The 71,824-nt window shown below is 46.4% G+C and overlaps 3 protein-coding genes and 1 long non-coding RNA gene across 5 annotated transcripts; 2 read left to right on the top strand and 2 right to left on the bottom strand.

Moving 5' to 3' along the window:
• The first annotated feature begins 24,530 nt into the window (after positions 1 to 24,530).
• Positions 24,531 to 28,825, top strand: LOC543181 (cysteine synthase-like). 2 transcript variants are annotated; one of them, NM_001417198.1, is made up of 11 exons: positions 24,531 to 24,779; positions 24,884 to 24,943; positions 25,043 to 25,152; positions 25,266 to 25,323; positions 26,404 to 26,667; positions 26,769 to 26,906; positions 27,021 to 27,072; positions 27,457 to 27,536; positions 27,742 to 27,801; positions 28,028 to 28,108; positions 28,373 to 28,825. In NM_001417198.1, the coding sequence occupies exons 2-11, from the start codon at positions 24,899 to 24,901 to the stop codon at positions 28,460 to 28,462; spliced, it is 978 nt and encodes a 325-aa protein (NP_001404127.1). In that variant the 5' UTR covers positions 24,531 to 24,779; positions 24,884 to 24,898; the 3' UTR covers positions 28,463 to 28,825. The 2 variants fall into 2 exon arrangements, with proteins under 2 accessions (NP_001404127.1, NP_001404126.1); NM_001417197.1 differs by having other exon boundaries at positions 24,691 to 24,768.
• A 2,875-nt stretch (positions 28,826 to 31,700) lies between these two features.
• Positions 31,701 to 34,769, bottom strand: LOC123102039 (GATA zinc finger domain-containing protein 10). Its single transcript, XM_044523308.1, has 2 exons — positions 34,508 to 34,769; positions 31,701 to 32,918 (listed from the first exon to the last, which is right to left on the bottom strand). Exons 1-2 carry the CDS (start codon positions 34,586 to 34,588, stop codon positions 31,974 to 31,976), a joined length of 1,026 nt encoding a protein of 341 aa, XP_044379243.1. The 5' UTR covers positions 34,589 to 34,769; the 3' UTR covers positions 31,701 to 31,973.
• Positions 34,770 to 36,854: 2,085 nt separating this feature from the next.
• LOC123102038 (TATA-box-binding protein 2-like) lies at positions 36,855 to 40,485 on the bottom strand. The gene is made up of 8 exons (XM_044523307.1): positions 40,193 to 40,485; positions 39,238 to 39,325; positions 38,576 to 38,647; positions 38,026 to 38,076; positions 37,903 to 37,947; positions 37,722 to 37,814; positions 37,491 to 37,592; positions 36,855 to 37,417 (listed from the first exon to the last, which is right to left on the bottom strand). The coding sequence occupies exons 1-8, from the start codon at positions 40,267 to 40,269 to the stop codon at positions 37,343 to 37,345; spliced, it is 603 nt and encodes a 200-aa protein (XP_044379242.1). The 5' UTR covers positions 40,270 to 40,485; the 3' UTR covers positions 36,855 to 37,342.
• Positions 40,486 to 52,772: 12,287 nt separating this feature from the next.
• Positions 52,773 to 57,422, top strand: LOC123106380 (uncharacterized). The gene is made up of 4 exons (XR_006451311.1): positions 52,773 to 52,915; positions 53,003 to 53,425; positions 54,026 to 54,093; positions 57,091 to 57,422. It is a non-coding gene; the product is annotated as an uncharacterized lncRNA (long non-coding RNA).
• The last annotated feature ends 14,402 nt before the right edge of the window (positions 57,423 to 71,824 follow it).

The following is a 71,824-nucleotide window of genomic DNA, read 5'->3' as shown; positions in this document are numbered from 1 at the left end:
AATGGGTCAAATCAATCACATCATTCTCCTAATGATGTGATCCCGTTAATCAAATAACAACTCTTTGTCTATGGTTAGGAAACATAACCATCTTTGATTAACGAGCTAGTCAAGTAGAGGCATACTAGTGACACTCTGTTTGTCTATGTATTCACACATGTATTATGTTTTCGGTTAATATAATTCTAGCATGAATAATAAACATTTATCATGAAATAAGGAAATAAATAATAACTTTATTATTGCCTCTAGGGCATATTTCCTTCAGTCTCCCACTTGCACTAGAGTCAATAATCTAGTTCACATTGCCATGTGATTTAACACCAATAGTTCACATCATTATGTGACCAACACTCAAAGGGTTTACTAGAGTCAATAATCTAGTTCACATTGCTATGTGATTAACACCCAAAGAGTACTAAGGTGTGATCATGTTTTGCCTGTGAGAGAAGTTTAGTCAACGGGTCTGCCATATTCAGATCCGTATGTATTTTGCAAATTTCTATGTCAACAATGCTCTGCACGGAGCTACTATACCTAATTGCTCCCACTTTCAATATGTATCCAGATTGAGACTTAGGGTCATCTAGATCAGTGTCAAAATTTGCATCGACGTAACCCTTTACGATGAACCTTTTTGTCATGTCCATAATCGAGAAACATATCCTTATTCCACTAAGGATAATTTTGACCGCTGTCCAGTGATCTACTCCTAGATCACTATTGTACTCCCTTGCCAAAATCAGTGTAGGGTATACAATAGATCTGGTACACAGCATGGCATACTTTATAGAACCTATGGCTGAGGCATAGGGAATGACTTTCATTCTCTTTCTATCTTCTGCCGTGGTCGGGCTTTGAGTCTTACTCAATTTCACACCTTGTAACACAGGCAAGAACTCTTTCTTTGAATGTTCCATTTTGAACTTACTTCAAAATCTTGTCAAGGTATGTACTCATTGGAAAAAACTTATCAAGCGTCTTGATCTATCTCTATAGATCTTGATGCTCAATATGTAAGCAGCTTCACTGAGGTTTTTCTTTGAAAAAACTCCTTTCAAACACTCCTTTATGCTTTGCAGAATAATTCTACATTATTTCCGATCAACAATATGTCATTCACATATACTTATCAGAAATGTTGTAGTGCTCCCACTCACTTTCTTGTAAATACAGGCTTCACCGCAAGTCTGTATAAAACTATATGCTTTGATCAACTCATCAAAGTGTATATTCCAACTCTGAGATGCTTGCACCAGTCCATAGATGGATCGCTGGAGCTTGCACATTTTGTTAACACCTTTAGGATTGACAAAACCTTCTCGTTGCATCATATACAATTCTTCTTTAATAAATCCATTAAGGAATGCAGTTTTGTTTATCCATTTGCCAGATTTCATAAAATGCGGCAATTGCTAACATGATTCGGATAGACTTTAAGCATCGATATGAGTGAGAAAATCTCATCATAATCAACACCTTGAACTTTGTCAAAAACCTTTTTCGACAAGTCTAGCTTTCTAGATAGTAACACTACTATCAGCGTCCGTCTTCCTCTTGAAGATCCATTTAATCTCAATGGCTTGCCGAACATCGGGCAAGTCAACCAAAGTCCATACTTTGTTCTCATACATGGATCCTATCTCAGATTTCATGGCCTCAAGCCATTTTTGCGGAATCTGGGCTCATCATCGCTTCCTCATAGTTCGCAAGTTTGTCATGGTCTAGTAACATGACTTCCAGAACAGGATTACCGTACCACTCTGGTGCGGATCTCACTCTGGTTTACCTATGAGATTCGGTAGTAACTTGATCTGAAGTTACATGATCATCATCATTAGCTTCCACACTAATTGGTGTAGTAGTCACAGGAATAGATTTCTGTGATGAACTACTTTCCAATAAGGGAGAAGGTACAATTACCTTATCAAGTTCTACTTTCCTCCCACTCACTTCTTTCGAGAAAAACTCCTTCTCTAAAAAGTATCCATTCTCAGCAACGAATGTCTTGCCTTCGGATCTGTGATAGAAGGTGTACCCAACAGTCTCCTTTGGGTATCCTATGAAGACATATTTCTCCGATTCGGGTTTGAGCTTATCAGGATGAAACTTTTTCATATAAGCATCACAACCCCAAACTTTAAGAAACGACAACTTTGGTTTCTTGCCAAACCACAGTTCAGATTGTGTCGTCTCAACGGACTTAGATGGTGCCCTTTTTAACGTGAATGCAGTTGTCTTTAATGCATAACCCCAAAAATGATAGTGGTAAATCGGTAAGAAACATCATAGATTGCACTATATCCAATAAAGTACGGTTATGACATTCGAACACACCATTATGTTGTGGTGTTCCAGGTGGCATGAATTTGTGAAACTATTCCACATAGTTTTAATTGAAGACCAAACTCGTAACTCAAATATTTGTCTCCGCGATCAGATCATAGAAACCTTATTTTTCTTATTACGATGATTTTCCACTTCACTCTGAAATTCTTTGAACTTTTCAAATATTTCAGACTTATGTTTCATCAAGTAGATATACCCATATCTGCTCAAATCATATGTGAAGGTCAGAAAATAACGATACCCGCTGCGAGCTTCAACACTCATCAGATCGCATACATCAGTATGTATTATTTCCAATAAGTCAGTTGCTCGCTCCATTGTTCCGGAGAACGGAGTCTTTAGTCATCTTGCCCATAAGGCATGGTTCGCAAGCACCAAGTGATTCATAATCAAGTGATTCCAAAATCCCATCAGCATGGAGTTTCTTCATGCGCTTTACACCAATATGACCTAAACGGCAGTGCCACAAATAAGTTGCACTATCATTATTAACTTCGCATCTTTTGGTTTCAATATTATGAATATGTGTATCACTACGATCGAGATCCAATGAACTATTTTCATTGGGTGTTTAACCATATAAGGTTTTATTCATGTAAACAGAACAACAATTTATTCTCTTACTTAAATGAATAACCGTATTACAATAAACATGATCAAATCATATTCATGCTCAACGCAAACACCAAATAATACTTATTTAGGTTCAACACTAATCCCGAAAGTATAGGGAGTGTGCGATGATGATCATATCAATCTTGGAACCACTTCCAACATACATCGTCACTTCACCCTTAACTAGTCTCTGTTTATTCTCCAACTCCTGTTTCGAGTTACTAATCTTAGCAACTGAACTAGTATCAAATACTGAGGGGTTTCTATAAACTCTAGTAAAGTGCACATCAATAACATGTATATCAAATATACTTATGTTCACTTTGACATCCTTCTTATCCGCCAATCACTTGGGGTAGTTCCGCTTCCAGTGACCAGTCCCTTTGTAGTAGAAGCACTTAGTCTTAGGCTTCAGACCTGACTTGGGCTTCTTCACTTGAGCAGCAACTTGCTTGCTGTTCTTCTTGAAGTTCCCCTTTTTCCCGTTGCCCTTTTCTTGGAACTAGTGGTCTTGTCTACCATCAACACTTGATGTTTTTCTCGATTTCTACCTTTGTCGATTTCAGCATTACGAAGAGCTTGGGAATCGTTTCCGTTATCCCTTGCATATCATAGTTCATCACGAAGTTCTACTAACTTGGTGATGGTGACTAGAGAATTCTGTCAATCACTATTTTATCTGGAAGATTAACTCCCACTTGATTCAAGCGATTGTAGTACCCAGACAATCTGAGCACATGCTCACTAGTTGAGCGATTCTCCTCCATCTTTTAGCTATAGAACTTGTTGGAGACTTCATATCTCTCAACTCGGGTATTTGCTTGAAATATTAACTTCAACTCCTGGAACATCTCATATGGTCCATGACGTTCAAAACGTCTTTGAAGTCCCGATTCTAAGCCGTTAAGCATGGTGCACTAAACTATCAAGTAGTCATCATATTGAGCTAGCCAAACGTTCATAACGTCTGCATCTGCTCCTGCAATAGGTCTGTCACCTAGCGGTGCATCAAGGACATAATTCTTCTGTGCAGCAATGAGGATAAACCTCAGATCACGGATCCAATCCGCATCATTGCTACTAACATCTTTCAACACAATTTTCTCTAGGAACATATCAAAATAAACATAGGGAAGCAACAACGCGAGCTATTGATCTACAACATAATTTGCAAAATACTACCAGGACTAAGTTCATGATAAATTTAAGTTCAATTAATCATATTACTTAAGAACTCCCACTTAGATAGACATCCCTCTAATCATCTAAGTGATCACGTGATCCAAATCAACTAAACCATGTCCGATCATCACGTGAGATGGAGTAGTTTTCAATGGTGAACATCACTATGTTGATCATATCTACTATATGATTCACGCTCAACCTTTCGGTCTCCAGTGTTCCGAGGCCATATCTGTATATGCTAGGCTCATCAAGTTTAACATGAGTATTCCGCGTGTGCAACTGTTTTGCACCCGTTGTATTTGAACGTAGAGCCTATCACACCCGATCATCACGTGGTGTCTCAGCACGAAGAACTTTCGCAACGGTGCATACTCAGGGAGAACACTTATACCTTGAAATTTAGTGAGAGATCATCTTATAAAGCTACTGTCGAACTAAGCAAAATAAGATGTATAAAAGATAAACATCATATGCAATCAAAATATGTGACATGATATGGCCATGATCATCTTGCACCTTTGATCTCCATCTCCAAAGTACTGTCATGATCTCTACCGTCACCGGCATGACACCATGGTCTCCATCATCTTGATATATATCAATGTGTCGTTACATGGTCATCTCGCCAACAATTGCTCTTGCATAGTGATAAAGTAAAGCAATTATTTGGCGCTTGCATCTTATGCAATAGAGAGACAACCATAAGGATTTTGCCAGTTGCCGATAACTTCAACAAAACATGATCATCTCATACAACAACTTATATCTCATCACGTCTAGACCATATCACATCACAACATGCCCTACAAAAACAAGTTAGACGTCCTCTACTTTGTTATTGCAAGTTTTACGTGGCTGCTACGGGCTTAGCAAGAACCAATCTTACCACGCATCAAAACCACAACGATAGTTTGTCAAGTTGGTGCTGTTTTAACTTTGCAAAGACCGCGCATAGCCACACTCGGTTCAACTAAAGTTGGAGAAACTGACACCCGCCAGCCACCTGTGTGCAAAGCACGTCGGTAGAACCAGTCTCGCGTAAGCGTACGCGTAATGTCGGTCCGTGCTGCTTCATCCAACAATACCGCCGAACCAAAGTATGACATGCTGGTAAGCAGTATGACTTATATCGCCCACAACTCACTTGTGTTCTACTCGTGCATATAACATCAACACGTAAAACCTAGGCTCGGATGCCACTGTTGGGGAACGTAGTAATTTCAAAAAAAAATCCTACGCACACGCAAGATCATGGTGATGCATAGCAATGAGAGGGGAGAGTGTTGTCTACGTACCCTCATAGACCAACAGCGGAAGCGTTATGACAACGCGGTTGATGTAGTCGTACGTCTTCACGGCCCGACCGATCAAGCACCGAAACTACGGCACCTCCGAGTTTTAGCACACATTCAGCTCGATGAAGATCCCCGGACTCCGATCCAGCAAAGTGTCGGGGAAGAGTTCCGTCAGCACGACAGCGTGGTGATGATCTTGATGTTCTACCATCGCAGGGCTTCACCTAAGCACCGCTACAATATTATCGAGGATTATGGTGGAGGGGGGCACCGCACACGGCTAAGAGAACGATCACGAAGATCAACTTGTGTGTCTATGGGGTGCCCCCTGCCCTCGTATATAAAGGAGTGGAGGAGGGGAGGGCCGGCCCTCTCTATGGCGCGTCCTAGGGGAGTCCTACTCCCACCGGGAGTAGGATTCCCCATTTCCTAGTCCAACTAGGAGTCCTTCCAAGTAGTAGGAGTAGGAGACAAGGAAGGGGAAGAGGGAAGAGAAGGAAGGAGGGGCGCAGCCCCTCCCCCTAGTCCAATTCGGACTAGTCAATGGGGGGCGCGCGGCCTGCCTCTCCCTCTCCCCTAAAACCCAATAAGGCCCATATACTTCTTCCCCCGTATTCCCGTAACTCCTCGGTACTCCAAAAAATACCCGAACCACTCGGAACCTTTCCGATGTCCGAATATAGTCTTCCATTATATCGATCTTTACGTCTCGACCATTTTGAGACTCCTCGTCATGTCCCCGATCTCATCCGGGACTCCGAACTCCTTCTGTACATCAAAACTCATAAACTCATAATATAACTGTCATCGAAACCTTAAGCGTGCGGACCCTACGGGTTCGAGAACAATGTAGACATGACCGAGACACGCCTCCGGTCAATAACCAATAGCAGAACCTGGATGCTCATATTGGCTCCTACATATTCTACGAAGATCTTTATCGGTCAGACCACATAACAACATACGTTGTTCCCTTGGTCATCGGTATGTTACTTGCCCGAGATTCGATCGTCGGTATCTCAATACCTAGTTCAATCTGTTGGGGAATGCAGTAATTTCAAAAAATTTCCTACGCACACGCAAGATCATGGTGATGCACAGCAACGAGAGGGGAGAGTGTTGTCTACGTACCCTCGTAGACCGCAACGGAAGCGTTGACGCAACATAGAGGAAGTAGTCGTACGTCTTCCCGATCCGATCGATCCAAGCACCGTTACTCCGGCACCTCTGAGTTCTTAGCACACGTACAGCTCGATGACGCTCCCCGGGCTCCGATCCAGCAAAGCTTCAGGGATGAGTTCTGTCAGCACAACGGCATGGTGACAATGATGATGTTCTACCGACGCAGGGCTTCGCCTAAGCACTACAACGATATGATCGAGGTGGAATATGGTGGCAGGGGGCACCGCACACGACTAAGGAATGATCACGTGGATCAACTTGTGTGTCCTAGGGTGCCCCACTGCCTCCGTATATAAAGGATCCAAGTGGGGGGGTGCGGCCGGCCTAGAGGAGGGCGCAGGAGGAGTCCTACTCCTACCGGGAGTAGGACTCCCCTCCCGTTTCCTTGTCCAAGTAGGAGAGAGGGGGGAGAAAAGGAAAGGGGGGGCGCCGCCCCTCCCTCCTTGTCCAATTCGTACTAGGGGGAGAGGGGGCGTGCGGCCTGCCCTGGCAGCCCCTTCCTCTTCTCCACTTTAGGCCCATAAGGCCCATTAACCCCCCGGGGGGTTCCGGTAACCCCCCGGTGCTCCGGTTTTATCCGAAATTCATCCGGAACACTTCCGGTGTCCGAATATAGTCGTCCAATATATCAATATTTATGTCTCGACCATTTCGAGACTCCTCGTCATGTCCGTGATCACATCCGGGACTCCGAACTAACTTCGGTACATCAAAATGCATAAACTCATAATAACTGTCATCGTAACTTTAAGTGTGCGGACCCTACGGTTCGAGAACAATGTAGACATGACCGAGACATGTCTTCGGTCAATAACCAATAGCGGGACCTGGATGCCCATATTGGCTCCTACATATTCTACGAAGATCTTTATCGGTCAGACCGCATAACAACATACGTTGTTCCCTTTGTCATCGGTATGTTACTTGCCCGAGATTCGATCGTCGGTATCCAATACCTAGTTCAATCTCGTTACTGGCAAGTCTCTTTACTCGTTCTGTAATACATCATCTCACAACTAACATATTACTTGTAATGCTTGCAAGGCTTATTTGATGTGCATTACCGAGAGGGCCCAGAGATACCTCTCCGACAATCGGAGTGACAAATCCTAATCTCGAAATACGCCAACCCAACATCTACCTTTGGAGACACCTGTAGAGCTCCTTTGTAATCACCCATTTACGTTGTGACGTTTGGTAGCACACAAAGTGTTCCTCCGGCAAACGAGAGTTGCATAATCTCATAGTCATAGGAACATGTATAAGTCATGAAGAAAGCAATAGCAACATACTAAATGATCGGGTGCTAAGCTAATGGAATGGGTCATGTCAATCAGATCATTCAACTAATGATGTGACCTCGTTAATCAAATAACAACTCTTTGTTCATGGTTAGGAAACATAACCATCTTTGATTAACGAGCTAGTCAAGTAGAGGCATACTAGTGACACTCTGTTTGTCTATGTATTCACACATGTATTATGTTTCCGGTTAATACAATTCTAGCATGAATAATAAACATTTATCATGATATAAGGAAATAAATAATAACTTTATTATTGCCTCTAGGGCATATTTCCTTCAGTCTCCCACTTGCACTAGAGTCAATAATCTAGATTACATAGTAATGATTCTAACACCCATGGAGTCTTGGTCCTGATCATGTTTTGCTCGTCGAAGAGGCTTAGTCAATGGGTCTGCAACATTCAGATCCATATGTATCTTGCAAATCTCTATGTCTCCCACCTGGACTAGATCCCGGATGGAATTGAAGCATCTTTTGATGTGCTTGGTTCTCTTGTGAAATCTGGATTCCTTTGCCAAGGCAATTGCACCAGTATTGTCACAAAAGATTTTCATTGGACCCGATGCACTAGGTATGACACCTAGATCGGATATGAACTCCTTCATCCAGACTCCTTCATTTGCTGCTTCCGAAGCAGCTATGTACTCTGCTTCACATGTAGATCCCGCTACGATGCTTTGTTTAGAACTGCACCAACTGACAGCTCCACCGTTTAATGTAAACATGTATCCGGTTTGTGATTTAGAATCGTCCGGATCAGTGTCAAAGCTTGCATCAATGTATCCTTTTACGATGAGCTCCTTGTCACCTCCATATACGAGAAACATATCCTTAGTCCTTTTCAGGTATTTCAGGATGTTCTTGACCGCTGTCCAGTGATCCACTCATGGATTACTTTGGTACCTCCCTGCTAAGCTTATAGCAAGGCACACATAAGGTCTGGTACACAGCATTGCATACATGATAGAGCCTATGGCTGAAGCATAGGGAACATCTTTCATTTTCTCTCTATCTTCTGCAGTGGTCGGGCATTGAGTCTGACTCAACTTCACACCGTGCAACACAGGCAAGAACCCTTTCTTTGCCTGATCCATTTTGAACTTTTTCAAAATTTTGTCAAGGTATGTGCTTTGTGAAAGTCCAATTAGGCGTCTTGATCTATCTCTATAGATCTTTATGCCTAATATGTAAGCAGCTTCACCGAGGTCTTTCATTGAAAAACTCTTATTCAAGTATCCCTTTATGCTATCTAGAAATTCTACATTATTTCCAATCAGTAATATGTCATCCACATATAATATCAGAAATGCTATAGAGCTCCCACTCACTTCCTTGTAAATACAGGCTTCTCCGAAAGTCTGTATAAAACCAAATGCTTTGATCACACTATCAAAACGTTTATTCCAACTCCGAGAGGCTTGCACCAGTCCATAAATGGATCGTTGGAGCTTGCACACTTTGTTAGCTCCCTTTGGATCGACAAAACCTTCCGGTTGCACCATATACAACTCTTCTTCCAGAAATCCATTCAGGAATGCAGTTTTGACATCCATCTGCAGAATTTCATAATCATAAAATGCGGCAATTGCTAACATGATTCGGACAGACTTAAGCATCGCTACGGGTGAGAAGGTCTCATCGTAGTCAACCCCTTGAACTTGTCGAAAACCTTTTGCGACAAGTCGAGCTTTGTAGACAGTAATATTACCGTCAGCGTCAGTCTTCTTCTTGAAGATCCATTTATTCTTAATTGCTTGCCGATCATCGGGCAAGTCAACCAAAGTCCATACTTTGTTCTCATACATGGATCCCATCTCAGATTTCATGGCTTCAAGCCATTTTGCGGAATCTGGGCTCACCATCGCTTCTTCATAGTTCGTAGGTTCATCATGATCTAGTAGCATGACTTCCAGAACAGGATTACCGTACCACTCTGGCGCGGATCTTACTCTGGTTGATCTACGAGGTTCAGTAGTATCTTGATCTGAAGTTTCATGATCATCATCATTAACTTCCTCACTTATTGGTGTAGGTGTCGCAGAAACGGTTTTCTGTGATGTGCTACTTTCCAATAAGGGAGTAGGTACAGTTACCTCGTCAAGTTCTACTTTCCTCCCACTCACTTCTTTCGAGAGAAACTCCTTCTCCAGAAAGTTTCCAAATTTAGCAACAAAAGTCTTGCCTTCGGATCTGTGATAGAAGGTGTATCCAATAGTTTCCTTTGGATATCCTATGAAGACACATTTCTCCGATTTGGGTTCGAGCTTATCAGGTTGAAGCTTTTTCACATAAGCATCGCAGCCCCAAACTTTCAGAAACGACAACTTTGGTTTCTTGCCAAACCACAGTTCATAAGGCGTCGTCTCAACGGATTTTGATGGTGCCCTATTTAACGTGAATGCGGCCGTCTCTAGAGCGTATCCCCAAAACGATAGCGGTAAATCAGTAAGAGACATCATAGATCGCACCATATCTAGTAAAGTACGATTACGACGTTCGGACACACCATTACGCTGTGGTGTTCCGGGTGGCGTGAGTTGCGAAACTATTCCACAATTTTTCAAATGTACACCAAACTCGTAACTCAAATATTCTCCTCCACGATCAGATCGTAGAAACTTTATTTTCTTATTACGATGATTTTCAACTTCACTCTGAAATTCTTTGAACTTTTCAAATGTTCCAGACTTATGTTTCATTAAGTAGATATACCCATATCTGCTTAAGTCATCTGTGAAGGTGAGAAAATAACGATATCCGCCACGAGCCTCAATATTCATCGGACCACATACATCTGTATGTATGATTTCCAACAAATCTGTTGCTCTCTCCATAGTACCGAAGAACGGTGTTTTAGCCATCTTGCCCATGAGGCACGGTTCGCAAGTACCAAGTGATTCATAATCAAGTGGTTCCAAAAGTCCATCAGTATGGAGTTTCTTCATGCGCTTTACACCGATATGACCTAAACGGCAGTGCCACAAATAAGTTGCACCATCATTATCAACTCTGCATCTTTTGGCTTCAACATTATGAATATGTGTATCACTACTATCGAGATTCAATAAGAATAGACCACTCTTCACGGGTGCATGACCATAAAACATATTACTCATATAAATAGAACAACCATTATTCTCTGATTTAAATGAATAACCGTCTCGCATTAAACAAGATCCAGATATAATGTTCATGCTCAACGCTGGCACCAAATAACAATCATTTAGGTCTAATACTAATCCCGAAGGTAGATGTAGAGGTAGCGTGCCGACCGCGATCACATCGACTTTGGAACCGTTTCCCACGCGCATCGTCACCTCGTCCTTAGCTAATCTTTGCTTAATCCGTAGTCCCTGTTTCGAGTTGCAAATATTAGCAACAGAACCAGTATCAAATACCTAGGTGCTACTGCGAGCATTAGTAAGGTACACATCAATAACATGTATATCACATATACCTTTGTTCACCTTGCCATCCTTCTTATCCGCCAAATACTTGGGGCAGTTCCGCTTCCAGTGACCAGTCTGCTTGCAGTAGAAGCACTCAGTTTCAGGCTTAGGTCCAGACTTGGGTTTCTTCTCTTGAGCAGCAACTTGCTTGCCGTTCTTCTTGAAGTTCCCCTTCTTCTTTCCTTTGCCCTTTCTCTTGAAACTAGTGGTCTTGTTAACCATCAACACTTGATGCTCCTTCTTGATTTCTACCTCCGCAGCTTTCAGCATTGCGAAGAGCTCGGGAATAGTCTTATTCATCCCTTGCATATTATAGTTCATCACGAAGCTCTTGTAGCTTGGTGGCAGTGATTGGAGAATTCTGTCAATGACGCAATCGTCTGGAAGATTAACTCCCAATTGAATCAAGTGATTATTATACCCAGACATTTTGAGTATATGCTCACTGACAGAACTGTTCTCCTCCATCTTGCAGCTATAGAACTTATTGGAGACTTCATATCTCTCAATCCGGGCATTTGCTTGAAATATTAACTTCAACTCCTGGAACATCTCATATGCTCCATGACGTTCAAAACGTCGTTGAAGTCCCGATTCTAAGCCGTAAAGCATGGCACACTGAACTATCGAGTAGTCATCAGCTTTGCTCTACCAGACATTCATAACATCTGGTGTTGCTCCAGCAGCAGGCCTGGCACCCAGCGGTGCTTCCATGACGTAATTCTTCTGTGCAGCAATGAGGATAATCCTCAAGTTACGGACCCAGTCCGTGTAATTGCTACCATCATCTTTCAACTTTGCTTTCTCAAGGAACGCATTAAAATTCAACGGAACAACAGCATGAGCCATCTATCTACAATCAACATAAACAAGCAAGATACTATCAGGTACTAAGTTTCATGATAAATTTAAGTTCAATTAATCAAATTACTTAAGAACTCCCACTTAGATAGACATCCCTCTAATCCTCTAAGTGATCACGTGATCCAAATCAACTAAACCATGTCCGATCATCACGTGAGATAGAGTAGTTTCATTGGTGAACATCATTATGTTGATCATATCTACTATATGATTCATGCTCGACCTTTCGGTCTCCGTGTTCCGAGGCCATATCTGTATATGCTTGGCTCGTCAAGTATAACCTGAGTATTCCGCGTGTGCAACTGTTTTGCACCCGTTGTATTTGAACGTAGAGCCTATCACACCCGATCATCACGTGGTGTCTCAGCACGAAGAACTTTCGCAACGGTGCATACTCAGGGAGAACACTTCTTGATAATTAGTGAGAGATCATCTTATAATGCTACCGTCAATCAAAGCAAGATAAGATGCATGAAAGATAAACATCACATGCAATCAATATAAGTGATATGATATGGCCATCATCATCTTGTGCCTGTGATCTCCATCTCCGAAGCACCGCATGATCACCATCGTCACCGGCGCAACACCTTGATCTCCATCGTAGCATCATTGCCGTCTCGTCAATCTTATGCTTCCACGACTATCGCTACCGCTTAGTGATAAAGTAAAGCATTACATCGCGATTGCATTGCATACAATAAAGCGACAACCATATGGCTCCTGCCAGTTGCCGATAAGTCGGTTACAAAACATGATCATCTCATACAATAAAATTTAGCATCATGTCTTGACCATATCACATCACAACATGCCCTGCAAAAACACGTTAGACGTCCTCTACTTTGTTGTTGCAAGTTCTACGTGGCTGCTACGGGCTTAAGCAAGAACCGATCTCACCTACGCATCAAAACCACAACGATAGTTTGTCAAGTTGATGCCGTTTTAACCTTCGCAAGGACCGGGCGTAGCCACACTCGGTTCAACTAAAGTTGGAGAAACAGTCACCCGCAAGCCACCTTTGTGCAAAGCACGTCGGGAGAACCGGTCTCGCGTAAGCGTACGCGTAATGTCGGTCCGGGCCGCTTCATCCAACAATACCGCCGAACCAAAGTATGACATGCTGGTAGGCAGTATGACTTATATCGCCCACAACTCACTTGTGTTCTACTCGTGCATATAACATCAAACCATAAAACCTAGGCTCGGATGCCACTGTTGGGGAACGCAGTAATTTCAAAAAAAATCCTACGCACACGCAAGATCATAGTGATGCACAGCAACAAGAGGGGAGAGTGTTCTCTACGTACCCTCGTAGACCGCAACGGAAGCGTTGACGCAACGTAGAGGAAGTAGTCGTACGTCTTCCCGATCCGATCCGACCGATCCGGTAACCCCCCGGTGCTCCGGTTTTATCCGAAATTCATCCGGAACACTTCCGGTGTCCGAATATAGTCGTCCAATATATCAATCTTTATGTCTCGACTATTTCGAGACTCCTCGTCATGTCCGTGATCACATTCGGGACTCCGAACTAACTTCGGTACATCAAAATGCATAAACTCATAATACCTGTCATCGTAACTTTAAGCGTGCGGACCCTACGGTTCGAGAACAATGTAGACATGACCGAGACACGTCTCCGGTCAATAACAAATAGCGGGACCTGGATGCCCATATTGGCTCCTACATATTCTACGAAGATCTTTATCGGTCAGACCGCATAACAACATACGTTGTTCCCTTTGTCATCGGTATGTTACTTGCCCGAGATTCGATCGTCGGTATCCAATACCTAGTTCAATCTCGTTACCGGCAAGTCTCTTTACTCGTTCCATAATACATCATCTCACAACTAACATATTAGTTGTAATGCTTGCAAGGCTTATTTGATGTGCATTACCGAGAGGGCCCAGAGATACCTCTCCGACAATCGGAGTGACAAATCCTAATCTCGAAATACGCCAACCCAACATCTACCTTTGGAGACACCTGTAGAGCCCCTTTGTAATCACCCATTTACGTTGTGATGTTTGGTAGCACACAAAGTGTTCCTCCGGCAAATGGGAGTTGCATAATCTCATAGTCATAGGAACATGTATAAGTCATGAAGAAAGCAATAGCAACATACTAAACGATCGGGTGCTAAGCTAATGGAATGGGTCATGTAAATCAGATCATTCAACTAATGATGTGACCTCATTAATCAAATAACAACTCTTTGTTCATGGTTAGGAAACATAACTATCTTTGATTAACGAGCTAGTCAAGTAGAGGCATACTAGTGACACTCTGTTTGTCTATGTATTCACACATGTATTATGTTTCCGGTTAATACAATTCTAGCATGAATAATAAACATTTATCATGATATAAGGAAATAAATAATAACTTTATTATTGCCTCTAGGGCATATTTCCTTCACAATCTTGTAACCGGCAAGTCTCTTTACTCGTTCCGTAATACATCATCTCGCAACTAACTCATTAGTTGCAATGCTTGCAAGGGTTATGTGATGTGCATTACCGAGAGGGCCCAGAGATACCTCTCCGACAATTGGAGTGACAAATCCTAATCTCGAAATACGCCAACCCAACATGTACCTTTGGAGACACCTGTAGAGCTCCTTTATAATCACCCAGTTACGTTGTGACGTTTGGTAGCACACAAAGTGTTCCTCCGGTAAACGGGAGTTGCATAATCTCATAGTCATAGGAGCATGTATAAGTCATGAAGAAAGCAATAGCAACATACTAAACGATCGAGTGCTAAGCTAACGGAATGGGTCAAGTCAATCACATCATTCTCCTAACGATGTGATCCCGTTAATCAAATAACAACTCTTTGTCTATGGTTAGGAAACATAACCATCTTTGATTAACGAGCTAGTCAAGTAGAGGCATACTAGTGACACTCTGTTTGTCTATGTATTCACACATGTATTATGTTTCCGGTTAATACAATTCTAGCATGAATAATAAACATTTATCATGAAATAAGGAAATAAATAATAACTTTATTATTGCCTCTAGGGCATATTTCCTTCATAATAGGCGGAGCATACTAGAGTTAAATTCGAGTGATGCTGAACCACTATCTAATTCTTCGGCTCTAGGGTTTTTCTCTTGATGGATTTTAAACTCAAATCGCTCAGAGAGTGGGTTGCTCAACAATCTTCTCAGAATCAAACGGAGCAGCCACCGGACAAAGCCGGCGCGGGGTGGCTATTTATAGCTGCAGCCTTCCCAGATGGGAAAGGACCATTTTGGACATGTGGTCCAGCCAATGGCCAACCTACACATTCACAACGGTCGGATCTCGGAGCAACGGTAACATTACTTGAGGAACAAGTAATGCTAACTCATCGGTCTGAGACAAATCTCTCGCAGCGAAGAAGATCTTAGTCTCTTGCTGGCAAGTATTTGCTCAAAACACAAATAGATTTCTCTCACAACTTTCATAGGATTTGGCTTTAGCATCAAAGAATCAAAGTTTCAAACACTACACCCCTCTTAATAGTACGGTGGTCCTATGACTCAATAAAAAGAAGAAGAAGAACAAAACAAATGCTACGTCTTTACTTCGTCTTCATTCTCCTCGGACGCAATCATTTTCTTTGGATAGACACCAAACTTACTTCTCTTCAGCAATTTTTAGGGGTCACTCTTGATAATCATCATCTTCGGTGATAACCTTCGCTGCGACGTACGGAGATTATATTCATCGTTTGCATCAAACTCCTCGATATCTCAGGGACCTGTTACTCTGTGTGCACTAGCCAAACACATAAGTCCCATACTGTTTATCTCAACAAACTACAAAACATAAGGGGCCTCTCATTGCGCCAACACATTGACATCAATTGATGGGCATCTCCATAGCCCGTTGATTAGCCTCGTCGATGTGAGACTTTATTATTTTTTATCTTCTCCATATCATCTCTACCACTATATTCTATTCCACCCATAGTGCTATATCCATGGTTTGCGCTCATGTATTTCCTGGGGGTTGAAAAAGCTGAAGCACGTTAAAAAGTATGAACCAATTGCTTAGCTGACACCGGGGTAGTGCATGGTTTATACTTTGTGTTAAGAAGATGGAGCATGACAAGGCTATATGATTTTTTAGTGATAGCATTCTTTAGCATTGATATTTTGAAAGGCATGATTGTTTATTGGTATGCCTGAGTATTGATATCTTTATGTCAAACTATAGACTATTGCTTTGAATCATTTGGATCTAAATATTTATATCACAAAATATATTACATGATGAATATGATAGGTAGCATTCCACATCAAAAATTCTGTTTTTATCATTTACCTACTCGAGGCTGAGTAGGAATTAAGCTTGGGATGTTGATACGTCTCCAATGTATCTATAATTTTTGAGTGTTCCATGCTATTATAATATCAATCTTGGGTGTTTATTATGCAATTAACTTCAATTATGTATCATTTTTTGGGACTAACCTATTAAGATAGTGCTCAGTGCCAGTTGTTGTTTTTTGCTTATTTTTGGCTTTTCAGAAAATCTGTACCAAACGGGGTCCAAACGCTACGAAACTTTTTGACGGTTTTTTCTGGACCAGAAGGGATCCTAGAAGTTTCGGGAGAAGACCTGCGGAGCCACGAGGGAGCAACAAGCCCACAGGGCACGCCCCAGGGAGGCGCGACCCCTAGGATTGTGGGCCCTTCGTGGCACCTCTTGACCTAATTCCACTTCTATAACTTCTCAAATATTCCCAATACATCAGAGAGCCACCTAAAATACTTTTTCTGCTGCCGCAAATTTATGTTCTTTGGAGATCCCATCTGGAGGCCTTTTTCGGTACTCTGCCAGAGAAGGGATCGATCGCGGAGGGCCTCTACATCAACCTTCCTACCCTTTCGATGATGTGTGAGTAGTTTACCACAGACCTACGGGTCCATAGCTAGTAGGTAGATGACTTCTTCTCTTTCTTTGATCTTCAATACAATGTTCTCCTCGATGTTCTTGGAGATCTATTCGATGTAATCCTTTTTTGCGATGTGTTTGTTGGGATCCGATAAATTGTGGGTTTATGATCAGATTATTCATGAATATTATTTGAGTCTTTTCTGAATTCTTATATGCATGATCAAGCTTTGTATTTCTCTTCGATTTATCGGTTTGGTTTGGCCAACTAGATTGATTTATCTTGCAATGGGAGAGGTGCTTTGTGATGGGTTCGATCTTGCGATGCTCAATCCCAGTGACGGAAAGAGACATGACACATATTTGTATCATTGCCATTAAGAATAAAAAGATGAGGTTTATTCATATTGATTGGGTTTACTTTGTCTACATCATGTCATCTTACTTAAGGTGTTGCTTCATTATTTATGAACTTAATACTCTAGATGCATGCTAGATAGCAGCCGATGTGTGGAGTAATAGTAGTAGATGCAGGCAGTAGTCAGTCTACTTGTCTCGGATGTGATGCATATATACATGATCATTGCCTTGAATATCATCATAACTATGAGCTTTTCTATCAATTTCTCAATAGTAATTTGTTTACCCATCGTATGCTATGTTCAAGAGAGAAGTCTCAAGTGAAAACTATGGCCCTGGGTCTATTTTTATCATATATTAAAATCAAAAAATACCTTAGTGCAACTTATTTACCATTATTTTATTTTGTATTTTTATTTGTCTATCTACCATTATCAGACTAGATCCTTGCAATTAACTGCCGAGGGGATTGACAACCCCCTTGATTGCGTTGGGTGCAAGTATTTTTTTTCTTTTGTGTGTAGGTGTTGTTCACGAGATCTTGCATGGTTCTCCTACTGGATTGATAACCTTAGTTGTTAACTGAAGGAGATACTTATCTCTAATGTACTACATCATCCTCCCCTCTTCAAGGAAATCCCAATGCAACTCACAAGTAGCACATGACACTTCACCATGTTGGTCCTAGGGAAAGGTATTGGGGAGTAATAAGTAGATGATGGATTGCGAGAGTGATAAGAAGTTTAAACCCTAGTTTATGAGTTATTCTGTAAGGGGCTGTTTGGATCCATAAGTTTCATGCTATAGTTAGATTTATCTAAATTCTTATTTCGTAGTTACGGATACTTACGAGAGAGTTTAATCATAAGTGGGTTGCTTGTTCAAGTAAGAACAGCATCCTAGCACTGGTCCACCCACATATCAAATTATAAAAGAAGTGAACGCGAATCAACTGAACATGATGAACGTGACTAGACGAGAATTCCTATGTGCCGTCGAGAACGCTTTGCTCATTATAAGTACTTTCAGCTTGTCATTTGCTATAAAAAGGATTGGGCCAGCTTGCTGCACTCTTGTTACCATTGTTATTTGTTACGAATTACCTCGTTACAAAACTATCGTTATCACTACTTACAGGACTTGCAGAGAATACTTTACTGAAAACCGTTTTTCATTTCCTTCTGCTCCTTTTTGGGTTTGACACTCTTACTTATCGAAAAGACAAAGATTGATCCCCTACACTTGTGGGTCATCAAAGGAGCCCACCAATATTGATGTGAAGACTAGTTCACTCTTCCTGCCTATGCAGAGCCCGCCATCGACGTGACTGATACATCCATAATTTCCATTTTGTCCAATTTGCATGCCTCGCTGGCTCACGCATTGAATGCCGATGACCGTCGCATTTCTCATGACATGTCGATCGACCTACTAGCCGCCTATATAACTAGTGGCTGCCCAGCATGTGCCACAGGCACCTTCCCCACACCCACTTTCGCACCCTTATCATTGCATGCTGATAACCCACATGCATAGGAGATCTATTATAGGCTTTTCGGTAAGTAAAAGTGTCGAACTCGGCGAAGAGTAGTAGGAATTGGTTGATGAAAACTGGTAAAAATCACTAGAAGCTGTAAATATTTTTTTTATTGTAGTTTGTTTGATCACAAAATAATTGCTAGGGCGTAAATTGTAATAACAAAAGTGAAACAGGTAAGCGAGTGACCCAATTCTGACCCACAAGCATAAGGTATCTATCGTACCCTTTTCTATGAGTATATAAGAGTGTCAAAAGCAATGAGAAATCAGAAGGAATTGAGACCTGGAACGGTTCATTCGTCTCACGGGTTCCTCTCGTACGTACGTACGTACGTACGCACTGCTTCTCCTGAATAGACTTTTGCGTGAGACTGGAATTCCTGACAATTATACGTACGTTGGAACATCTTCAGCCGTCGCCTTCCATCACATCCGCCATTGTTTAGTCGGGTCCAATCTTGGATTTCGTCGAGATTTCCTTGATATATACTTTTATGGTTCGTACAAGGAAAACCATTGGCCGTCTGGTGTTTTATCTGCCGTGGAATTCCAAGCGGAGACTAGCTAGCTGCGTTCTTCAGGCACCGGTAAGTCAGTCGTGTTTCCGTGTCACCGGTAGTTTCCACGGGCGCAAGACTAATCGACGTCGTTGATGGTTCTTGAGGTAAGCATATATATACTCCAGTATATGGGTTGACGATGACTTTGTGATCGACCAGCTGATCTGATCACCGGTGGAACCAACGTTAGCTAGGAGTAGTTAGCTACACGGTTTTGCCATTGAGTATGTGAACTCAGGGACCGGTGGAATCAACGTTAGCTGAGTAGTTAGGGCATCTCTAGCCACGCCCCAACGGGCTTCCCAGGTGACTTTTTCGGCGTTGGCGCTGAAAAAGCGCCCCAGTCGCACCTTCAGGACGTCGAAATCCGCCGGTTTGACCCATTTTTGGGCCCGACAATCGCAGGCCGAACCCGGCGCACTGGGGGGCGCTCGGGGGCTCCGGCGCAAGGAAAAAGCACGTCTGGCCCATACCGTCAGGCGAAAAGTTAAGTCTTTCTTTCAGATTCGCCTCCCACCCCCCCGCGCGCTCGGCCGCCAACCGGCTGTACCCCGGCGCCGCCACCGCTAGATAGACATTCTCACCGGAAAAAGAGCAGAGGTTTCGCCAAGGTAGCCTCTCCACCATCGACTGGGCGATTTTTCCGGCGTTTCCGGCCACGGAGGGCGGTGTAGCGGCGGGTGCGCGCCCACCGCGCCCGCAAGGTGTTCGTCGATTTGCCTGCCTCAGCAATGGACTCGGACGATGAGAAAGCGCTCGCCGCGCTGCTGGAGGAGGAAGCCGAGGCCGACGTCCAGGAAGACGAACATCTCATGGTCCTCGCCGCCCTGTTGGCGAGCAATGAAAAGCCGCGGCGAGGTGGCTCGGCGCCGGGGCGGATGAAAGTAAAGAACCAGCATCGTCTCGAAGGCTACTGCATGCTCTACTCCGACAACTTCGCCGATGCTCCACTGCATGGCGACAAAACATTTCGGCGCCGTTATCAGATGAGCCAAAAGCTCTTTCTCAGGATTGTGAATTCCATCCGGGAGTTCGACAGCTACTTCAAGTGCAAGATGGGTTGCACTGGCAAACTTGGATTCACCTCGATCTAGAAGTGCACGACAGCGATGAGGATGCTTGCATAAGGAGCTCCCGGTGATTCACTCGACGACTATGGGCGCATGGCCGAGTCCACCACCATTGAGTGTTTCTACAAGTTTTGTCGGGCAGTGGTGGCAGTGTTTGGACCGCAATACTTGCGAACACCCAATGCGAAAGGCACTGCTCGGATCCTAGCATAGAATGCAGCAAGGGGATTTCCTGGAATGCTTGGAAGCACCGACTGCATGCATTCGAAATGGAAGAACTGCCCATTTGCTTGGTAGGCGATGTACAAAGGCGCCAAAGGCGGTTGCAGTGTGGTACTTTGGGCGGTGGCCACACAGGACCTCTGGATTTGGCACTCTTTCTTTGGTATGCCAGGAACTCACAATGACATTAACGTGCTGCAGTGCTCCCCTGTCTTTGCCAAGCTTGTTGAAGGTCATTCTCCTCCGGTGAACTTCGAGGTCAACGGGCGGCACTACAACAAGGGGTACTACCTAGCTGATGGCATCTATCCGAGATGGTCTACATTTGTGAAGACTATCTCAAACGCTGTGCCAGGAGGCAAGAAGTCCCACTTTGCCAAGGTGTAGGAGGCTTGCAGGAAGGATGTCGAGCGGGCATTTGGTGTGCTCCAATCTCGATTTGTTGTTGTCCGGTACCCTGCTCAGACCTGGTCGAAAGATCAAATGTGGGAGATCATGACTTGCTGTGTCATCTTGCATAACATGATCATCGAGAGCGAGCAGGAAGAGCCAGTGTTTGACACTAACCATACTACAGGCAGGGTCCTCTAGCCGAAGTTGATCACCAGCTACCGGCAACCTGGACTGTCTACCTCAATATGCGTCAGGAGATCCGAGACCCACAGGTGCATCATCAACTGCAGCAGGATCTGGTGGAGCACCTATGGAGGATCAAGGGTGACGCCTAGCTCGACGTGTGATGAAATATGGGTTTTTATTTGTTGAACTATATAATTTGTATTGAACTAATTGTTGTTGCACTATTTTGTTAAACTATTTGATTTTCTGTGATAAACTATGTGATAAAAGTATTTATGTTCAGAATTCAACGCCGAACCACGACAAACCACGCTGAATATGGGCCGATTCTCGCCCATATGAAGCTTTTATTCGTCAAAAGTGGGCTGAAAACTGGGGCCAATATCGGTGTGAGGGCGACGGCTGAATGTCCAACCGCCCCAGTGCCGATTGTACCGCCGGCTCGTCCAAGCGGCGATTTTTATATCTTCTGGGGGGCCAACGACTGCAGATGCTCTTAGCTACACGGTTTTGCCATTGAGCATGTGAACTGAGGGGAGTCCGGAGAGCTTAATTAGGAGATTTGCCGACGGTGGAAGATTTAATTTGCCCACCGGCCGGCACGCGGCGGCAGTGCTCGACGGCGACGTCAACAATAGGCCGCACAGACGGGAGCTAGCTGGAAGCCAAAAAAAGACAACGTTGCCGTCGTCGCCCTCTCCACGTATGCATCCATGCATACACAAACCAAAACAAAGGCAAACAAGCCAAATAAGCAATGATGTGATTGTGCGGGCATGCATGTATGTATGTATGTATTGGCCCCTCGAAAATCATAAGGGCATTACTAAAAGAAAATTACTCAAAAAAATCGTAGGGGCAATTTATAAGCTAAATTAGTTTCAGAAAATATTCGCTGTCCAAGATAAGGATATGCTGGATGATCTTCGATGATACACTGTGTGTACATCTATTCTTTTTTTTTAAATGGCACACGGCATCTTTGGAAATGAATGACAGATGGCTTCGAGCGGAGCAAAAGATGCCCACTTAATTAAGAAAGCATGCAAGATATCGAATTATCTGGTGGCTGGTGGAGGAAGGTACGTCCCTATCAACTACTCCCTTCGTCTTATAATATAATAGCATTTTAGACACGATTAAGTACGCACCGACGTCGAGTATGTGTCAACAATATGTCTTATTCAGGGCGCAGAAACTATGATGACGCTCATAACACCACAGTATGTTCTCGTCGTGAAGGATCTCATATGTGATGCGACATATTTAGATGGTTTCAGTGAAATTATCCATATAATCACCTGAAATGCGTGGTAATCGCAGCGTGAGATGACTGGAACCTAACGGTCAACTCTAACAGCCACTTGTAGTTTGTTACATGCGAGAATGGTTCGAATCGTCAATCAACAACACGGCAATGCTCAAATCCTTGAAAAATACAAACAATTATGGATCAGAATAATTTTCCATTTTTCACAGGATGCCGATCGTCCAACCCAGAAGATAACTGAATTTCAAGCACATATCTGTACATTCATATTTATGCATAGCCTTTTTTTTTTTTTGCGGGGGATATTTATGCATAGCCAGTCGACTATCTACTTGCTTGTGTCTGCCTCTAACCAAGATCACCATCCTATCCATCCACGAAAGTCTAGCCAAATCTTTGGCCTCGAACCCGACATAAACACGTTTGTGGACCGGAATTTATCTCTATTTCCACATGCATAATACATATCTGTTCTAAACCATGTCTGAATTTGCAAATATACACCTCAATTAAACATACCTGTTAGCCAGCCGTCTTGTACTAACTCACACTCAAGATATCCACGCCATCCATCCATCATCCAGTAGCCATCTGATGGCGCCAAATACGTACCGTCCATACACGTCTCCATACAACGACTAACTCCAAATAAGAAATGATGTGGTGTGTGTGATATGATTGTACGGGCATGTATGTGTTGGCCCCTGAAAATTTGTAGGGACGACTTGTAAGCTAAAATAGTTTCAGAGAAGATACATTATCCAGGATACACTATCACGTGGAGTAGACTAACAGAAAGATTGTCAGGTATATATGGCAAATGATATCTTCAAGAACGAATGACAGATGGCTTGGAGCATGGGGAAGATGGCCATGGAAGAAACCAACATATTGAATTACTCGATGGAGGAAGCTAGTACCAACTGGCATATATTTTTTGTGGTTCTTTCTAGGATGATTGTCCGGTACCATCAAGTGGTTACGTATATTTGCACAAGACAATCGCAACCAACCCTAGCTACAAACTATCAATAGTACTACGTACGTACCATATTAGTGCATCTGCTTCATGGCATTTTAGACGTTTCGGTAACATTGACCTATTCCAGATGGTTTCGGTGAAATCATTCACCAAAATAGGTGACACTATGTTTATATGATAAAGCACAAGGCGCGATAATCATATATTGAGATGACCGGAAACCATCGGTCAAGTCTCGCGGAAACGACGACGGTTGGAGTTGTCAATCCACATCATGATAACATTCAGAACCTGAAATGTGAATATCTCTGATCCAGAATAATTCTCTATTTATTTTGGCATATGACACCGGGCAGTGGCGGAGCTTCAGCAAGGCTACATGGGCCATGGCCCGCCCAGCTTTGCACCACCTCCTCCTATTATAGCCGGCCCATGGGCCGGGGAAAAACCAATTTCATGCAATTTAGCCTATCCAGCCCGCCCAGGAATTTGCTGCAAGCTCCGCCACTGACACCGGGGCCGTTCGGTCTAGAACACGACTGAATTTCCAAACACGCATCCACGTATTACCACATTTTCTCTTAGCCGCTTCTAATCGAGATCGCCGTCCTATCCGTTAACAAAAATCCAGTCAAATAAGATATCCGATCTCGAACCTGACATAAAAACGCAGAATAATTCTCCATTTCAACACGACGTTGATGTTCTTTCTGAACTCATGAAAACTGAATTTTCAACACATCTGCATTTATGTATGCAGCCGTCTTGTGCTCCTTCACTCAAGGTCGCCATGATCCATCCACACATATCCGGTCCACGAGCGCCAGCCGCCTCCGGCCGGGCCCGCCCGCAGCGTCACGGTGCACCGTGGACCGCGCCTTCGTGCGGAGCCGGGGCCCTCCCCCCAATCTCCTCCACCAACCTCTCTCCTGTATAAAGCCTCGCGGCCCCCGCCTGCCTCCTCCCACCAGTTCCAGGACAACCAGCAGCGGCCGCCACTTCGTCCAGCTCCAGCTCCGGGAGGATCACTTCGCTGTCGAATCGGTAATACCACGGTGAAATTCGCCTCTTTTCCGTCGCCCTTCCGTTAGATTCGTTGGTGGTTTCGATTGATGTGTCCGTGCGCCGGAGGATAAAACAGAGTTCTTGATTTGTGTAGCTCGTCGACGGCGGGATGGGGGAGGCGTCATCTCCGGCGATCGCCAAGGATGTCACCGAGGTGAGCTGATTTGTCTGCCTCGATGCGTCGGTGTTTGGGGATGGCCGGCCGGCCGGATTTGGTTTGGCGTGCTGATTTATTCTTGGTGTTGCCATGTAGCTGATCGGGAACACGCCGTTGGTGTACCTCAACAAGGTGACCGACGGGTGCGTGGGGCGCGTCGCCGCCAAGCTCGAGTCCATGGAGCCCTGCTCCAGCGTCAAGGACAGGTCAGCTACCTGCCCCCTCTGTTTTTCCTAGATCCCCATCCATGCTCTGAGGACAGAGGCCCTGGTTTGCTCTCTAGATTTGAGCTGAGGATTCGTTACTTGTTCTTGTGCAGGATTGGATACAGCATGATCACCGACGCGGAGGAGAAGGGGTTCATCGTCCCGGGCAAGGTGGGTAACATCGACCCCTCCCCCTACCACTCTTTTGGTGTGTTTCCCCTGTTTTGTTGTACTCATGCAATTTTACAACAGTTTGGCGTTACCAACGATGATTTGGGCTCCCTGGAATAGAAGTACTTATTACCTGTGATTTTGGTAGTACTGTATGTATTAGCTGTGACCTGACTGGCTACGGTTCAGGAGAAAACAGAGGTCAAGGGAATTTAGCATCTAGTCTCTTCTAATTGGGTTAACTAGTCAGGTCAAGACGTATACATAAGAAATGAAGGAATCGACTCACTCGGCGCTAAGAATTTTTCGTTCTTCTTCTCAGTGTTGCCATACATCTCTATTGGAACTAGAGTTACATATCTGGCACTATGAATTCTATGGTTCAGGGATATGGCATTGATTTGCAGTACTATTCTATTCATTTCCTCCTGCACCAGCTCCTAGTTGTTTGACTTGCACAGCTGCTTTGCGTTGGCATTTAGGTCAACCCTTCACCAACATATAGGTTCAGCTTTCACCTGAACCAAGCAGTAGTAATTTGGAGCCTCTCTGTTTAATGCTTCACGATCCCTTTCATGGATGATGATATGATATGCTGCCCCCTATTTGGTGCTAGGGATTTTTCGTGTTCCGTTTCAGGGTTGCCAGTTGACCATTTCTACTAGAGTTGTATATATTCCACGGTGTCTGGAATCTATGGTTCATTTATGTAGCCTTGATTTGCACAGTATTATTCGTTTTCTCCTGCACCTGCACCTAGTTGTTTGACTTGTCCAGCTGCTCCGCGTAAGCATTTACGTCAACCCTTCACCAACAACACCTTACACCTGAACTAAGTATATTAATCTAGAGCCTCTCTATTTAAATACTTACCACGCCTTCCATGAATCATGATATGCTGCCCCTTATTTGCAATCTTAAAAATAATACTTGTGCACCTGGCCGTTTGATTCATGCTGACAAGTTGTTTTAAGCAAGCACTTTCTGCAAACTTTTTGTAAAGCTACGTTTACTAAAAAATTCAGATTGCTAGGATCTTGGTTTGCTGATATTTTGCTTTCCATGTGAATGGTTTTCCAGAGTGTGCTGATTGAGCCAACCAGTGGCAACACAGGCATTGGGCTGGCCTTCATGGCTGCTGCGAAGGGTTACAGACTTGTACTCACAATGCCCGCCTCCATGAGTATGGAGAGGAGAATCATCTTGAAGGCTTTTGGTGCTGAGCTGATCCTCACCGACCCACTCTTGGGAATGAAAGGAGCTGTCCAAAAGGCAGAAGAGCTGGCAGCAAAGACACCCAACTCATACATCCTTCAGCAGTTTGAGAATGCTGCCAACCCAAAGGTGTGGCATAATTTATCATTTTTGTTTGGACAACATCTTTATTCCCATGTTTGATGTTTGCTTCCGAGCTCCTAGTTCTTAGGTTTAAATATTTTGTGCAGATTCATTATGAGACAACTGGGCCTGAAATCTGGAAAGGCACAGGAGGAAAGATCGATGGCCTTGTTTCTGGCATCGGGACAGGTGGTACCATTACTGGAACTGGAAAATACCTCCAAGAGCAAAATCCTAACATCAAGGTAAGCACTACAAATCGTTATGCACACTACAATGTTAGCTGCCAACGTTGACCAACTAACATTTCTTCCTGTATGAGAAATAGTATCTGATTTTATTGTGTTTTCTCATGTAAGCTCTACGGTGTGGAGCCTACCGAGAGTGCTATCTTAAATGGTGGAAAGCCTGGTAATGTTTCCTTCTGTATCACATTCCATTCATTCTAAATACATTCACTCATTAAATTCATCTCGTAATATCCATTAACAGAAATGGTCAAGTTCCCCCAACCACAACCACTAGCATCTAAAAAAATTGAGTTTCTCTTTGCATTGCCTTTGACTTGTCATCTGAAATACCTTGTCAATATTATTGTAATATAAATAAGAATACTCAGATGGTTAACTATTTCCAATATGGCCTCATGAGGCGCCTTTTTCTGGAGGTCCGTAATGTGAGAAAGATGTCCGTTAGGAAGAAACAACTTTGTACAGCATTTTGCACCAAAAATGTTCTGCTTTGATTCTTGACACTGCTTGTTCTGTACCAACAAGATTCAGTTATTGTGAACAGGACCACACAAGATCCAAGGAATTGGAGCTGGTTTTATCCCTGGTGTCTTGGATGTTGACATCATTGATGAAACCATACAGGTGATTTTTCTTCTTGCACTAAGTAGAGTTGTAGAGAAGGCACTATATAAGAAAATTTCCGCCACATATCTTTTTGCTTAGTTGTTCCTAATTTTTCAATCCTCCCGCGAGAATAGAAGTTTGCTGGATATTTCCTGTTTATCTTTCCATATGTCTGCATCTTTTACCCTGGTGTAACCTTTGGTCCGTTCAAATTGTATGCCAGGTTTCAAGTGATGAGTCCATTGAGATGGCAAAGTCTCTGGCATTGAAAGAAGGATTGCTGGTGGGGTTTCTTTCGAACATTTATCTATTACTCCCTCTGTCCCAAAATAAGTGCCTCAACTTCGTACTAACTTTAGTACAAAGTTGTACTGAGCTTGAGACACTTATTTTGGGACGAAGGGAGTATTAAGCAGTATCGTGCACACATTTTTTTTATCCAATCTGTCTGTATGGGTCAATCAGAACCAAGTGTTTGCATCAGCCATTGACTATCTAAATAATTGTAGGTTGGAATCTCTTCTGGTGCTGCTGCAGCAGCTGCAATCAAGGTTGCTCAGAGGCCTGAAAATGCAGGGAAACTCTTTGTTGTAAGTGGCACATTCCCTCCTGGTAGTTTCTAGCATGCCTCTTTCCCCTGAAAATTCATCTGATCTACCTAATAAGCAAAACACAAATGAATTGATCTAATGAACTACAGATTTATTTACTCTTGAATACCCTATAGAGAGATATCTGTACTTGTCAACTCTCATACGGCAAACTAACCTATTCCACCAAGTGAAGAGAGGCTGCCTTTTAGCAGCAATCTAGTACATGTTGCATCCATATGCTGACATTTCACACCTGTGTAGGTTGTATTCCCAAGCTTCGGAGAGCGCTACCTTTCGTCGGTGCTCTTCCACTCCATCAAGAAGGAGGCCGAGAGCATGGTGGTCGAGTGACTCTCGGGACTCCTCAAGCGCGCGAAGCTGTTCTCCAAAGCCAAATCCCTACATTCGTAGGAGCCCTCCTACAGAAATAAAAGCTTTGGCGTCCCTGCTAGTGTTGGTCTGACATCAAGTCCTGTCAAGTTTTAATCCCACTTTGTTTAGCAATGGGGAATACTTTTGTGTTGGCCTTGTGGTGTTTAGCGATTTGAATTACCTCTTGCATGCCCTGTATATTGAACTCCTCTGTGGTCCATATGTCAGCCAGTGTGAAATGAAACATCATGGTGCCATACATGTCTGAATCTTTGTTTTCCTTTTCTATAACGGGGCTGACAATTACATAGTCGCTTGGAAAAAGAAACTGGTTTGGTCGAATCAATCTGGACCGTCGGATTGAAAGCGTCGGACCGTCAAAATGAATCTTGGGCTATGTACAATCTGAGCCGCAGTAAGTCTAACAGGCTTCCACCCACATGACTCAACCTGCTTCGACTATGCGGGCCCTAAATCGGGCTCTCCAGCGACACTGCGGTGTGCCCCGTCTTATTTATCCTCGGGGAACCCTAAAAAAAATATCCTCGGGGCTTTGCGTGGGACTCGACTAAATCGGCAAAAAAAAGGCGCTTAAAACTGTGTTTTTTAAACAGCGCTTAAAAAAGTTACTCCCTCCCTCTGTTCATTTTCGTAAGACGTTTTAGACACCTGAAATTGAACTGTTTTAGGTGTTATCTTAAATGTCTAAAACGTTCACTTTTGTAAGACGTTTTAGACAGTAGAAATTGAACTGTTTTAGGTGTTATGTTACATTGAACTGTTTTAGGTGTTATGTTACATTGCAACAAACATGACATAGCAATGCAAATAGGAGAGGTCATACCAAGTCACCCATGCCTAGGCCACTCACATGACGGGCTTCAACGCTCTCAAGCGCGGCACAATACTTGTTGCATTCTTGTTGAATGAACCCACATCTCCTTTGGATTGAGTTGATGCCACGGGTGCTCGCAAACTTTTAGGGCGGCAACTTCCTCCGTTAATGAAAGGTCGTATGAACTCTCCAAAAAACGGATCCTTTTTGCTCGGCACCGGTCTTGGGATCTTGGCCTATCTCCATCCAACTCTCGCAAATCAACATGTCCTCTACTTTGGTGTATGATCCCGTGCGAATGCTTTGCTTCCTCCTTTGTGCCTCGGCTCTTTGGGTGAGCTCGTCGATAAATAATGGCTCCTCCGCAATGTAGACCTCTTCTTCCTCATCTTCGCAATACATGTCCTCATCTTCATGCCATGAGTTGCCATGGTTGTCGGCCGCTTCTTCTTCATGGACACCGTAGTGGTCGGAACCATCTTGGTCACGACCGTCTTGGCTTTGGGTCTCATCTGGATCGAAGCATTGGCCTTGGCCGTCGGGGTGGAAGACCTAGCCACGGCCTTCGTAGATGACTTTCTCCATGAACGCGTTGTAGTCAGGGTCGTCGGCCGCCAGCGTCAGAATTGGCATTTCGTTGAATAGGTTGCGGGGGTCAGGAAGGTTGGTCGTAGGAATCGACCGACTCTGCTTCCTTTGCATCCCATCGGTCGACTGGCCTGCGCCGTTGTACCCAGGCGTGACGTTGAGGCCGATGACGGTCGGGTTGGCAGGGGTGGCCGACGCGATCACGCTGTCGTCCAGCGACATGGAGAACCGGGTCTGAGCATGCTGATGTGACGCATGAAAACCGGGCATCTCCAGTGTTATAGAGGAGCCCAGCAGCGAAGGGCGAACGACCGACGAGTTTGTGCTCGCCGCGGCCATGGCGGCAGAGGAGAGAATGGTCGGCCCAGATCAGCACAACCCTAGCATGAAGAGGGCATGCGTCGTCGTTGCCTGCGTGGCCTTGGCGAGGATGGCCTCGTTCTGGTCGACGACGGCCTTGTGCTGCATGGCGTGCGGCATAGTCGGCAACAGCTTTCTTCTTCGCCGCAACGGTCTGCTGGGCCCTCTTGGCTGATTCGATGTCAAGCCGCGCGGCCTCAGCCGGCGTGAGCTCCGACCGCTCTTTCTTCCTCTTCTTCGTCGCGGGGCGAGAGGTAGTGGTGGTCTAGTCGGCAGGTTTCTTCGTGGCGCCGGCCATGGAGGAGGGAGGGGAGGGGGTGCGTGGAGGATTTTGGGAAAAGGAGGGAAAGTGGGCGTGTTGTGTCCCCGATGGGTGGGCCAGGGGAGGACAAGGGCGCACGTCCGGCCCGTCTGTGCGCTGTCCGTTTCGACGTAAACACGGCCCAAATTTGGACCGGAAATGCGTCGGCGGCGAATGAAAAACGGACATTTGTTCGTTTGCTCCCGCGGCCGCGATTTTTGTCAGTTTACCCTCAAACGGACGCGGCCGGACCAAATATTTGTGGTCGTGTGTTGAAGTTGGCCTTTGGTAGTAGTGCTGAATCATTGATGCTCCTAGCTTGCAGCTGGCTGCTAGGTTTTACAGGACAGAAAGGGTGCACATGTAATGCAGCTCGGCTAGCCTCTTTCTGGTCACTGTACTGGAGCACACACGATGCATTGATTTTTAGGTACCAGTAGTACACTAGTGCCCCTCCACATGTACCACGAGAGGCTTGACCAGCTTCTCTATGCTGGGAGACAGCTATGAAAAATATTGATGGTCATCTGAATCTGTGATGTGCATATGCATGGTGCAGTAAAGAGATGGCCCTGAGAGATTGCAGGGAACATCTACTAATCTGCAAACAGATGTTGGAACTTATGTGGGACTTGAAGATTGCAGAAACAAGAAGAAAATATCTATCTCATTTGCACACCAGCAAAAGCACACCCCCAGCCCTCACAGGAAAATTTGATAAATCCAATGTAAACAACTCTGAGCATCAGCATACACAACACATGGACTCCAGTAACCTGTGTGATCACTCATGCTGGGTAGAGACTACTTCTCTAGCAAATCCAACAACTAAACTAAACTAAACTCTGTTGCAGCCTAGAAAAAAGTCAGCAATGCAAAACAGCAATGCAGCAGGGCTGCTCAACTCCAGCCCTGCAAACATAACCTGATCCAGTGTTTTTAGATGCATGTCAATGCTGTGTGTGATCATGCATGCTGGGTAGAGAGCACTTCTCTTGCAAATCCAACAACTAAACTAAACTAAACTCTGTTCCAGCCTAGGAAAAGGTCAGCAGTGCCAAGATCACATGATGCAAAACAACAATGCAACAGGGCTGTGTTCAACTTCAGCCCTGCAAACAAAACTCGGAACGGGGACAGGAAAACATAGCATAACATCGCGATATAATGGCGGGCATAATATTGTATCAACCAACCACAAGTGACGACGAATCCAGGACAAGAGAAATGGTTCTCTCAAGCGAAAGACTGACTGCTAGAGCTAACAAGGAGTTTCAACTGAGACCTAATCGGATTTTCGCGTTCGATTCTTTCCTCCTGACTGATGATCTACATGACTACGGCCCAATGGCCTCTAAGACCCGATGCGACAGACTCAGGAGATGCTCCTGACCACCGGCAGAAGCTCACATATCCGAGTGTGAGTACTCATGCTCGTGCTCGTTCTCGACACTCTTCCTCATCTGCATCACCTTCTTGTGGGAATTGGAGTGCATGAAGCTCACGAAGGTTGGGCTGTTGGCGGGCCTGTACTCCGGCAGCAGCCTGCCGGACTTGTACCTCACGCCGCACGCGTTGCATAGAGTCTTGGGCCCTAGAGGGCCGCTCCTCCACTGTGGCGTCGTGTGGGACAGGCAATGGGTGCACCGCTTCACTGGCTCCTCCAGTGGGACCTCCTCGTTCACATATGTCTTCTTGGTCCTCCTCTTGCCCTGCTCATCTACAAATGAAGTCTTCTTGATCCTCCTCTTCTCCTGCGGAGGCTCCTCATCATCTCCATAATATGTGGTCTTCTTGATCTTCCTCTTATCCTGCCCCCTTCCATGATCTTGTTCTTCGTCAACTTGTTGGCCGCAGCGCTCCAGTTTGATGAACCCGTTCCCTGCCTTGAGCCTCAGGCTGCACGTGTTGCACAATAATGCCCCTGATGGACCACCCTGCCACTGCTGTGGTGTTTGGTTGGAGTTGGACAAACAAATGCTACACCTCATCACCGCCTGCTCTTGCTTGAACTGCACAGTGTAGGGCTTATATTCTTCCTCGTGTTCCTGCTCCAGTTTTTGGACAAGTTCTTGGTCCTTGTCTTTCTTGGGGAGGATGAGCTCACTCTCTGCTAGCCAATGCTTCTGATCAAGTAGTAGTGGTGGCTCAACAATCAGGAAATATTCTTCATCACTATCTCTTATAACAGAGGCCAGGCTTCTCTTCTTTCTTCTGGGATTGGAAGATGAAGGATGTGGCAGGTTTGGGTTTACAGATGCTTGTTCTTCGGAGACAGGGTAGGATGCAGGGTTAGTCAAGCAGTCCTCTAAATAGATGGAGAGCCACTCTGTGCTGCTGTCTTCACTTTCCTGCAAATCAAAAAGAGTAGCATGGCACGTTTAGACAAAATGGCCAAATTGATTGTCTAAGAATATATCACTAAATGGAATTACACAACTGCAAGGAAATCTACTTTTCATGGAGGTCCTGTTCTATGTTTTTACCAAGAAGCAAGCATGTGAGGATGAATAAAATGAATGGAATGCATAGGGAAGCCTTAATCGACTAGGGACTGTCATTGGCAATATGGTTCCCAAACAAAGAGTATTAGAAGTATGGAGTAACAAAATTTCCAAACAGATTACTGAATAAAACTACTATCGAAGAACAAACAGTCCTACAGTCAGCACCCTTTACTTTTTGAACTAATTCAAGTCAACACCATCAATCAATAGAAAATTTGCTTTGGGGGCATTCGAATTGGCAAGTGATACTGGAGTTAAGATTCCAACGGAAAATTAAGTTACTGGAACGAAACTAAAAGTCATGCTTTTACAATGCAATTAAACACCGTGGAGCAGAAACCACCATGGCAGTTTCTCACAACAGGATGCAATTAAACAGTTCAGTAGTCCACGAACTTCAGTCAAAGCTAAATATGAGGAACATAACTGATGCATTTCCTAATAAGTGATACAATGGGTGGGATGTTTCCTTGAATCCTTCAAGGAGTTACAGACCAAACCTGAAGAACCCTTGAGGCAAAATTGAGATGCTGACTGCCGTTGTCACCGTTTCTAGTCCTAAAGTTTTCCACCCAAATTGATAGTGCAAAAAAACTACAATATCTCTGTCACAATCTTGCATCCGCATCCTCTCACAGCGGCCAAACGGATATTAACAGTGGATGCGCCTATGCAATGACAATGACAGGAGGGAACGAACATATGCACATCGACATTGATTCAAGGCCGTAAGGGCACACGCATTGCTTTTCCTCTTCCGTGACATCACATCGAAAGGGAAACATAATACTTTTCCCCAATGGATAATTGAAAGAACGTGATGAACCTGACATGAACCCTAGTAGGGGGATAAAACAATTATTGCACGGTCGCTGAAAAAAAATCCCCCCTCGGCGGGCGGCAGTTACCATTGAATTGCTCGGGAAATTGAAAACTCCTTCCCTCCAACCAGAGCAATATTCTCTCCTAATAATAGACACAAACGTGAACAGAAGGATTCCTCCACGGGAGAAGACCAAAACAGTAAAAGCAACGCAGGAACAGAGTCGACATTTCTTTTTTCCTTTGTGTTCCAAACATTCAAGAGAAATTTCATCCTAAAGGGAGCAAGAAACCAGCGAAACCACCTAGGGTTCAAGGAATTACAGACGAACCAACCTAAACCCCATAATTCTTGAACAGGCGGCGGCGGCGGCGGCGGCGCCTAAACCCCGCAAAATATTCCTCTGCGAAAGCGCAACCCGGAGGACATCCAAGAAAGCATTCAAAAACCAAGAACCCCTGGTCCGCCGACGCCTTCCCTCGCAGCGAAGCAACCAAAACCCCTGGTTCTTGGCCGGGGGGAACCTAGGGGAACAAGTCCTATTCGCAGGGGAACAAACAATCAACCGGAACAAGCGGGCAAGAGGGGGGTGGTGGGAAAAGAAACCGACCATGGCGGGCTCCTGGGGGAACATGTCGCCGAGGGCGGCGGCCGCCGCCGCCGCCGCATTCGGCGGGTGGTGCACGTCCATGCCCCGCCGCCCCCAAACCGGAGGAGTGGAGAGAGGAGATAGAGAAGGGAGGGGAGGGAGGCCGGGTAGGGATTCCGCAAGAGCTTTCTTTTGTTTCCCAGCGGAGGTTTTTATGGGGAAGAGGAAGGAAAAGAGAGCGCGTTGGGGTTACGATTGAGCGGCGAGAGGGGGGGAAAAGGGCCGGTTTTTACCGTGCTTGGAGGACAAAAGTTGCCTCTTTTTGCTTAGCCATGAGGCTTAGGGTTTACATACAATGGACTAGTCCCGTCGGCTGCACGCAACAAGGTTCAAAAAAGGGGAAGTTTTATTTGTTTGGGTGTGTGTATGTATGTGAGTTTCACATGACAATTGTGTTTGGGTTGTTGTGGGGTTTATCCATCCACATGAGAAGATAAGATGATGATAGTGTGAGGTTTATCTTGAGGGAGAAAAAGATTTCATGGGAGGTTAAGCAAAGAGAATTTGTTGATTATGCAAATGCATCTAATGGTTATGTTTGGGTAAATTTGACATGGTTAAATACTCCAATTGGTTGTCGTGCGTTTTGTATCTCATATGACAGATAACAACGTTGCAAGGTTTAACTCGGGGAAAATCCATGGGAGGTTAGGGCACCTCCAACGTTGTGCACCGAAGCGCCGCTAAACGCCCGTACACTTTGTGTCATCCAACGTCATGCATGAAAATGCTTCGCCGACCAGTCCGCGTGTTTCAAAATTCTACTAACCAGAAGCAAATCTGGGGAAGGTCTGTAAACGTCCGGACTGCCGCCACGTAGGCGTCCCGACACCCGCAACCCCCACAAAAAACCCATCCGGAGCGCCTTTTTTCTCACTCCGTCCCTCCGCCCTTGCTTTCTATCCGCGTAGCCCGAGGCTGGTGTCGTCGCTATACCACCCACTCCGCCGCCCAGGCCTCGCTGGACCTCCACCGCTCCATACCGGGTGTCAGTCCCGACTTGCTGATGCCTCCCTTCCACCCCTAGTTAGCCGCCGCCCAGGTACCCTCTGCCCCCTGCAGAATGCGGTCCATGGTGGACACCACGCCCGAACAAGTGTTCAGTCAAATGTCGTATCCACTTTTATTGACGTTTTTGTTGCTCACTGTCAAGCAAACAAGATGAGCACGACGACGCTTGAAGGATGTGTCAAAATGCATCAACTGATTCGACATCCACCAGTGGGTGCTCCGGGAGGGGGGGGGGGGGCAACTAAAAATCAAATTTGAACTATTTTATTGGGAAACTTCATGTCTGGGTTGTAATATCAATATTTGAATTATTGTTGCATTGTAATATTTGCACATGATGATCCTGGACGAAGGATGATATTACCTTTAATGTCCGTGGACATTTGGGGTGTCTGATTTGACGGACTGCATTAGAGATGCCCTTAAGCAAAAGGATTTTGCTAGATATGGTGATGCATCCAATGATCTCTGAATAAATGTGCATGATAAGTTCATTTTTAATTAGCAGCAAATTTGTTTAGTAGTACTATCAAAAATCCTTTTTTTTATATATTTCAGATAAATGAGCACGATGTAACAATTTTTTCGATTATTACTTCACCGAAAAGTTTCTTCTATAATGAGTAGACCATTACTTTTATTATTATTAATGAATACCGGATTGGGATTCGAATTAAAATCCTGCAAGAATATATATATACAGTGGTATCTTGTCATGAATGAATTGAGGTTAATGGAGAAATCTGCAGCGCATCTTTGGTTCGATCTGTTGCTCCTTTGCCCTGTTTTGCATTACATTTATTCTTGTGTCGGCCGTATGAGCTAGGACAGAAACAGAGGCAGTGAGCCCTTTCAATTTTTCGTACTGTTTTCCCTCCTTCCCTTCCCTTTCATCACACGCAACGCAACGCAACGCAAGCAGAGAGAAATGAAGGGGCCGCACTCGTGTGTGAATTGCTCTTCATGCTGTCATGAATTTTTGTGAGTATGTGCAGCTTTTCTTGCTCTTGTGATTTTTCTAACTTTATCATTGTTTTCAATGCTGATGGATGGATTCTGGTTGAAAAGGAGAAAAAGGCAAGCATTACAGAATTTTTCAGCAAATGTTAAATGGCCGATTTAAGTCATTATGTCCTTACCCAAATGCAACTGACTGAGACAACGCAAACTTCCTCTTGCTATCTGGCTCGACATGAAGCCCTCTTTTTAACAGGGCGCAAACGCGTCTACAAGTACATATACATCAGCTGGCCTTTTCATCATCAAGTCATCAAGGAGAAAAAGGCTCTAGTATCCAGGAGCAAAATTTGCTTGGGTTTTACTCAACTTCCACAAGAGGGTTTTGAGTGAGGAACGATGACAGAATAGGCCCTGCGATGATCAACCATGATCCATCACAAAAAGAAGACCCTAGTCGATTACGACAACAGGTACTTTAAATCTGATGGACAGTAATATATATATAGGTTCCACCGGAAGACAGGCTATGCCTAGACTTTGTGAGGTTGGAGCTGGCAGCAAGCAACAATATCTCCAATTCTGCGTACTTAAAAAGTCACCTGCACACAGAAGAGACGGCGTCCGCACTACTAGTTTCTGAAAGTAGCCACTCATCGCAGTCCAGGAAACACCGCAAACAAAAATAGAACAAGCACCAGAGGCACTGAGCAGCAAAAGGGACAAATCCACCTTTAGTGGCCCAACTTGTCAATGGAACATGGCATTTCCTATCCTATTCCCAACATAGCAATGTCCATTAAACATGCACTCTCAGGAATTATACCATCATTGCTGCACTTTTCTGAACTCCGTCAGGACAGGATATATGTTCTCGAAGGCAGTGTATGTCTCTTCTCTCACCTACAAAGAGAATAGCTTAGACATAGCACCATTACTGAGTAATAGGAAAAACCCAAGGGAAATGACTACCGACCTTTGCTCCAGTCAGAACAATCTTGCCAGAAACAAAAATTAGGAGGACAATCTTTGGCTGCCTCATCCGGTAAATCAGACCAGGAAATAGCTCTGGCTCATACTGTCAAGCAACCGTATAAAATATCAGTTCCAAAACAAGGAAATAGAGAAGTTCCAAGAAAGAAAGAAAAATACTGCCCATGATAAAATAGTGCTAACGGAAACCACAGAATTCAACTTGGTAACTTACACTTGAGAAAGCGCCATGGGAATATGCGAGGCCCTCAAGCCTGATAGGGAATTTGACATCACAAGAGGCAACAATATTCTGGATCTTGAAGTCCTGACATTACAGGATTAACAAACGTTCAGCAAACAAGCAATTATCAAGGTATGAACATGCACACTTTACACAAGTATGGGATGGGTACCTTGAATTTTGCAGGAAAGCCAAGCTTCTGGATTATACGAGCATACTGAAAACAGGAAAACATTTACAATTTGAGAACCTTTTGCCTCTGATATGTATGAAAGGAAAGAAAGCTAGACAATACCTTTCTAGCTGCAAGTTTAGATTGCTGTTCACTTTTTGCTCCAGTGCAAACCTGATAACACAGCAATGGTATACTTTGCATCAGCGTGTAATTAGGAGGATAAGACTACACTAAGACCATAACTCTCTGGTATAACTATCAAATCCACTTCCCAGAAAACGTTAACAAAGTCAACTGAATCAAAACATTTTTGCAGGTTTCCATTATAGTGAATGGGACCAGCTGATACCCAAGGAATTTGAATTGAACTCAAGTATCAACCCAATCTCAACAAATCTTTACTTTACTTTCCAGTGGCTGAAGATGATATTTAGAGGGTCTTTACTGATCAAAAACATTTATTTCAGACATATAGCTAATGAGAAAAATATGTATCGAGCCCTAACCGCTAGTGTCCATGAGGATCTTGCATTGAATTTCAGCAGTCCGCTGACTGCAGCATGAATAGCTACTCATATGCGCGTACAATACCAGCTCCAACGTCATTAAGTAAATAATCAAACTACAAGAGAACATATTCTGCATCAGATGTACATGAACTTGGCCTTACCATTTTTCCTGAAGCAAATATCAATGCGGTAGTTTTTGGTTCTCTTATCCGCATGATAACTGCAGCAAAACGCTGTTCAAAATAGAATGTCAGCAAAGAGAAGCATAACATATATGCTGCTGTAATGCAAAAGACAAGAGCAAATGTTCATGGTTAAATGATTTGTTTTTACCAAATAAATTTTACATAATAGAAGAGATCATACTAACCTAGAAATACTACCGATTATCACATAGAAGTGCATGTTTTAAACAGCACTAACTTTATTCAGTAGATCTCTCTAAAAAAAACTTTATTTAGTAAAACGCAGAATAGAGCAGACAGCAGAGCAGCCATGTCCCATGTATCATACATTCATAACCTTAACCTCATGCAAAGCCTAAAGGTAGTTAAGTAGACAGTCTCAACCCACCATTGTACCAAATCTTATTTAGTAAGCGGTTCTCTAGTTTCTCAGCAAACGAGCACAAATTCAGAAAGTCTCAAATCTTTTACCAGGCTATCCACCGTCTACACAGCCAAATAAAAGATTCAAAAAGACATGCACGCCACAATAGACTTGTGGATGCTAGCAAAGTAATAAAACTTGGACGTTTTCAGAAATATAGCACATAAGAGAACACAAAAACATCATGAAGAATGTATTAGGATAATGATTTCACCTTGGGGTTATACTCTGCATTTCGTGCCTGGAGAGCTATTGCTTTCAGGTCCAATTTACAGTCCAGGTTGACCGTCGACACAATATTCCTGTCATCAAATCAAACACCAGAAGGCAGAGTACACCCAGGAGCGTTAATCTTCGTACTTGGGTAGGAAAAAAGACCACACCACAAAACACTATCGCCCCCAAAAAGCAACATTGCAGCATGGTAAAATGTCCAGCAAATTAGAACACGCTGCACCGACCGGACCAAGTTGGCACAAAGTGGATGACTTGGCATGCTAGATAGACTAACTGCAGAGCAAGTAGACGCAAATATAGATCAGAATGACTCATTTTAAGAGCTGGCAATGAACACAGTGCAAAACTGCACATCATTCACATTCAACTATCCATATGTAGCACCAAACTGCTATTCGTGCATCTCAAGTTCCATGCATATGCATTCCAGAGCATTTAAGCCACGCCGTCGCACAAATTTCAAACCCGGTGACCCCCGACACAAGTTATGAACCCGCTGTCGTTCGGCATTCAAAGTTCCATGCATATGCGTTCCAGAGCATCTAAGCTACACCGTGGCATGAATTCCAAATCCGGTGACAAATTATGACACAGATAACATCTACACAGATATCATCTGAACCAAACCTCTACATTGGTTTATTAATGTATAATTTTCAGTGAACCAATATCGTCAGATTTACGATTTCATTTGGTCGTTCTCTAGAAACCCCTGTCCCCTTCCCTCTTTGGAAAGAAAAGAAAATCAGATCGAACCGAGCCGTGCTCGTCCACCAAATCGACCGCGCCCAATTCAGCAACAGCTCGCTCTATCAAAGTCAACCCTGTCAAAGGGAGGGAGGGAGGGGCCAAGGGGCGCGCGCCGCCGACGGAACCCACCCCCGGCCGACGGCTGTGAAAGCTGAGAGACGGGGACGGGGGGCGGGACTTACTGGAGCGTGGGGATGATGCCGGAGGGGTGCTTGGTCAGATCCACCGGCTCGCTCCCCTCCAGAGCCGCCTCCGCCATCCACCGCCCCCCGCCGCCGCCCCTGGTACCAGCCCCGGCCCCGCGGGAGGAGCCCGGTCCGGGCGCGCCGAGGGAGGAGGCGCCGGTGTGATTCCCGCGGGGAAGACAGAATTCGAAATCCGCGGTGTTTTATAGAGATCGGGGAGAGGGGATCGGAGGAGGCTGCCGCTCGCCTAGGGTTTCCGCGAGGTTGGTGCGGGTGGGGGGTACGGGAGACAGTCGGTTGTTGCGGGGGGTGGGTATTTATAGGCCCAGCGAGGTGACCGGCTGAGGCCCGTCCCGAGGGCGGCGAGGTTGTGTGTGCAGCTCTCACCCGGAGATTACACAATTTGCAAGCACTAATATCTTTGCAATTTTGTACTAATAGCCCATTGACAGGCAAAACATACAGTAAAAAGGAGATTGGGTATGTAGTTATCATCTAATTGATGCCTGAGCAAGTAAACGCTCGCTTGCCTTTTCACGCGCACAGCCACCTCCATTTTCTGGCGGGTTTATTTTTATCTGCATTAATGTGTTGTTTACACACATATACACTCCCTCTGTTCAGTGAAAAGTGTGATATAAAAATTTTAGGACAAATTATAAAATGGAGTAAAAATTTTAGTGCCATCTCTCTTCTTTTTAATTACACCCCCCCCCCCCCTCCATGAGTTAAGTGCATGTAGAAATTAAGGAGTTCATGTGTAGAATGTTATTGGTCTTGATTACCGTGTGATAAGAGAGAAATATTTTTTTCTACTTTAAAGTGCATTGGAAAGGTAGAAGTAAATTCTTTTGTGGACAACTTTAAAGCTAAATGTACACTCTTCACTGGACGGAAGGGGTATGTTACATATATAACAAAATGATATCGCCGTGCATGATCTACATATTTTTCTCGACTGGATCGATGTCGAGTAGGACTGTGGCATAGTATTGCTTTCAATTATTTGGATCTACATATTTATGACTCGGATTGTGTCTTCTTAAACAGGCACATATAAAACCGAATAGAAGTGTCACAAAAAAAATGTATGCCTTGTATGGGCTTCTAGCAACATGGCTTGGTGTCCTTGAAATTTTTGATCTTACAACTTTGAATTTCTCTTACAAGGATGAAATGATGATGGATGTAAAAGGACCAAAACTAAGAAGATCTTCGGTGGTTCTTCAGATCTCCTCTTTATCTGTTCTAGTAGTGGTGGCGGCCTCTAGGGTTCTCCAATGCGTGTCCACCCTTCATGAAAGTGTCTTGTATTGATATGGTGGAGCTCCAGGCACCTCATACGCCCATCCATGCGAGCGGGTGTGCTCGCATGGAAGGTCATCTTTCATTCTGTTTCTCCTTCCCGCTCGCATGAAGGCCGTTTTTCATTATGTTTTGCCTGGTGGCTTGGCCTTCAACATGGAAGTTGCTCCATTTGGCTTGATTTACAATAATTTTCCTTGGTTCCTTCCATATAAGATATTTTCTGCCAAACAATGGAAAAACGGATTTTCTTTGACCCGTCCTTTGATCTTCCCACCATGGTTGGAAGACCCAAATATCTCTCACTCATCGCTTCAGATTCAGTTCATATAGTTTGTTTCAGAGTGTCGTTGTCCTCATCATTACAACCTTTCCCAAAGATGATTGATGATTTTTGGAGATTCACTTTTCTGTCTTGACACCACTTGATATGATTGTAAAATTTCCTTCAGAGCCTCGAGGTTACCCTGTGATCCTTCCAAGAAGATCACATCATCCTCAAATAAGAGGTGAGTAACATGGGGCCAGTGCTCCCAAAGCTCACTCCATTAATTAGGTTATCTCTTTGGGCCTGTTGAAGCAAAGCTGAGAAACCGAGTTAATTGCATGTTGGTACCACATTTGGGGCAACGGTTATGAATCAGTACCACTATTCATTTTTTTTCATATGTCGGTACCAAGTATGGGGCAAGCCGCAACAAAATGGTCTAAACGCGTATTGACGGTGTATCTGACCAACAGGGCCCGCCTGTCAAGAGCCGATGTGGCATGTTCTTTTGCATAAACCCCCATGCTTTATATTTGTTCACACAAATGCCCTCAGTTGTGAAAGAAGATTTAATAGCATTTCTATACATTTTCTGTCAACTCTATTATATCAGGTACAACAACGTGGTGGCGGACCCATGTGGGTCCCGCTTGTTAGTGGGATCAAGAGGGATGGAAGAACGAATTTGGTACTAAAAGCTTCGGGGCCAGGCGGGTTTCGAACTCGAGACCTGCTGGTGGCTGCTCGACTACCGCACCACTGATCGCTTGTTGTCCTGTATGACAAAGAAGTCTTTTGTATCTAGCGAGTAATTTGACAAAATAAATGTAAGAAAAAATTTGTTATTTTTAGGCTCACCTTTTTTTTACTTTTTCCCATTTGAGAAAATAATGTAAGTAAAATTCGAGAAAATAAAGTGTTTGTGTGTTTGTGCATTTGAAAAAAAATGTTCAGAACATTTTTGCAAAATGTTGAACGCGTATTAAAAAATTGCAAATGTATTTTTTAAAATGTTCATCATGCATTATAAAACTTATTATGGTTGCACAATAATTTTTAATACATGTTGTCAACTTTTTGAGTACCTGTGCGTTTAAAATAAATACAATCAATATACACTGAGTTGGGCATATAATATGTTAAATATTCCTAGTTGCCTATTTGAAAAATATAATGGGGATGCACAATAATTGTGCATGCTTGTGGTCCTGAGTGAAGACACATAAAATTTTCTTAAATTTCTTGTTTCAATCCACATAAAATTTAGAAAAAAGTTCATGCTTGGCACTAAATAATACTAATCCACATAAAAGCTTGCCCTCCGTGTGTTCTAATCTGTTTCTTTGCACTAAATAATACTAATATGTAATCTTAAAAAAACTAATATGTATTAATATCCTTTTTAGGGCTATATGTATTAATATCCTGATAAAAAGATGGGCGCGCCTATTCCTCGCCTTCAGCGAGCACATGGGGACGTCTCGCGTCGGGGGCCGCCCAGATGGGCCGGCCCAGCCGTGCGGGAGGCAAAGGCCTATTTTTTTTTCTGTTTTCTGCTCTCGTATTTTGCTTTATTTTTGTACTTTTATTTATGTTTTAAACGTTCCACACACACACACACACACACACACACACACACACACACACACACACACACACATATATATATATATAAACTTCAAAACACATTTTAAAAATGTTGAACAAGTATTTGAAAGATGTTGAATAAGTATTAAAAAAATGTTGAATAAGTATTTGAAAAATGTTGAACAAGTATTTGAAATTTTTCAATAAGTATTACAAATGTTGAACAAGTATTTAAAAAAATGTTGAATGAGTATTTGAAAAATGTTGAACAAGTATTTGAAAAATGTTGAATAAGTATTCGAAATATCGAACAAGTATTTGAAACGAATGTTGATGAACATTCAAAATAAAAATGTTGAACAACTATTTGAAAAATGTTGAACAAGTATTTCAAAAAATGTTGATCATGTATATAAAAATGTTGAACAAGAATTTGAAAAAAATGTTGACAAGTATTTGAAAAAATGTTGATCATGTATCGAAAAAATGATGAACAAGTATTTAAAAAATGCTGAACAAGTATTTGAAGGAAAATCCCAAAAAGAAACAAAAACCTAGCCGCCGCCGGGAGGCGACTAGGGAGGCGATCCCTTTTTCCACCGTTCTCCACTGCGAGGGCGCTGGCCCCCTCTCCCTCCGGCTGCTGCTTCGGCGGCAGGAGGGAGGGGGACCCCGTTCCTCCGCTCTGTAGTTAGGGTTTGGATTTGTAGGTCGTGGTGCGTCGTTGGGGTGGTGGGAGCGGCGCCCAGACGAATAAATCTGCCTCAACTTCACTCCCACACTGGCGGTGTCTTTCATGGCGACGTCTCGGAGTTGATGGCATTGTGTGTTTGCCGATCCTTCAGATCGGCGGCGTTAGGATTCATGGATGGTGTCAGCGAGGCGGCGACGGCGACTCCATCAGGTGTGTCTCTCCTTCTGCTCTGTCCCCGTTGCTGCGGCGTTGTCTCCGACATCATGGTGGAGCAGGGAGGTTTTGTCATCCAGGAGTATGCGCAGACGGTTGTCTACGCAAGTGACAGCTGGAAGATGGTGCATCTTGTGCTGGGTCTACCGTTGGAGGCTGACAATTCTGGTTTCCTTCCCCGACGCCGTAGTCGTGCGGGGGTGTCAGTTCTAAAGTTCGATGGCGTGTCCGAGGACACGTTGCCACAGTCTGATTCTTTCAACGGTAATTGTCGTGGAATTGTCACGGCAGATGTCCTAGTGTGAGGACTTAGTCGTAAGGCCAACGCATCTATGTGGTAGCTTGAGAGGGGTTGAGCGGAATTGAGAGACGCAACACAAGACAAGGGTTTAGACAGCTTTGGGCCCCGGGAAACATTATCCGGTAACAACCCAACATGTTGTTTGAGGCTAGGTCTCATTATGATCATGATCGAGTCGCCGTAAACTGGCTCTCCTAGTTGTGTCTAACCTTAAGATTCTCTCCCTCCCCTCTTGGGGTGCCCTACCCCTCCTTATATAAGTTAAAGGGGCGGGTTACATGTAGAGTCCAACTCGGATTAAGACTTAAACTATTCTAACTTCTCTTCATGGGCTTCTTAACATCTTGGGCTTCTTAACGTCTCGGGCTTATTAACCCCAGACGACTCTGTCTGCTGGGTTATGACTGTCTGCCGGGTTATGACCGTCTGCCGGTTTACCACCTGGTTTAACCGTCTGCTGGTTTACCACCTGGTTTAACTGTCTGTCGGTTTACCACCCGCCGGTTACATCTATCTTAACCATCTGGCTTAACTGTCTGCCTTAACCATTTGTCTTAACTCTCTGCCGGTTTACCAAGTCCTAGCCGGGTTATAATTCCCGTCGGGTCATACCGCGAGGTATATCCCCGACATTATCCCCCAGTTTAATTTGGATTTATCCATGTTAAACTGATCCCGCAAAATAACTCAAGAACAAATTTGACAGGTTGTGCTTCGGGTTAAATATTCTTGTAAGTCGGCACCTGATCACCTTAATTCCTTATCATTTCCTTCTTCTAGAAAATCCGGGTTAACAGGCCAGCTTCATAATCAATTTGCTGACATTGATTTCTCACAGAGAAAAAATGTGAAGAATAAAACATTTGACTCAGCTTCCAATGCTTAAAAAATACTAGTCCTTGAAATACTCATCTGATTCTTCAGCCGGCTTGAAGATGTAAAACTTGCCGGTTTATCATTGCCAAAATTGCCAGTTTATAAATATTGATGGCACCGGGTCATAATTGTTTGTTAACATCAAGCTTAAAAATACACCTCTTATATGCATATCACTTGTAGCCCCCAAGTCTTAAGAAGGGAACGTAGTAACAAATTAAGACTTGCTTCAATATGAATGTCACAAGCTTAAAGAAATCCAGGTTGTTCATCTCAATCATTAGTCATAAACTGAGTATTCCACATATGTAGCCCCCAAGTGCCGGGTTGTTATGCTTGCAGCAACCTGGGACTTGTAATTGCCTTATGCTCATAAAAACTTCAACCAGTGTAGCCCCCAAGGGCCGGGTCATTATGCAATAATGAGCAGGGACTTTATAGATATGATAATATAGATTTGAACAACAACGTGTAGCCCCCAAGGTCCGGCTTAGTAAGATAATATGGAGCTGGGACTTTATATATACTTCATTGAAAATAACATCATATGATGTAACCCCCATCATGGGGCTTGAACCCACATCCACAAGGTTGAGAGCTTTGTGCTTTACCAACTGATTAGTGGATCCTTCAATATAATGGATTAAGACTTGTGTACCTTAAATTTTTGACAGGAGCAATTGGTAGCCCCCAAGGACCGGCTTAGATGTGATGAGTCGGGTCTTCAATAATGCCAGTAAAAATGACTTTACATTAGCCCCCAAGTGTCATGGTGCATGCTTGCAGCGACATGAGACTTGCATATTTGATGCAATCTCAACTTGAATAATGTAGCCCCCAAATGCCGGGTCGTAAGCCTGCAGCGACTCGGGACTATTCCTTCCATTGTAGCCACTGATAAAATAATAGCCATTGCGCTAAAGCGACTTTGAAAACCTCAATCATAATACTGGTTATTGATAACCATAATAAAAATCCAGCCATGTTGGCTATTAAAGATTTGAATAATATAACCCGGTTTGAAAACCGGTTCATGTGATATTTGATCACATTGTTGGTTTACCAAGCCAGTGTAGTAAGGGTGATAACCCAAAATTTGAGCACTGGTAATTATCATATATTGCCGGCTTATGAAGAAAGCCAGGCCGGGCTAAAAAACATCGGATATTATCTTATCTCATACTAGCGACTTATAGTCGAAAGCCAGGCCGGGTTAATAAACACCGGTGAATTATAATCATAAAGCATTATAAGCCTCATCAAATAAACCTCAAAAGATCTGTTGAATAAAAACAAACGAAAAAATGAGGCTTTTCATGGGCTGCCAGGCCAGAAATCGAGTGCTTTCACGGGCTGCACAGGCCACTGAGTTAAACCATTTTACAAACCTTATAAGATGGACCTCACATAACCAATCGTCGTTTTAACTTTGACAAGTTGAGGGTCTGCATAAGATTGACTTGTCAAATGTTCGGCGGGCCATTCCAGGAATACCTGGGCGGAGTGGCTTACTTAAAATGCAGGATAACCCGGGGTTTTAAGTGAATACTCCTGGCTTCGAAGCCTAGCTTTTAAGCCTATCACAAGGGTTATAGCAACTCTTGTTCTTTAGAACAAAAGGGCCCCCAAGCAATATTTATGAGCTATGCTCAATGGGCACCTATGTTTGAGTTGTGCTTTTGCAACAGACTCTCTTTGGTCCCTTTAACCTGGGTAGCAAGCCCCCAAGTGTTTTGTAAGAATGGCGTATAAGCCGGATTAAAGGGTAATCATAGCTTCTCTTTGGTCCCTTTAACCTGGGTAATCACAACTTCTCTTCAATATAATGGATTAAGACTTGTGTACCTTAAATTTTTGACAGGAGCAATTGGTAGCCCCCAAGGACCGGCTTATTATGATGTGATGAGTCGGGTCTTCAATAATGCCAGTAAAAATGACTTTGCATTAGCCCCCAAGTGTCATGGTGCATGCTTGCAGCGACATGAGACTTGCATATTTGATGCAATCTCAACTTGAATAATGCAGCCCCCAAATGCCGGGTCGTAAGCCTGCAGCGACTCGGGACTATTCCTTCCATTATAGCCATTGATAAAATAATAGCCATTGCACTAAAGCGACTTTGAAAACCTCAATCATAATACTGGTTATTGATAACCATAATAAAAATCCAGCCATGTTGGCTATTAAAGATTTGAATAATATAACCCGGTTTGAAAACCGGTTCATGTGATATTTGATCACATTGTTGGTTTACCAAGCCAGTGTAGTAAGGGTGATAACCCAAAATTTGAGCACTGGTAATTATCATATATTGTCGGCTTATGAAGAAAGCCAGGCCGGGCTAAAAAACACCGGATATTATCTTATCTCAAACTGGCGACTTATAGTCGAAAGCCAGGTCGGGTTAATAAACACCGGTGAATTATAATCATAAAGCATTATAAGCCTCACCAAATAAACCTCAAAAGATCTGTTGAATAAAAACAAACGAAAAAACGTTCATGGGCTGCCAGGCCGGAAATCGAGTGCTTTCACGGGCTGCACATGCCACTGAGTTTCTCACACGTATCTATGCTTAAGTCTGTCCGAATCATGTTAGCAATTGCCGCATTTTATGAAATCTGGCAAATGGATAACAAAACTGCAATCCTTAATGGATTTATTAAAGAAGAGTTGTATATGATGCAACCAGAAGGTTTTGTCAATCCTAAAGGTGCTAACAAAATATGCAAGCTCCAGCGATCCATTTATGGACTGGTGCAAGCATCTCGGAGTTGGAATACACGCTTTGATAGGTTGATCAAAGCATATAGTCTTATACAGACTTGCGATGAAGCCTGTATTTACAAGAAAGTGAGTGGGAGCACTACAACATTTCTGATAAGTATATGTGAATGACATATTGTTGATCGGAAATAATGTAGAATTATTCTGCAAAGCATAAGGGAGTGTTTGAAAGGAGTTTTTAAAAGAAAGACCTCGGTGAAGCTACATATTGAGCATCAAGATCTATAGAGATAGATCAAGACGCTTGATAAGTTTTTTCAATGAGTACATACCTTGACAAGATTTTGAAGTACTTCAAAATGGAACAGTCAAAAAAAGAGTTCTTGCCTGTGTAACAAGGTGTGAAATTGAGTAAGACTCAAAGCCCGACCATGGCAGAAGATAGAAAGAGAGTGAAAGTCATTCCCTATGCCTCAGCCATAGGTTCTACAAAGTATGCCATGCTGTGTACCAGATCTATTGTATACCCTACACTGATTTTGGCAAGGGAGTACAATAGTGATCTAGGAGTAGATCACTAGACAGCGGTCAAAATTATCCTTAGTGGAATAAGAATATGTTTCTCGATTATGGAGGTGACAAAAAGGTTCGCCGTAAAGGGTTACGTCGATGCAAGCTTTGACACAGATCTGGATGACTCTAAGTCTCGATCTAGATACATATTGAAAGTGGGAACAATTAGCTAGAGTAGCTCCGTGCAGAGCATTGTTGACATAGATATTTGCAAAATACTTACGGATCTGCATATGACAGACCCGTTGACTAAAATTATCTCACAAGCAAAACATGATCACACCTTAGTACTCTTTGGGTGTTAATCACATAGCGATGTGAACTAGATTACTAACTCTAGTAAACCCTTTGGGTGTTGGTCACATGGCGATGTGAACTATGGGTGTTAATCACATGATGATGTGAACTATCGATGTAAATCACATGGTGATGTGATCTAGATTATTGACTCTAGTGCAAGTGGGAGACTGAAGGAAATATGCCCTAGAGGCAATAATAAAGTTATTATTTATTTCCTTATTTCATGATAAATGTTTATTATTCATGCTAGAGTTGTATTAACCGGAAACATAATACATGTGTGAATATATAGACAAACAGTGTGTCACTAGTATGCCTCTACTTGACTAGCTCGTTGATCAAAGATGGTTATGTTTCCTAACCATGGACAGAGTTGTCATTTGATTAATGGGATCACATCATTAGGAGAATGATGTGATTGACATGACCCATTCCGTTAGCTTAGCACCCGGTCGTTTAGTATGTTGCTATTGCTTTCTTCATGACTTATACATGTTCCTATGACTATGAGATTATGCAAATCCCGTTTACCGGAGGAACATTTTGTGTGCTACCAAACGTCACAACGTAACTGGGTGATTATAAAGGTGCTCTAAGGTGTCTCCGAAGGTACTTGTTGGGTTGGCGTATTTCGAGATTAGGATTTGTCACTCCGATTGTCGGAGAGGTATCTCTGGGCCCTCTCGGTAATGCACATCACTTAAGCCTTGCAAGCATTGCAACTAATGAGTTAGTTGCGAGATGATGTATTACGGAACGAGTAAAGAGACTTGCCGGTAACGAGATTGAACTAGGTATTCAGATACCGACGATCGAATCTCGGGCAAGTAACATACCGATGACAAAGGGAACAACGTATGTTTTTATGCGGTCTGACCGATAAAGATCTTCGTAGAATATGTAGGAGCCAATATGGGCATCCACGTCCCGCTATTGGTTATTGACAAGAGAGGTGTCTCGGTCATGTCTACATAGTTCTCAAACCCGCAGGGTCCGCACGCTTAACGTTCGTTGACGATATAGTACTATGAGTTATGTATGTTGGTGACCAAATGTTGTTCGGAGTTTTGGATGAGATCACGGAAATGACGAGGAACTCCGGAATGGTCCGAAAGTAAAGATTGATATGTGGATAGTAGTGTTTGATCTCCGAAAGGGTTCCAGAATTCACCGGAAGGGGTTCCGGATGTTTCTCGAAATGTTTGGGCACAAGAACACTTTATCTGGGCCAAAGGGGAAAGCCCACGAGGCTTTTGGAAAGTGCAAAAGGAAGTTTTGCGGAGACCAGAGGCTAGACGCCAGGAACCCTGGCGTCTAGGGGGTAGACGCCGGGAACCCTGGAGTCCAAGAAGGACTCTTGCCTTTCGGGTGAAACCGACTTTGAGGAGGTTTTTACTCCAAGTTTCGACCCCAGGGCTCAACATATAAATAGAGGGGTAGGGCTAGCTGTTGGGGAACGTAGTAATTTCAAAAAAATTCCTACGCACACGCAAGATCATGGTGATGCATAGCAATGAGAGGGGAGAGTATTGTCTACGTACCCTTCTAGACCGAAAGCGGAAGCGTTATATCAACGTGGTTGATGTAGTCGTACGTCTTCACGATCCGACCGATCCAAGCACCGAAACTACGGCACCTCCGAGTTCTAGCACACGTTCAGCTCGATGACGATCCCCGGACTCCGATCCGGCAAAGTGTCGGGGAAGTGTTCCGTCAGCACGACGGCGTGGTGACGATCTTGATGTTCTACTGTCGCAGGGCTTCGCCTAAGCACCGCTATAATATTATCGAGGAGTATGGTGGAGGGGGGCACCGCACACGGCTAAGAGAACGATTACGAAGATCAACTTGTGTGTCTAGAGGTGCCCCTCTGCCCCCCGCACTACTAGAAATCCCCATATTTCCGACGGTGAAATATAATAGCCGACGGGCCGTCGGTTATTAGAGTAATAGCCGACGATAGTTCCAATGGCCGACCGTTATTGCCAACTCACACGTATTACTACCAATAGCCGATGGTATACTAGATTGCCTGACGGTAAAAATCCAACTCTCGGAGAACCAATTAAATGCCCGATGGTTCATTATAATGTCTCACAATTTTTGCTACACCCTCGGGGATTGCATGTAATGCCTGACGGTGAAATTTAATAGCCGAAGGTGAAAATAAAACTCTCACCTATTATTGCAAATGGCCGATGGTACATATGTGACTCTCGGTTATTTAGAAAATACCCGACGGGGGATAGCAATAACTGACGGTTAACTTTCACTCTCGGTGATATGCTTCAATGGATGACGTCAATAAACGTGTGGAATGGCCAATATTAATTATATTCCAGATATTGCGAGATGGTACATTTCTCTATAAGTATTAACCAATAGCCAGTATTCTAGAGTGTCTACTCACAGGCTATGTATTCGCGCATAAGGTGATTTTATATACAGAAGTATGTATAAATTTCACGCTTTTAATTGTTGATTTGCAAGTTCCATTGAGAAGTTTTATCTCTATATCAGAAATTTATTACTCCGGTTGTAGATTCTGTAGGTCGGAGGGGCGTTGGGTTCGGGCTCAATGTCGGGGGAAACCCTTGATCAGTGAGGTCGGCCACGATGTTGGCGATGCCCATGGCGCTGTTTTCCTTCTTGTGGGCAACATCAAGACCTACACCCGGCCCTCCGCCTCTTGTCCCCGGGCGAAAGCCCAAAATCTCCGGATTGGGCGACGGCAGTGCATCGGGGTTGCTTTCTTCTTGAAGGTGCCACCTTGGAAGCTCTTTGTGGTTAGGGCTCGGTGCAGTGGTGGTCTACTGGTCTTCAATAGTGTCCATGCTCGGCAGCTACGGTGGGTGTTTGGGTCTTGGCCGGAGATGGTGGCGATGTATGAGTTTCCTTTAGGGGTGAGCTCGCCATGACTGTTGTCCTATCCTCGACAACTGTTTGGCCTGTCCATTCGTGCTTTCGGGTGAGTTGCTTTGCCTGCCGACGGGAAGGCGTCCTTCGATCTAGGACGAGAGGGCAGGGGTGCCCTCTTTGGAGGCAGCGACGGGACAACAAGTTTGACCTTGGGAGGGACAGAGTGTGGCTTTCGTCCGGCGGTGAATAGCTCCCTTGTCGGAGTCGTTGATGACATGATCTGAGGCCGTCGTTGTTCCATGGAGTTGTGTATCCCGTTGATTCATATTCCGTTTCTTGTTGTATGGCCGGTTGTAATTTGTGGTTTTCTTTATATATAAGGCGACGTGAAAGCCTTTTTCGGTATAGCACACACATTCAACTATAACTTTATATATGCATATTAATATACTCCCTTCGTCCCAAAATAAGTGTCTAAAAATTAGTATAAAGTTGAGACACTTATTTTGAAACAGAGGGGGTATTATTAAAGAGAGCTGCTATAAAATATAAAGTAGTGATCTAAACGCTTTTATATTTCTTTACAGAAGCAGTAAGATTTACTTACAACGATTCATGTCAAATATAGACTGATTCCCTAATTTGGTTCATGTTTTTCGAGCTGATTTGGGTCCAACACACGTGACTATAGCATCAGCCAATCGTACAAAGATCGGGCAGGGTAATTTCCATCATGGAATTACTTTTTATAGACTTCGCAAAAAAAGGAATTAATTTTTATAGAAAATCTAAAAATAATTACTGTACTTCTGACATACTCCGTTCAATATTTCCCTCTTGATAACAAATTTTATCGTACGTGGCCACGTCCTCCCATCTCTCACCCCCTTTTCCCTCTGATGAAACCTCCCACGCCGCTCCTTCTCTTTCCCCCATCCCCGCCAGTCCGCCACCACGCGCCAATCCCGCCGTCGCCCGTTGATCCGGCGCGCACTTCCACCCTTGTCTCTCTCCCTGGTCCAGCAACGTCACCCAGCCCTTTAGCTTTTCCTCCCGATGCGAAAATGTCCTTTTGACTCCCGTCTCCATCTTGTTGGCTCGCAGATCTGGCAGCCCTCGGTCACTACGCTGCGAGCTCTGGCCGGCTTGACCTCGTCGCCCCCATCCAATAGGTGCTCGACGCCGCTCCTCGGGACCGCGGCGATCTTCTTCATGGGCTCTCTCTCTCTCCCTTCACCTCCTACGCCATGTATCGGCCCCTTCCTGAAGCTCCTCCTCATCCGGGTGGCCCCCTGATGTCGCCGAGTGGACCACGCCCACTCCTGCCTCGGCCCGCCTGTACCAGGTCCGATCGCCTGGGCTTTGCGCAATTCGTCGAGCAGGTCATATATGTGGCATGTGTACGTGTGCTTTTGTAATGGATGGTTGGATTGTGTTCTGGTGGTTGGGGTGCAGGATTTGCTCCTGTTGTTCAAGTTGAATAGCGGGGAGATGGAGGAGATGGTGCCATGAAGGGCTAGTGTGGTGGTGAGTTTCAAGTTCTATAACGAGGCCATGGTTGTTTGCATGTCTGTTTAGGTCTTTTTTTCCTTTGTATGGTTGTTCAAAAACAAAGCCGAGCCAATTAGTTTGGAAAATAAAGTCAAGCCTATGTGTTGAAAAATAGTTTGATTAACTAGCAAGTGGCCATTTGGCGCCGGTGAGTTGAGCTGGCTAGCTTGTGTTGATGCATGCATGTTTGGTCAAGGCTAGCTAGTTGCAGCAGTTGGGAATAGTACATAAGAGAGGAGACCCGATATCAGCGTGTAATCAGGACTGGCATGTATACTTGATACTACTGTATAGCTTAACTAGCAGTCCCTGTAAGCAAACCAACTAACGTTGAAGAGGTCCTCCATTCATGTCATAGTACGCACATTCCTAGTTCTTTTTCCTTCAGTTTTGGTTCGTAGATGTAATTGTAAGTTTTGTAATCTCACTTTTGCTTTTCTTCTCAGTATTTTGTAGTTCTGTAACATTTAACTTGTATGCCTAAGGATGAAGCAGCCACTGACATCTTAACATCATGTCCCGTGTGTTCTTTCTCAAAGATGTAGAGCAGGGGTTCTTACAGTTTGATAAATACAGGGCACATCAGATTCTAAAGGCGGCTTTGAAAGAGGGTGAGATGATGCTCGTCAAGACTAACTGAAAAGGTTAGTCCATCATGTCTTACCCATTTAGTTATGCGCCAATTTAGTTCTGGACAACATGAGCATGCTGTGGATAACTTGCTTTGAGACATGCTCTTTTTATTTGAGCCTGATTTCTTGGCTTACCTCACTGCCTACGTGGTACTATTGTACTATATATGATGTATGCACCTGTTTATGCCTTATTTTCCCAGATGTGGCTCATAACTGAGATATCTATCTATTAAATCCATCTTAATTAAGGTGCGATGGCACAATTTGGTTAAACTCATATAGGAAAAGATGTTGCTATAATCAATTACAGTAAAATCATTTGCACAGAGAATAATATTTCAACATTAGACAATATGATCTAGCATGTTTGATCCTTGTCAGGCGTCCTCCTTTCTAGCTTTTGTTTTTCCCTCAGGAGGCGTCTTTGCCGTCTAGAGGCGTCTTTGCCGTCTGCTTTTCGTCGGGCAGACGGCAAAGAAAAGGTTTGCCATTAACAAAAGACGGCAAAGAAAAACTAATGGCAAAATATACTTTGCCGTCTGCGATAAAAAACACAGACGACAAAAAGCTTATTTTTCCATCTACAAAAATAAATACAGACGGCAAAGATCTTTACCGTCTGTATTTTGTATTACAGACGGCATAATGCATACTTTGCCGTGTGTATTAAAAAATTTAGACGGCAAATATTTTTGCCATCTGTAGCAGTAGAGGCAGACGGCAAAGCAAAGAAACACATCTCGCGGATTGATCTCCTGGATCGATGAGCTGGCACGATCCTCTCCACATGCTCCCGGATCAGTCTCCCACGCCCCCACGTCCTCTCTCTCCACCCACCAATGCAAGGGCCCCACCCACCACGCACGTCCCACCCACCCACACCCACCATTGAGATGCCCTGCGCCCCCGCCCGTGCTTCCCCTGCCACCGCCCACTCCACAAGCCACCGCTGCCTCGCCGGACCCCGTCGCCGCTGGCCTCCTCCCGTCTTCGTGCGACCACGCAGTACGCACGCCGCCGTCCTCCGCTGGCCTCCGCGCGCCTCCTCCGCCCTCCGCCCGGGCGCCCGCCTCCGCGCACCTCCGACGGCCTCCGCCTGGCCGGCCGACTCCGCGCGCCTCCCACGGCCTCCGCTTGCCTCCTCCCTGCTCCACACGCCGCCGCGTCCGCCTCCTGCAGCCATCCAAGCTGGAGGCCTCGCGGAATCATTCCTGCCCCGACTGCTCGTCTCCGGACCCCTCGCCGGACTTTGCCTCTCCATCCCTCGCCGGACTCCCCTGCGGCCGCTCCTCTCCTTTCCCCGCCGCGGCCGAGCCTCCCCGACCTCCTCCTCTCAGCCCCTCGCCGGACTCCTCCGCGGACGCTCCTCTCCATTCCCCGCCACGGCCTCCCCTCGCACGACCCCGACGCGGCCGGGCCTCCCCAACCTCCTCCTCTCCGCCCCTCACCGGACTACGCCGGGACCGTCACTCACCGGACCCGCCGCAACCATCCCTCGCTGGATCCCGCCGCGCCTGAGCCGCCCCTCGCCGGACCCCGCCGCGCCTGAGACTCCACAACCTCCTCCTCTCTGCCCCGAGCACTAGACCTCCCCCGGCAGTGACATCGGTTGCAGGATTTGGCTACCCCGGCGACCACCGAACGCTTCAACTGACGTAATTTTTAACCTAAAAAAAACTGACGTAATTTTTTTTAAAATAAAAAACAATCTTCGCCGTCTGTAGTTTAGTTTTAGTGACGGCAAAGGAAACGTTTTGACTGACGGCAAAGACTTCATTCTTTGCCGTCTGTTATTTATAAGGCTAACGGCGAAGCAGATTTGGCTGACGGCAAAGTCTTTGCCGTCTTCACGATAAAAAGCTGACGGCAAAGTATTCTTTGCCGATTATACTTTGCCGTCTGAGTTTGCCGTCTGCCTCCTGACGGCAAAATCTTTGCCGTCTGGATTTAGGCCTTTACCGTCTGTGATCTACAGACGGCAAATTAACTGTTTCCTGTAGTGGTACTAGCTTTGCCTCTTTTGGTCTTCAGCTTTCCAGACCTTGATGCTTTTGAGAATGTCCAGCAAACTTGGTTTCTTTTTAGTAACGGAACTAGAGGGGTGCCTCTCTCTTTATCTAAAAATGTGGACAGTATTGAATTTTTTTTGGAAGTGCATACAGAAATAATGGTAGCTTAACATGAAGAATGATTGTGACCTGTCATACGAAACATAAGAAGTTGCTTAATTTGGTATGCGCAATATAACCTAAACTATTGTTGGTGGAGAGTAGTGTGCTACTGCTATTTAATTTGTTTGAATGAAAAATTATATTTACATCTTTCTTTACATGGCATTCTTAATCTGTTTTTTTGTATTTATTGTATGCCCAAACTAGCCAATAGTGTTATGCTAGTCTACTGCTTCTGTTGTGTCATCAGACTGCAAAATATAAGTGCTAGTATATATACTTCAGTGAGGTTGCAGATGTCCATTGTACATTTAATTTGTACTTGGTTATCATTTTACAACTTCAACAAGCCAATGAATCGATTATCGACACGACATATGCGTCTTTCAGATAAGGCTTTTTTTACCTGTATCACATGGCCATCTTGGTGTAACCATAGTACATGCGGGTTCTGGACATAGTATTGTTATAGTTAATTAGAAAATTATCATGTGCTTCGAATTATACTAATGTTACAAGTAATTTGAAAAGCATGATGTGTTCTTAACCGTTGCAAACTTATAATGAAATTGACATTAGTGCAGTTTATTGGTATATTCCTTTTGTACACAGAGCAACGTGTAGTACTCAGTCTATTATTTGGAGTTGCGTTCCTGCTGATTCATGTAACCCTGAAAATTGCCTGTGAAGGACCAAAAGGTGAATATGTAGTCATACTGTTAGATATCTAACCAGTCAATTAGAACATCTAAGTTCCTTTTTTGTACCCTCAATTAAATTTCAACTACAGTACATCATTTTCATCTCCCTTACATCTAGTCTAATCATTTCTTAGGAATGGGAGACAGTACTGGAAGAATCATGATCTATGGCAAGGGTGATGATGTCTATGGCGATGATTGTTATGATCTATTTGGCGACGAGCATTATGATCCACATGGTGATGAAGGGTGATGAGTCTAGTGATCTTTCTTCAAGACGTTCAACAAAGTGAAGTCATGGGGTTTTGGTCAATTTAGCTTATGCATAATGCTTGGACCATTATATCTTAGTTACATTTTTTTTGCATTTAAAACTTCCTAGATTGTTCATCACGATCAATGTAATTTTGATGCAACTCTTCTGATATTTTGAAAGCTGTGCTATATACAATATATGTTACTTGGTCATGTGTGGGCTGCGCAATTATGTGATATATTTGAAATGAAAAGCAATCCTCTAAGGGTGACTAATGGCCTACCAATGGCCTACCATGCAACGAACATCTGAGCTACACAATATGCCAACTTCTCAGCGTTGTTATATATATATATATATAGTAACGCTAAACTAAGTGTGAGTGTAAAATAGCTTATTCTACACCCCAATAACGGTACATACAAAATATAGTAACACAATATGCAAAATATAGTAATTTTCATAAAAATATACTAAATTACAAACTTGGGTAGTAAAAAAATATTTTCTAAATTACTACATTTCATACACCGTTTTACTAGATTTTGTATATAGCGTTACTAGGGGGTGTAGAATAAGCTATTCTACACTCACGCTTAGAATAGCGTTACCCTATATATATATTGAGGGTGTTCGTCGGCCTCTCAACTATACGAATAAATGAAGGGGTGTATGCACAACCAGTGATTATACTAGCTGATAGTTTGGTTCTCCTCTTAGTTATAATGAACCCCGAGGGGCCAAATATGCCGTCACCTATTGCAAAAGTCGAGGGGAATTTATAACTGTCAGGAAATAAATTCCCGAAGGGAAACCATCAGATATGAGCATTGTCGAGTTTTGGGGAACTGGCTCGCGACCAAAATATGACCGACGGCTCACCGTCAGCTAAATACCGTGGAAAAATGTATTAACCTACGGTACCGTCGGCTATTATTGTAATGGCCGACCAAGCATAGATGACGGGAGATTGCCGACGGTGTACCGTCGGTTATAAAGAAAGATGACGGTGAAGGAAAATATTCGACGGTAATTTGACCCTCGGTTATAATGGGAAATCTAGTAGTGCCGTATATAAAGGAGCAAGGGGGGGGGGGTGCGGCCGGCCCTAGGAGGAGGCGCGCCGGAGGAGTCCTACTCCCACCGGGAGTAGGACTCCCCCCTTTCCCTAGTTGGATTAGGACTTGAGGGGGGGAGGAAGAGAGGGGGGAAAGGAAAGGGGGGGGGCGCCCCCCTCCTTGTCCAATTCGGACTTGGGGGGGGGGGAGGGGCGCGCGGCTGCCCCTAGGCCTCCTCTCCTCTTCCTCCACTAGGCCCATTAAGGCCCATTAGGTTACCGGGGGGTTCCGGTAACCTCCCGGTACTCCGGTAAAATGCCGATTTCACCCGGAACACTTCCGATGTCCAAACATAGGCTTCCAATATATAAATCTTTATGTCTCGACCATTTCGAGACTCCTCGTCATGTCCATGATCAAATCCGGGACTCCGAACAACATTCGGTACATCAAAATATATAAACTCATAATGAAACTGTCATCGTAACGTTAAGCGTGCGAACCCTACGGGTTCGAGAACAATGTAGACATGACCGAGACACGTCTCCGATCAATAACCAATAGCGGAACCTGGATGCTCATATTGGCTCCTACATATTCTACGAAGATCTTTTATCGGTCAGACCGCATAACAACATACGTTGTTCCCTTTGTTATCGGTATGTTACTTGCCCGAGATTCGATCGTCGGTGTCTCAATACCTAGTTCAATCTCGTTACCGGCAAGTCTCTTTACTCGTTCCGTAATACATCATCTCGCAACTAACTCATTAGTTGCATTGCTTGCAAGGCTTAAGTGATGTGCATTACCGAGAGGGCCCAGAGATACCTCTCCAACAATCAGAGTGACAAATCCTAATCTCGAAATACGCCAACCCAACATGTACCTTTGGAGACACCTGTAGAGCACCTTTATAATCACCCAGTTATGTTGTGACGTTTGGTAGCACACAAAGTGTTCCTCCGGCAAATGGGAGTTGCATAATCTCATAGTCATAGGAACATGTATAAGTCATGAAGTAAGCAATAGCAACATACTAAACGATCGGGTGCTAAGCTAATGGAATGGGTCATGTCAATCACATCATTCTCCTAATGATGTGATCCCGTTAATCAAATGACAACTCATGTCCATGGTTAGGAAACATAACCATCTTTGATCAACGAGCTAGTCAAGTAGAGGCATACTAGTGACACTCTATTTGTCTATGCATTCACACATGTATTATGTTTTCGGTTAATACAATTCTAGCATGAATAATAAACATTTATCATGAAATAAGGAAATAAATAATAACTTTATTATTGCCTCTAGGGCATATTTCCTTCAGTCTCCCACTTGCACTAGAGTCAATAATCTAGATCACATCGCCATGTGATTTAACATCAATAGTTCACATCATCATGTGATTAACACCCATAGTTCACATCATCATGTGACCAACACTCAAAGGGTTTACTAGAGTCAGTAATCTAGTTCACATCTCTATGTGATTAACACCCAAAGAGTACTAATGTGTGATCATGTTTTGCTTGTGAGAGAAGCTTAGTCAACGGGTCTGCCAAAATTCAGATCCGTATGTATTTTGCAAATTTCTATGTCTACAATGCTCTGCACGAAGCTACTCTAACTAATTTCTCCCACTTTCAATATGTATCTAGATCGAGACTTAGAGTCATCCAGATCTGTATCAAAGCTTGCATCGACGTAACTCTTTACGACGAACCTTTTGTCACCTCCATAATCGAGAAACATATCCTTATTCCACTAAGGATAATGTCGGAGTAAATAGCCATGGGTAGCCTAGCCGGCTTCCCTTGGCCCTTCTGAAAAAATTACGAGCCCGTCCGGCTCTCAAGGACCCAAGACATGGGGCCGCCTTCCCCTTGCCGGCTGTCACCCAGGCCGGCTCTCGGAAGGCGGCCCGGCTTTAGCCCTCATGAAGAAAGCCATGGGAGGGCCGACTTCGAGAAGCCGGCCACGAGAAGGCCGACTCCAAGAGGCCGACTCCCATAAAGCGGTCGAGATCGTACCCTCAAAGTTTGCATCCACCTAGCGACGATGAGGCGGGGCGTGGCTACAGTGAAGCCTGCCACCCCCAAATCTCGGAGCACGACCGACACAGTGCGCCGTACGGGTGGCCATGACCCGCCCGGCGCAATACTGTTGCCATGTCGACCCTGACGCCATCCACGACGGACTACCAGCGCGGCCCACGGGTGGTAGGTCCCTTCGGGCAGAGAGACACCCGAAGGCGGCCACACCTCCCCCCAGTCGGCCCAAGAGAGAGCCGGCTCCCCGCAGCCGGCTTGCCATCTTCCTCGAAGGAGATGCCCCATTAAGGAGACAAGACACGGTGAGGCTACAGTAATCGCCCACCAGGCGGCGGTACTATAGCCACGCCTACCACGACGAAGCCCATGTCATCAGAATAGAGCAACAGTAACCAGCCACTGACCGGGCCCTGGACTGTGGGGCCTGCCTGTCGACCGAGGAGCCGGCAGCCGGCGGGACCCACCAGTCGGCGGGTCCCAGCGGCCGGCGCAGAAGCCAGCGAGCGTAGTCACAGACGACTGGGCCCCGCGCCCAGCCGGATTACCATTGTACCCCCGAGGGGTAGGCCTATATAAACCCCCCGGGGCGCCCATGCAAAGGGTTCGACCCCTAGCTAGTTTTAGACACCATACGAGGAGAAGAGGCAAGCTAGCCGTGCCCTTCTTCCTCCTTCCACCAAAACAGCTCAAGAAGCATTATGTAGCTACTTGTCCATCTAGTGATCATGCGGAGACCCCGCAGAGCAGCAGTAGGGGTGTTATCTCCACGGAGAGCCCCGAAGCTGGGTAAGATTCACCGGCGTGCATGTCTTCGCCTCATCCCGTTTCCAGGCACCGGCGATGTCTTACTGGCTCCCACAATGATAAGCCACCCGTTGGCATATGTCGCACCTACCACCCGACATTTGGCGCCCACCGTGGGGCCAGGTGCACCATCGTCCGGAGACCTGTTCTGGACGGGAACCCTCTTCCTCCCCAGCGAGCGTAGCCAGCCCGGCACGCCCGATGGCGCTTGCCACGACACGCTGCAAGGCGTCACCAGCATCTGCGCGGCGAGCAGCCTCGCCGATCTCATCGACGAGCTCGCCTCCGATGCGGGCACCGACCACCTGGCCAACCTCCTCGGCCAGCTCCATGTCTCCAGCGAGCCCGCTGCGGATCTGGAGTCGGTTGGCTCCACCGACCCGATGCCTGTCGACTCCGACACGGCCTCCTTCGACACCTTCCCCACCAACGTCGCGATCTATAACGACCCGCTTCCTTAGACCGACGGCCGCGATACTATCACCACCGAGGTGATGGTCGTCGGCCACGGCGGCCCGGCCGACGAGAGCGCCCACGACGCCCTGCATGCGGCGGCCCACGACTTGTCCATCCCCCTCCCGACTGACGCCGCCGACGAAGCACTGGAGGCACGCCGCCTCGCCCTCCTCGCAGAGGGCCGGAGGCTGGCTTTCGTGAGACGCCTCACTGAGTCCTACCAGCGCGAAGCTGACCACGCCGCCTTCGGCACGCCGGCCCCGGGCGGGCCAAGCCGGGCCGGCGTTGTCAAGCAACGTGGCGCCGTCATTGCCGACGCGCTGGGAGTCGACCGCCCAGTCTATGCCACTCCGCTCGAGAACTTGCGTGCCACCCAGGCGGCCGTGGACGAGTTGGACGGCTTGGAGGCCGAAGAACTCCCCCACATGACCCGGCGCATCCAGCAGCTGATTGACGCGGCCGCACGGCGGCACGAAGCCGACGCCCGCGCGGGAAGCCCTCCCCCACGCCGAGATCACGGCGCGACGTCCCAGACGCCCACTACGAGCAATACCCACACGTGGCCCGAGAGAGAGCCGGCGGCCAGCCAAAGCCGGACCCGAATCTCCATCGAGCGAGACGCGGACGGTCATCCCCGAGCCATGGAATGGCAAGGCAACCCGCCTCCACCTCTACCCCATGGAGAGAGATATCCCACCCCGCCGCCAGTGGCACACCCGACTCTCAGCGGCCGACTAGGTCGCCGCGAAGGAGTCGGCGAGAATGGCGCCCGCCATCGATCGACCGCCTGGCGCGATCCCTGGCGCTGGAAGAAGAAGACGATGTCGGCCTGCCTTGTTTCGGCCCCCGCATCCGCGACGAGCCTTTCCCCAAAGGGTTCTCGCTCCCAAGAGACACACCCAAGTACAGCGGCTTCGTGAAGCCGGAAGATTGGTTGATCGACTACTCCACGGCGGTCAGCATAGCCAACAGCAAGCGGCGCGTTGCCGTGAAGTACGTGCCCCTCATGCTGCAAGGCATGGCGCGGACCTGGCTCAACAGCCTCAAGCCTCTCAGCATCAACAGCTGGCTAGATTTCACCGAAGCTTTCGTCCGCAACTTCACCAGCACCTACAAGCAGGCTCCCAAGCCCAGGCAGCTCTCCCTGTGTGTATAGGGCCCAGCCGAGTCCACTCGCGACTACCTCACGCGTTGGGCCGAGCTCCGCAATTCTTGCGAGGGGGTGCACGAGGTGCAAGCCATCGAATACTTCACTGCCGGGTGCCGAGAAGGTACCCTCCTCAAGCACAAGCTCCTCTGCGACGAGCTGACTACCCTCGACGAGCTTCTGGACATAGCCGACAAATACGCCACCGCCGACTCTTCGATGAAGACCGAGCTCTGGGTAGACGCGTCTGGGAAAGTACTCAACCCGGCGCCCAAGACGCCGGCAGGGGATTCTGGCCGACGCCCACACCCGAACGATCACAAGCGCAAGGGCCCTACGCCGCCTCCCGCCAGTCGGCAGGTGGCCACGGTTGAAGACGCGTCGCCTGAAGGGCGGCCCGCGCCCAAGAAGCCCAAGGGCGGCCGGCCGGCTTGGCAGCCGGCTTTCTCCTACGAGCAAACTCTCGATGCCCCGTGCAAATTCCACAGCGGCGCGAAGCCGTCCAACCACACAACCCGGAAGTGCCATTGGCTCACCCGAATCTCCAAAGGCGAAGGGCTCGCGCCGCCTCCGCCTGCCGGCCCGCCTCCTCCGGCTCCGCCGCCCCCGGCCGCTCGGCCCGCAGTCGGAGCCGTGCACGACGAGTTCCCCGACGAACAAGCAACCTACATCGTCTTTACAAGCCAACTCGAAGACCGGCGCGGCAAACACCGAGAGCACCAGGAAGTCAGCGTGGTCGCTGCTGACCCCACCAGACACATGCATTGGTCAGAAAATCCCATCAGCTAGAGCCGGGCTGACCACCCAGAGGTGATGCCGTCTCCCGGCTCTTATGCGTTGGTCCTGGAAGCCACCCTCGCGACGGACAGACGCGCTGCCCGCTTCTCCCGCGTGCTGATAGACGGCGGGAGCAGCATCAACATCCTGTACCGTGACACCTTGGAGAAGCTAAATGTCAAGACGAAGCAGCTCATGCCAACTCGGACAGTGTTTCATGGCATCGTACCCGGCTTGTCCTGCGCCCCCATTGGCAAGATCAAGATTGATGTACTCTTTGGGGACAAGGAGCATTTCCACCGGGAAGCGATCTGGTTTGAAGTGGTGGACCTGGAGAGCCCCTACCACGCGTTGCTTGGCCGACCGGCCTTGGCCAGGTTCATGGCAGTTCCCCACTATGCATACCTCAAGATGAAGATACCGAGTTCCAAGGGCGTCATCACCATAGCCGGCGATTACAAGAAGTCCTCCGAGTGCGCGGCCGGCTGGCCGAGTCCCTTGTGATCGCCGAAGAGAAGAAGATGTTGGACCGGGTCGTGGCCATGGCCGGCAAGCAGCCGAGTCTGTCCCCCGACCCCAAGGAGTCTGGTGCCCAAGGATCTTTCCAGCCGGCTAAAGAGACCAAGAAGATACCCCTTGACCCCGAGCATCCCGAGAGGTTTGCTGTCATCGGGGCAAGCCTGAACAGCAAATAGGAAGGCGAGCTCGCCGATTTCCTCCGTGAGAATCGGGACATCTTTGCATGGTCCCCCAAGGACATGCCGGGTGTTCCGAAGGAATTCGCCAAGCACAAACTACACGTCCGAGAAGACGCAAAACCAGTCAAGCAGCCCCTCCGCCGACTATCAGAGGAAAAGAGAAGGATTGTAGGGGAGCAGATAGCCTGACTTCTTGCAGCCGACTTCATTATGGAAGTCTTCTTTCCAGAGTGGCTCGCCAACCCGGTCCTCGTGCTAAAGAAGAACAACAAGTGGCGCATGTGTATAGACTACACAAGCCTCAACAAGGCCTGCCCTAAAGATCCCTTTGCCCTGCCGAGGATTAACCAAGTGATAGACTCCACGGCCGGATGCGAGCTGTTGAGTTTCCTGGATGCTTACTCAGGATATCACCAGATAAAGCTAGATCCGGATGACCGCCTGAAGACCGCCTTCATCACGCCATTTGGAGCCTTCTGCTACCTGACTATGACATTCGGCTTGAGAAATGCCGGTGCCACTTTTCAGCGTTGCATGCAGAAGTGCCTCCTCAAGCAACTCGGCAGAAACGCCCACGTCTACGTGGACGACATTGTGGTGAAGATGGAGAAGCGCGGCACCTTGCTGGAAGACCTCAAAGAAACATTTGAGAACTTACGCCGATTCCAAATCAAGCTCAACCCCGAGAAATGCGTGTTCGGAGTGCCAGCCGGCCAGCTCCTAAGCTTCCTGGTCTCTAAACGCGGCATCAAATGCAACCCGATAAAGATCAAGGCCATCGAGATAATGGCGATCCCCACCAAGCTTCGAGAAGTCCAGAAGTTCACCGGATGCTTGGCCTCCTTGAACCGCTTCATCAGCCAGCTCGGAGAGAAAGCTCTCCCTCTCTACCGCCTCATGAAGAAGAGCACCCACTTCAAGTGGAACGACCAGGCCGACCAAGCTTTTCACGAGCTGAAGAAGATGCTGGCCACGCCGCCCGTCCTAGCGGCGCCGACTGAGAAAGAGCCCATGCTCCTTTACATTGCCGCAACCAGCCGGGTGGTCAGCACCGTCATCGTAGTCCAACGCCCAGAAGAAGGCCGAGCCCAGCCAGTCCAGAGGTCGGTGTATTATTTGAGCGAGGTGTTGTCCGCCTCAAAGCAGAACTACCCGCACTACCAGAAGATGTGTTACGGCGTGTACTTCACCGCCAAGAAGCTGAAGCCCTACTTTCAAGAGCATCCCGTCACGGTCGTATGCACCGCCCCGCTTGCCGAGATCATAGGCAGCCGGGATGCATCCGGCCGGGTGGCGAAATGGGCCATCGAGCTGGCCCCTTACACAATCTTCTACCAGCCCCGCACTGCCATCAAGTCCCAAGCACTGGCCGACTTCCTCGTCGACTGGGCCGAGACCCAGTACCTGCCGCCGGCTCCCGACTCCACCCATTGGCGCATGCACTTCGATGGGTCCAAGATGCACACCGGCTTGGGAGCCAGCGTCGTCCTCACCTCTCCCAAGGGCGACAAGCTCAGATACACGCTGCAGATTCACTTTGCCGCCTCCAACAATGTAGCCGAGTACGAGGCGCTCATACATGGGCTCCGGCTTGCCAAGGAACTCGGCATCCGCCGGATCCTATGTTATGGCGACTCGGACTTGGTGGTTCAGCAATCATCCGGCGACTGGGACGCCAAGGACGCAAATATGGCAAGCTACCGCTTCCTGGTTCAACAACTCAGCGGATACTTTGAAGGATGCGAGTTCCTCCATGTACCGCGAGCCGACAATGAGCCAGCCGATGCCCTGGCTCGAATAGGCTCCACTCGGCAAGCAATACCAACCGGCGTCGCTCTACAACGCCTCCTCAAGCCGTCCATCAAGCCGTCTCCAGAGTCCGACTCCATTTTCGTACCGCCCGACCCCGACGCGGCCGGGTCCGGCTCGAAGAAGCAAGCAGGCGACCCCGGGACTTCAGTAGTCGGCCCGGGGACTTCGGCAACCGGCTCGGGGACTGCCACACCCGGCTCAGGGACTGCAGTAGCCGGCCCGGGGACTGCACCAGCACAACAGCCGGCGGCCGACTCCAGCATTTCGCCACCCAGCCCGCCCACCCTGGTGGCAGTAGCCACATTGGCAATAGAAGAAGTCACGGCTCCATCATGGGCCCAGTCCATCCTCAACTTCCTAGTAAACAAAGATCTGCCGGCTGACGAAACAGAGGCAAGACAAGTCCAACGCCGAGCCGGAGCATACACAATCGTCAACAGAGAGCTCGTCAAGCGCAGTGTCACTGGAGTCCTCCAACGGTGCATCGAGCAGGAGAAGGGCATTGCAATCCTCAGAGACATCCACCAAGGAGAATGCGGCCACCATGCGGCCTCAAGATCACTCGTCGCCAAAGCTTTCCGCCATGGTTTCTTTTGGCCGACTGCTTTGGACGACGCCAAAGAATTGGTTAAACACTACAAAGGGTGCCAACTCTTCAGCTCCAAGCAACACATGCCGGCTTCGGCACTCAAGACCATTCCCCTCACCTGGCCCTTCGCCGTTTGGGGACTGGACATGGTGGGCCCATTCAAGACAGCGCGCGGCGGCATGACGCATTTGCTCGTCGCCGTGGACAAATTCACCAAGTGGATTGAGGCAAAGCCGATCAAGAAGCTGAATGGGCCGACTGCCGTGACATTCATCGCAGATATAACAACTCGGTACGGCGTGCCACACAGCATCATCACCGACAATGGCATGAATTTTGCCAAAGGAGCCTTGGCACGTTTCTGCGCAACGCAAGGTATCCGGCTGGACTTAGCGTCCGTCGCCCACCCGCAGTCAAACGGCCAGGTCGAGCGAGCCAACGGCCTCATCCTCTCCAGCATCAAGCCCCGACTGGTCGTACCACTGGAGCGTTCAGCCGGCTGTTGGCTTGATGAGCTGCCGGCTGTCCTCTGGAGTCTGCGCACTACCCCAAACAAGTCAACCGGCTTCACTCCTTTCTTCCTCGTGTACGGTGCCGAGGCGATCATCCCAACCGACATCGAGTTCGACTCGCCCCGGGTAACCATGTACACAGAGGTGGAGGCCAAGGAAGCACGAGAAGACGGCGTCGACCTGCTGGAAGAAGGCCGGCTGTTAGCCCTCAGCCGGTCTGCCATCTACCAGCAGGGGTTGCGCCGCTACCACAGTCGGAAGGTCAGGCCAAGATCCTTCCAAGAGGGCGATCTTGTGCTCCGGCTGATCCAGCAAACAGCCGGCCAGCACAAGCTCTCGGCCCCTTGGGAGGGCCCCTTCGTCATCAGCAGAGCTCTAGGCAACGACTCCTACTACCTAATCGACGCGCAGAAGCCCAAGGCACGCAAGAGAGACGACTCCGGCAAGGAGTCGGAACGACCATGGAACGCCAACCTCCTTCGAAGATTTTACAGTTGAAATGCAGTATGTATCACGCTAACTTTTGTACTAAGTACGAGACAATAGGCCCCCCGAGGAGGGCTCGGGGACTGCCATCTTTTATCTACGAATGAAAAGTATCATGCTTATGACCTTGTCATTTCATTTACTTGTTCCGTTCGGCACCGGGTTTGACTAGTCGGCCCGGAGACTGGCCGACTGGAGTTATATCAGAAGTCTTACCCGCGGTCAGACAAGTAGTGTGCCGGCACCCAGGCTTAGCTCTTGCCAAAGCCGTAGTTCGAAGAACCGGATGTTCGGCTGGCAAGAGTCAAAAGCAGGAAAGGATGCGCACACGAAAAATGGCTAGGGACCAACGGACTAATATAACGAAAGCCGGTTTGCCGCCTACCACCGACTGTCGTGGTTCTAAGCCTGACAGTAGAGTGGGGGGTAGGTATGGAGAGGCAAGGTCCTAGCTATGGAGAGGTTGTAAACACAAGGGATGTACGAGTTCAGGCCCTTCTCGGAAGAAGTAATAGCCCTACGTCTCGGAGCCCGGAGGCGGTCGAGTGGATTATGAGTATATGAGTTACAAGGTGCCGAACCCTTCTACCTGTGGAGGGGGGGTGGCTTATATAGAGTGCGCCAGGACCCCAGCCAGCCCATGTAGGAGAGGGTTTAAGGTGAGTTAAGTCTGGGGCGTTACTGGTAACTCCCCACATAAAGTGCCTTTACTATCATAAAGTCTACTTGATTACCGGCCGTTGCAGTGCAGAGTGCCTCTTGACCTTCTGATGGTCGAGTGAGTCTTCGTGGTCGAGTCCTTCAAGTCAGTCGAGTGTGTCCCTCGTTGGTCGACTGGAAGGCGACTTCTTCTAAGGGTGTCCTTGGGTAAGGTACTTAGATCAGGTCCATGACCCTACCCTAGGTACATAACCCCATCATTAGCCCCCGAATGGATTGAGGCTTCGAGTGAGGAAGGAGCTGATGTCGTTTCCGATTAACCTTTGCGCTCTGGTCGTGCGTTGTCCTGGACCAAAGAATCTCTTCGTCGATAGTGAGCAACTTGTCTTCAGTCGACTCGATCCATTCTATTCTTGCGTCGAGTGATCTTTCGGGCTTCGACGATCTCCGAGCGACGGATCGTCGGAAACCCCGTGTCTGACAGACTGATCTGCTGTTCGCGGATTCCGCGGGATGCGAAATTTGGGGACGTGCGTGAAGCGGGGCGGACCGCGGCGTTCGGATGGGACGGGACATAGACGCCTCGATCTCCGCGCCGCTTTTTTCGCCACGTGTCCCGTCTGCATAACTGTTCCTGGATATGATTAGATCGACCAGGCCCACCTGTCATCCACTCGGAAGGGACCTTATAAATGCGCCCGGCGAGGATTTCTGTACTGTGCCTCAGCATTCTCTCTCTCTCTCTTCTTCCTTCTTCCCCGCACAGCATGCTCGCTCTCGCCCCCGCACCACTTCCCTTCGCGCATCTCGCCGGCAACCATGGCCAAGGAGAAGACGGCGGCGCTGGAACGTGCGAAGAAGGCGTCGGCGTCGGAGAAGGCAAAGGGGAGATCCACCAGCCGCGGCGGGTCCTCGTCCAGATCCCGCCTGCCGAAGGGCTGGGTCCAAGGAGACTGGATCCAGTCGACCATCACAGAGAATGACCTCCTCGACATGGCCAACGAGGGCTTGATCCCTCATGGAGCTGCGAGGCTTCCGGGGAAGGAGTGGCAGCCCCAGTAGAAGAGGGTGAGTGTGTGCTCTTGGCCACCCATGTTGATCGTGGATTTTCTTTGCCGCCGGGTGTTTTCTTCCGTGGCTTCTTGAATTTCTTTGGAGCGCAGCTCCACCACTTTACCCCAAACTCTATTGCCTATCTTGCCGCGTTCATGTCCATGTGTGAGGGTTTCCTGGGCTGTCGACCACACTGGGGTTTGTTCAAGCATATATTCACGTGTCGCTCTCAGATCGTGAAGAAGGCGAGCCCAGGTGATGAGAGAACCCGAGTCGTCCAAATGTGTGGGGGTCTGGGGATCCAGGTGAGGAATAAGAGCACCTTCCCGCCCATGACCTTTCCCGAGTCAGTCAGAGGCTGGCAGTCGACCTAGTTCTACTGCCAGGACCAGTCGACGCCGGGACAGTCGAGTGGACTCCCACAGTTTACCATGGACCGAGTGAACAAGCCCTCCTCTCTGAAGTTGATTCCGGAGGAGAAAGCTGACGTGAAGATGTTGATGGAGCGCGTGGTGCAGTTGGTTCGGGAGGGAGTGACGGGTATGGACCTCCTGGAGGTCTTCCTCAGGCGTCGCATCCAGCCCCTTCAGTTCCGGAGCCACTGCATGTGGTTGTACTGTGGGACTGAAGACGAGACTCGAGTCCATCCAGAAGCAGTCGACGATGTCACTCTGGAAAGATGGATGGTAGCCGTTACCGGAAACAAGGACAACCCACGCGGAGCCAGAAGGATTCCTCCACTCGACCACAACAGCGATCCAAACAAGGTACACTTGCTTTGCTCTTCACTGCGTTCTTGTCGCATTCATTTCTGTTCACCCTGCCGACTGGTCGACTGATCCTTGCCTTGATATCTGGTAGGTCCTCACCGAGCTGTACTCGATGCCCAATGGGGCACAAGCTCCGACTGAGGAGGGTGAGGCGAGTGGGGGCGAGAGCCAAGAAGGGGAGGAATGGGACTCGGACATTGCAGAGGATGATGATGACGATGATGATGATGACGGTGATGAAGATGACGTTGAGGACGAGGAAGAAGAGGAGGAGGAGGTCGTACCACCGCGTTCAGAAAGGCGGTCGAAGCTTGTCCACGACCCTTCGACTGAACGTGGCAAGGGGGTTGTGACCGTTGCCCAGTCGACCAAGCGCCCTCGGACCACCTCTCCGGTGCCGACTGAAAAGGCGCCGAAGCAGCCCAGGGCGGCCTCGTCGAAGCCGATCAAGCTCCTGCCGAAGATGAAGGTGTCCATCCCCACCATATCAGGGTAATCGTTCTGCTCAAGTCTTCTTATTTTGTGTGAACTTTGTCTCTGGTCGACGCTGAAGTTAGTCAACTGATCTTTTGGAGTTGCAGTGCTGCTACTTCTGAAACCTCAGCCCGGGCTGATGACCACGAGATGGAGGACGCAGCAACTTCGAACCCAGGTACTGTATTCTTAACGTCGTTCTTAGTCGACTGACTCGCGATCTCTGATCCTGATTCTTCTCCGTAGCTCCACCCAATACTGTTATCAATCTCCCTGATGATGATGAGGATGAAGAACCACTGAAGCGCAGGAGGAGTAGGAAAGCGTCCGCCAGTAAGGTGCCCCAGGACGTGACGGCGCCTGAGATTCTGATTGCGGAGGAAGAGAACACCACTCGACACACGGTGTCCTTCGCAGATCCATTGACGAGTGCTCAGCAGCCCTCCCTCTTCACGACGCACCACGTCCCAGAGGACCAAGCTGGCGCGGCGAAGGAAGCGATACGCCAGGCGGGAATCATGATGGAGCAATTAAAGACCATTCGGGATGCGAGCCAGGCAGCTTATGACGCCAGTTCTGCCCTTCAAAGCAATGTTCAGGTCAGTCGACCACTGTTTGTTCTGTTGGATATGCTACCAAAAACTTTTCCTTCCCGGACTTTGTAGTAGTCACCCACTGGGTGTGTCGATTAAACTCCGTGTGAGCGGGGGCACGCTGAGTGCACCCGCTGGGTGTAGTCCCCAAGGCTAAGGTCGACTGCTGGCAGTCGGCCTTAGGCTTTATGATGTCAATCTTTCTGTCAGTCGACTATGTCGACTGGATTTCACAAACCGGTGGGGGCACGCTGAGTGCACCCACTGGGTGTAGTCCCCGAGACTGTGGTCGACTGCTTGCAGTTGATTACAGTCTTAAAGAATACATCTCTCTTCTTTTTTTTTGAGGTCGACTGGTCGACTTTGTCTTCAACAGAATTAGTGGGGGCACGCTGAGTGCACCCACTGGGTGTAGTCCCCGAGACTACGGTCGAATGCTTGTATTCGGCTGTAGTCTTAGAAACGTGTGTTTTTTCCTTTTTCACTCGGAAGTGAATTATATTTGACATTTAGTCGATTGGTTCTTCGCAGAACTCTTGTGATCTTGTGGCTCGCTACTCTGAGCTGGAACACAAGCACACTCAACTCGAGCTGAGCTTGAAGCTGGTTCAGGAGAAACTGACGAAGGCAAAGGAGGATATCGAAGGTATGTTTGGTGAGACCCTGACG

This window comes from Triticum aestivum, chromosome 5A (assembly GCF_018294505.1).
Source record: "Triticum aestivum cultivar Chinese Spring chromosome 5A, IWGSC CS RefSeq v2.1, whole genome shotgun sequence".
NCBI lineage: Eukaryota > Viridiplantae > Streptophyta > Magnoliopsida > Poales > Poaceae > Triticum > Triticum aestivum.
Note: the sequence above shows the minus strand (reverse complement) of the source record. Positions and strands in the feature narration are given on the sequence as shown.

Excerpts from the sequence above, each read along its gene's own strand:
- LOC543181 (NM_001417198.1), top strand. The coding sequence starts at position 24,899 with ATGGGGGAGGCGTCATCTCCGGCGATCGCCAAGGATGTCACCGAG. Across the intron at positions 25,153-25,265 it reads TGCTCCAGCGTCAAGGACAG|GATTGGATACAGCATGATCA; the intron begins GTCAGCTACCTG and ends GTTCTTGTGCAG. Across the intron at positions 27,537-27,741 it reads TCATTGATGAAACCATACAG|GTTTCAAGTGATGAGTCCAT; the intron begins GTGATTTTTCTT and ends ATTGTATGCCAG.
- LOC123102039 (XM_044523308.1), bottom strand. The coding sequence starts at position 34,588 with ATGGACGTGCACCACCCGCCGAATGCGGCGGCGGCGGCGGCCGCCGCC. Across the intron at positions 32,919-34,507 it reads TCCCCCAGGAGCCCGCCATG|GAAAGTGAAGACAGCAGCAC; the intron begins GTCGGTTTCTTT and ends TTTGATTTGCAG.
- LOC123102038 (XM_044523307.1), bottom strand. The coding sequence starts at position 40,269 with ATGGCGGAGGCGGCTCTGGAGGGGAGCGAGCCGGTGGATCTGACCAAG. Across the intron at positions 39,326-40,192 it reads GGCATCATCCCCACGCTCCA|GAATATTGTGTCGACGGTCA; the intron begins GTAAGTCCCGCC and ends ATTTGATGACAG. Across the intron at positions 38,077-38,575 it reads TATTTGCTTCAGGAAAAATG|GTTTGCACTGGAGCAAAAAG; the intron begins GTAAGGCCAAGT and ends CTGTGTTATCAG.